The 52326-nt window shown below is 42.2% G+C and overlaps 2 protein-coding genes across 2 annotated transcripts; both read left to right on the top strand.

The window, feature by feature from the left end:
- Positions 1–3741: 3741 nt before the first annotated feature.
- Positions 3742–41778, top strand: LOC132325891 (protocadherin Fat 4-like). The gene is made up of 44 exons (XM_059843443.1): positions 3742–4512; positions 5973–6044; positions 8117–8277; positions 9371–9415; positions 9744–9842; positions 10169–10258; positions 10903–11013; positions 11664–11780; positions 12825–12912; positions 13467–13576; positions 13805–13978; positions 14432–14560; positions 14822–14977; positions 15770–15950; positions 16888–17021; positions 18049–18993; positions 19982–20107; positions 20243–20500; positions 20790–20888; positions 20990–21162; positions 22106–22254; positions 23169–23476; positions 24079–24348; positions 25517–25654; positions 26447–26663; positions 27290–27448; positions 27849–28000; positions 29125–29293; positions 30183–30391; positions 31756–31935; positions 32530–32749; positions 33092–33228; positions 33916–34059; positions 35164–35408; positions 35890–35999; positions 36700–36834; positions 36975–37111; positions 37286–37483; positions 37827–37921; positions 38871–39026; positions 39550–39747; positions 40327–40449; positions 40833–41043; positions 41511–41778. Exons 1-44 carry the CDS (start codon positions 4443–4445, stop codon positions 41691–41693), a joined length of 7581 nt encoding a protein of 2526 aa, XP_059699426.1. The 5' UTR covers positions 3742–4442; the 3' UTR covers positions 41694–41778.
- Positions 41779–42325: 547 nt separating this feature from the next.
- Positions 42326–51554, top strand: LOC132324427 (activator of 90 kDa heat shock protein ATPase homolog 2-like). The gene is made up of 9 exons (XM_059840512.1): positions 42326–42485; positions 42563–42753; positions 46264–46349; positions 46972–47086; positions 48264–48352; positions 48553–48675; positions 49356–49457; positions 50249–50300; positions 50493–51554. The coding sequence occupies exons 1-9, from the start codon at positions 42406–42408 to the stop codon at positions 50666–50668; spliced, it is 1014 nt and encodes a 337-aa protein (XP_059696495.1). The 5' UTR covers positions 42326–42405; the 3' UTR covers positions 50669–51554.
- The last annotated feature ends 772 nt before the right edge of the window (positions 51555–52326 follow it).

The following is a 52326-nucleotide window of genomic DNA, read 5'->3' as shown; positions in this document are numbered from 1 at the left end:
AGCAGGTAGGGACTAGACCTCCAAAGATGCTCTCAGTGCTGTGATGGTGCAGCATTGCATCTTGCATGTGAACCACTTGCTTTTCTTGTATATGAAATCTGTACCCATCCCCATTCCTGACCCCTCCTGCACAGGACAGTGCTTTGTTCCCTTCTAAAACCCAAACCTTGTGATGCAAAGCAGTTCTTTCTCTAACTGATGCTATGCCACTAAATTTCTGAGCAGATCTGTTATTAACTCTGCATCTTTCAACTCAGATGTATCATTACAAAGGCTTGTGCACATAGGTCTTTTGGGTCTAGTTACTCCCTGAAACCTGCCTGATTAGCACTGTTTAGAAGTCAGATGCACTTTCAAGTTCTGTATTTGGAGCAATAGAACACAAATCCAGGGCTACCAAAATGAAATAACTTGCCTAGAAAATATGTTGCATATTAGCAGAGAAAATGGCAATAATAATAATAATAATGATGATGATGATTGCTGAATTCAAGGAAACACGTTCTGACTTTTTGAAACAGGTAGAAAGAGAGCTCAGGGAAAGCTTATTCCAACTCCTGGCTGTACAATAAATTGTGAGTTTGGAATTAAGTCAGCAAGTTCCTGGGTTGGGAGGGTGGGGTGGGGTAAGGGGAGGGAGATTTGTTGAAATGCTCTTCTCTCCATTTGGGCTTTTTTTGTTTGTCTTGTTTCTTGATGATTTTCGGTAGGTGTTAGAAGACTAGGATAGCAATACTTGAAAATACTGCTGTCAAGGTGGAAGATTTTTATTGAAACAATTAAAAATCAGTGTTACTTGTGTGTTTTGTCCAATGCTGTAGCAAAATTGGAGCCCAGTGAAACCAACAAGCAAAATTTCATTTCAGTGGTTTTGATTTCGGGCAGGAGCTGTAACTTTGCAGGAGTGCTTTAATCTGTTATCAACTAAATAAGGTTTTGTGAATGCCTCAGGCCTGTTTGCAAGCTCTAATGCAGTTTGAAGCACTTGTAGTCAATGTTGGAAAACTGATTGTTGTTTGTTGAAAGTATTATAAAACCCATCAGGTATGAAAAATGCAGTAGGAGAAGTGTTTTGCTACAATTTTGTGACTTCTGATAGAGGGTTGTTCCAAATTCCCACGGTAAACCTGGGGTGAAAGTTGCAGGCTGCATGTGTGTGTGTTTAGTTTTCATAGAACTACTGACTTGAAGAGAAAGGAAAATTCTGCTGGTTTTGTTCTGTGAGAAGTGCCAGTTCTACATGCCAGTATTGTTTAACTCAAAAATATTTTTGAGCATATACAAATAATATACATGATGTGCAGTGTTATCTTTTTTTCCTCATGCCAACCACCTTGAATTTTTATCTTGTATTAATTTTGAAAATTTGTCTTAGTTTAATGGAAATAAACATTATTAATTTAAGAAGTGTGTGAGTTTTTTATGGATGCTTTTAAGAGCTAAGTATTTGCATAGATATTGTTTGATATCTCAATCATGCATGTGTATTTGTGATTAAATTGCAGCATCTCATACAGGCTTTATCATCTGTTAAGAACAGGATATCATTAAATGCAGAGCTACTCCAAATCTACAAGAACTTCAAAGAATTTTTATCTGCATCAAGTTTTGGAGCTGGATTAAAAATTCCTCAGTGAGCTGCACTACAACTGACCCAAGTATGCAAAATGTCAGGCTAAGCTGTGTTTAAAAAAAAAAAAATCTAACTTTGCTTTGCACTGCCACAGTGCAGATTGTTTAAAGGGTGCAATCTGTTAAATCTGTGAATACAATTAGTTTCCATGATTCTGTTTCTAGGAATTGCTGTATGGATGTCTTGGATGTCCTGTATTTGTGCAGTTGGGCTGTTGGGAAGGCTACAGTGTACATCCTGCTCTCCCACGTGGGTATAAATGAACTTACAGCACCCTGGAGCTGTGCCTGTCTCCTGGATGCCCAGAAATCTTGGAGAAAGGGACAGAATTTTAAATTCAGTCTTGGCTCCAAGGGAAAAAGATGTTGTGTTAGGAGAAGTGTGGGCATATGGTTGCCCCAGTCTGTGAATAGCACGGGCATGTTTGATGTGACTGAGTAACACCTTTCTCTTGGCCAGAAGGGAATCAGTGTTTTAAAAATCATTGTTTCCTGTTCTTGTGGAGTGCTCAGACATATGGGATCGTGTTGGGAAACTGCTTCTGTGCATCAGATGCTTGCTTGAGCCACTGTATGAAATTTCTGCTTCCCTTTAGGCACCTCCCTCTCTACTTCAGGCCAGTGTAAGACCTTAAATTATTGCTGATATCCAAGAGAGCAGCACACACAGACCCTGCAGACATTCCTCCTGCAGCTCAGTGAAAACTGACCTCCATGAACTGTACCACTGTGTTCTGAGCTTTTTCCTCTATTTCTTAATAATTAGGGAATCACAGAATCCTTTGGGTTGGAAAAGACCTCCACGATCAAGTCCCATTTTTGAGCAGGTAAAGAAGACTTGGCTCATGCTAAATTTATCTTCTCATGGGAATAGATTCACTGCTGAATCCCCTTCTGGCTGTATCTATAAATAAAAGCAGCCAAAGGCTTTTCCAGGCTTGAGGCCAAGTGACACACAGAATGGCTGTGCCCCTGATGTCAGGGGCTTGTCCTGCCTCTGAGCAGCACCACGGTGAGGCTGAAGGATCCATCAGCCTCTTGGAAGGCTGCAGCAACTGGGAAAGTCTAACAGGACTGTGAGCCCCTCCACTCTGGGAATCATAGGGGCATTGAATGCCAAGTTTTGGGAGGTTCTGCTGTTGTTTTAGAACAAGATCCTCACAGCAAAGCCACTGTTGCAGCTTCCAAAGAGAGAATTAACAGAGTTGTAGGATGAAAACTGCTGCTGAGATGCAGCACACCTGCCTGTAGGGGTTTGTGTACATTAGGGGCCTTCTTCCTTCAGCTTTTGGGCTGCTTCCCCATGGATAATGTGGAAGGTCTTGCTGAAGTTTGATCCTCTGAGGTCTAATGCCATGTCTCATGGCTGAGCTTCCAGCTCTCTGGGGCTGCCCCTTGCTGAGAGAGCTCCCAGAGAACACTGAGGCTGCATTGCCTTCCCTCTGCTTTGGGATATCCAAAAGTAGGTAGTTATTAGTGGATGTAAGGCATCCAGAGCATTAATATTTCCACTGGTCAAGAGGACTTGTTGCTAGAACTTTTTGGTACAAATATCAGATTATGGAGGCTCTGGCCTGGCTGTGATAGCCTGAAGGTGTTTGTGAATTAGGTGAGGGAACTTCTTTTCCCTTTTCTTCTTCACAAGAGGCATTTTGTGCACAGACCTGCCTTCCTCCTTTGCCATATAAACTTGCAAAGGCTTGGCCATTGTAGATGTGGGGCAACATCAGCCCAGGGAGGAAAATTACCTACCTGAGATTGGCACCAGCAATAAATAACACCACTGAAGGCATAATCACTGCTGCATGTGGCCTTTGTTCAAAAAACATGGTTCCCATGCTTGAACTTCTTTTAGTATTTCTTTAATTGCTTCTGCTCGAGTTGCTCCCACATTTCATTTATTCAAGGCTAGGACAGCATAATGGTAATTTTATTTTTAGTTGTTTTATGCAGTTCTATTGTATTTTGTGTTCTCATTCAGCCTACAGTAATTACTTTAGTGTCCACAATGACTGAACATGCTGGCACAGAAAGACCTTGGGCTGGCAGCAGTTTCCCTGCTATGTATTCAGTTGCTCCTTCTAATTTAAGGTATATTTACCTGCAAGTGATACTTTCAATCATGTAGTTTGTAGTCTTTGAAGTTCTCTACAAGCCTAAACTATTGGTGGTTTTGGTTGGGTTTTTTTAAGTAACTTCATTGAGGTAAAATATTTTAGCTGCCTGCTGAACTTATTTCCAGTGTGTAATATCTGTAAAATACTAGACATGCTTCAGAGGTGTCTGCTTTCATCACATCAAATAGTAACCAGTTTTCAAACAGGAGTTCTGGATTTATTCCTTGTGGAACAGAGTTATGTGAAGATACTCTGCCATCACTGTGATCAGAAGGAGCAGTGCTGGTCCCTTTGCCTCTTGACACACCCCATCAATTTCCTTTCCCAGGGAATATGTGCATTTCTCTCACAATGGCCAGGACACCTTGCTCATTTATTCTCAGTTGGAAAGTTACAATAAAAATGCCCTTGTCACATTTTGTGTCACAGCACAGATGTGGGTTTCCTTGTTGGTTTATTTTTTATTGCCCAGAAGGACTTTGATCTCACAATCTGAAGATGATAAGCACATTATATAATTTGTGAGGTGCTCTTAGAGCCTCATTCCATTCTTTTGCCCTGTTCTTGGTGAAGCATTTGTCAGGATAATAACTAACCTGTGATATGGCAAATGAAATGATTCTTTGCTAGCCTTCTATATGAGAAACAACCACCTGGTTTTGCCTTGAGTTGGATATTTCTGCTGCAGTGCCCATGGCTCTCTCCAGAGCTCTGGTTTTCGCCGTGGTTGGCTGGGTTGTGTTCCTCTGTCTCGATGCACAAAGTGAGTATTGTTATGTTTATACTGCTTTTATTGAAATGGAACAAAATTAAATTTGTTAAATTCATACGGGTCACAAACCTAGAAATGTCAAATGCTTTGATTTATTGATAAAATAATTTCTAAACAAGCAATCTTGGTGCCCTTGGAAGTGGTGTTTGGGCTTTCAGGGACTGAGTGACAGGTGAAGACCATGCTCTTGTATATACAAGGGTTTTTACAAGTTTTCTTTAACTTTGGGGGGTTTGTTTATTTTATATCTGCAGTAGTCTATAATTTAAATACCTAGGCTGAAGCTGAGTCTGAAGATGGAAAATTTTAAAGTTGGAATCTGTTGCATTCCTTGCTGCTGCTGCTCAGCTAAATTAGATTGAAGTAGTTAATATTGTTACTTCTGCTATTCACAGTGATAAGTACTTCACTAAAAGTTCTGTTTGATGTATTGAGGCTTCCTGAAAGTGAAAACTGCCAAATTTTTATCTTTTTCACTGCTCCAGAGCCTAGGCTTTAGCATACTCAGAGATGGAGGTGGTGAATTAAACCTAAAACCAGCAGCTGCTGACTAGAAGTAGTCATTAGGATTCTATTCAGTGACTTGTGTAGAAATCTGCTCACTTATAAATGAGATCATATAAAGTGATGCAGATATGAAGGCACCTACCCTAGCCAGGGGAAAGCAGCCCACTACTTGTTTATACCAAATGTCCCTTTGAGTATCCATTAGGATGGCAAGGATAAGGAGCAGGGACATTCTTAGCATTGGTGCAAACCCACATAAAGACCACAGGAGTTGCACAGGTATCTGTAGGAGCATGGATTGCCCTCTGGAAGCTTTGCTGCTGAAGTCTAGTCAGGGAAGAGGGGAAAGCTTTAGTAGATTTTTGGATTTTTGTGTGTATAGTGTGCAGATATTAATGATTAAAACAAAAAGTCTGTCACTTCTGTCACACAGAGAAAATGTAGAGAGGTGACTGAGGTACAAGAAGCCATTTAGGAAAGCCACTTCTCATGAACAAAAAATATACTCCCCAAGGGCTCCTTCTCTAAAAGTTTAAGGAGAGTAAATTTTAGGTCAAAAGCTCCTGGATTCTTGCTACCATTTCTGTGGGGAGTAGCTTTGTGTTTGTAGTTGTCTGGGGAGCAGAAAGCAATTCCAGGGCCAAGGTACAAGAGCAGTTTCGATTACGATTTCCACAAATGGTTCATCAGGACACTATTGAGCAGTGAGTCACTCCTGTCAGGCAGTAAAGTCCTAGACTGGCTCCAGGACACCAATGTTTGCCTACTCCCTGTCAGGTATTGCTGTAAACCCTTCAAGGTGCCACCATGATAAATGTCTGGGAGCTTAATTTGAACTCTTGTGTGCATCTGGGTTTACATAGCATCAGCTTATTTACCTTCTTCTATTTCTGGACACAGTCCCTCTGTGTTCTTTGTACATGAACATTTCTGTTTCTTTTTAGAAATCACAACTATCAACTGTGATGTACCACCAAATCCACTGGTGCTCTCAAGCTTTTTGGATGAATATACAGGTAAAATCAGGATTCTAACCTAGAGCTGTCTGATCTCCTCCCAAATGCACTTTATTGCCTCACATAGGCAGTGGATTTTATAGTGAGCCTGTATTATTAATTGATTTACAGCAGTGCCCATGGCAGCAGCTGCCTACATGAAATCCTGTGGAATAAATAAATACAGTGGAATAAATATAACCCCCCAAATTCCCTGATCCAAGGATTTCATTGTCCGAATAGACACATCAGTGGGAAAGAAAACGAGTGCAGAAAATGTTCTCAGTTCACCTTGTCAGCCAGTATTGGATGTCCTTAATGGATATCCAGCAGTTTTACAAGGCAAAGCATTAAGTTATGGCCAAAGCCTTCCCTTTGGGATATGTCATAACCCTTAGAGTCTCGTGCTGACTGTCCACAGGCAAACTTCACTGCTCTGACTTTCAACAATATACAGAAAACAAATGTGATCCAGAACAGTGATTTTTTTTACAATCACTATTGAAACATTTCTTTTTGAGTTGTGGAAACTTAGCTGCTGTGTCTAACTCCTGCATGGAGTTGGAAAGGAAGATAACTACATTTCACTCTGATTCCATTTGATTTTTAATCAGCCAGCAAGAACTCTGGCCTTCTGTGTGCATTGTATGTGTGAATGAATCTGCTGGCATATCTGATGAATAAGCAAGAGGGCTAATCAGCTTTAATTTTTCCCCATTACTTCTTTTTTTGGCTTTCTCCTCTGGAGGGAATGCTGTTTCCTAGGCAGCTGCTTGATACTTCTTGGCTGGATGTATCCATCTCTGCATGAAGGACTGGACAGCCTATGGCAGCAGGCAAAGCTGGATTTTGTTTTCCTGGAGGGTTTTCAGCACAGCACCCAGCAGGGTGGCACCACACAAAGCTGTGCCCCTGAGACCCAGCCCTGCTTGCTGTCAGCTCACTGCACTTTGTCCTCACACACAAATAAAATCCAGTGTCTCTGGGCTGCTGGCTGACAGCATTCCAGACACTCCCTGCTGCTGGAAGAAGATGAGGTTGTATTCCTGAAACACCTGGAGACCAAGAGCACAGGGCTGTGCATGGAGATTAGAGATGGGACTGTTGCAGAAAGCATTTACTAACCTAAACTAGTAGTGATGGGGTACAAAACTACTGGATAAGGAAGAAACACAGCTTGGAAGTTTCCTGAAGGTCATGGAAAATATTTGGGCTGTTCAGGGAAGACTTTGGAAAGGAGAAGGGATTATGGGTTTGCAATCCAGATAATGTGTTCCATGAGAAGATAAGTAGGATTACATAAACACAAATGTCTTGATGATGTGAGTGAGGGAACTTTCTTTAATAAAATTGCTAGTAACACCATGCTGGGTGGTGTAAAGGATACCTTTCTAAAGCAATTTCAAACAGATTTGGTATTTAACCAAGCAAGTAGTGCACAGTCAGTCTAACAGGAATCCTGATCACTACACATAACAAGTCCTCCTATTTTCAGGAGGATAGCTCCTAAGTGCATGATTGTAGAAAATCTCATAAGAATTGATTTGAAGGTTGCAGCCTTTTCTGTTTGTGTCCTGTAAAAACAGGAAAACATTAAGGGAAAGGCCACCCACTTTCCACCTGAATCCAGATTCACACTGGATTCTAGTGCCTGATAGATGCAGCTAAAATATATCAAAGTCCCTTGTGTTTGGAAAATACTGAAACTGACCCCATGCAGCCTCTCAATGACTTTGGCTGACTTTGATTACATTTTCACAGTAAACGTGGGGAAAAAAAAAGTTTTGCAGCATAAAGCTATTTTCAAAAAAATGATAGAAATTTAGGTGTAAATTATGCCAAGGTTTTTAATTATGGATATAATGTGTGTACATATTGGAAAAAATGGTTTGTGTGGTTTTAAAAACACATCAATATACTTGTGCAGGGTACTTAAGGGGACTTTAACAGATCTTACAGTTTAACTAAAAGTGCCAAAATCATATAAAATGCAACCAAAATTCACCAGAAATCAAGTTATCAATACATATGACATGAACCCATGGATTTCATTTCCATAAAGCCATCTAATTTTGTTCCATTTTCTCTTACAGGTGTTATAGAATGGATTACAGATATCCCACCCAATGTGAATCTGAAATTACAAGAATTTGTATTCCCTGAACACTTGGATTATGTAGAGCTGATAACTGATTCTCAATCTAGCAATGCAACTGTGAGAACCAGAAAGGCACTGGATGTTGAGGCTATTGAGGTATTATTTTTACTGCATATAAAGCCTAGAGAGAAAAGTTTTCTTGACAAGTGAAAAAGAAATAGCATTCAGATAATGCACTTTAATTGTTCATTCTCTCAAAATACAGGTTGGTATTTCAAAAAAGTGATTTGTCTGAATAGAATTCAGTATCTACCACTCACTAACATCTGATAAATGTCTTCAGTTTCCTATAAGTAAACTTTCCTGTCATCTGACAGCCAGACAGACTCTTCCCTAGTTGTGTATTGTACTGAGAGCTGTAAACATGCACTGTGAGGGGTGCCACTGCCTTACAACTCCCCTCTCAGGAGCATGAGTCATTTCACCAAAGTGAGATTGAGCAGATGTAACTTGGTAGAAGGTAATCCTGAATCACAAGCACTTCACTCCCTAATGGATTTATGGATTTTTGATGCACATAGGGATGGATCCTTCTTCCTGGGCAGTTCTTGCTCTGGAGGATTACCAGGAATTTAGAAAGCAATATCAGTGTTTTGCCTGGCTGAAGTTGCCTCTGAATATGAAAATGGTGTAGTCCTGCAGAGTAAATAGAGAGTTATTATACAAGTTATTATAAAGTGCTGTTTCAGAGTAGCACTAGATTTGTGTTTTGGACACTCAGAGAAGCACTGTACCTGACAGACCTGGACCAGGCATATTGCAAAAAACACTGTTACAATCAGTGTTTGTAATGCATGAAAATATACCTTGTATTTATTTATTTTTTTTTACATTTGCATTTCTCATTTGAATATTTCCCAAATGGATTAAAACACTTTTTATGCCTCTTGCACATGTTCTCCTGTATTCTCTGTCAACTGCTTTTTGGGGGAGAGCAGTCAGATACAGAGGGATGGAGGGGTCTGGCTAGGTGGGTATCAGTAGTAGAGGAATGGCAGTCCAGTAAACCTTATAATACAGAACAAAGTAATTACAAAGTGTTAATTTTAAGCAGAGTGTTTTGGTACAGCACACCTGAGGATTCAAGTACTAGAAGTAATTTTGTATAATTTTGGCAAAAATGATCTTTGCTAATCATATTATTAGTTCATCAATTATATTATTTATTGGCTTGTTTGTTCAATTTCAGGGTGATATGATCTGGTATTCTATTGTTTGCCAAAGGATTGGAACAGTGAGTACAAACCATGCTTTACCAACTGTATTTATTGTCTAATTTAATGCAAATGATTATTTTCTGCAATACTATTTAATTGAAAGCTATGATGCAGGGAATTCAGAGTCCCTGGTAGAAGATAACCTGTTGAAGTCTGCTGATTGAAAGGAGTGTTTTTGTTCACAGAAAACTGAGGTAAACTTTAAAAAGTTAATTTTAGGAATGGTAGTCTAATTCTAAATGGTAGTTTAATGAAAGGGGGTCTCTTTGAGGATCTCATTCTAGATGAAATTAAATGTTAGCAGAATGCTGCCACCTCACTGTTGTCATTTCTTCCACTGCCAAGACTGATGAGATAGAGAACGGACGGAATGTAAAATTGATAGATGTAAACGACAATGCTCCCAAATTCCAACGAGCTAATTACAGTGCTTCAGTGTCAGAGGTGGGTTCTGGCAAATGCTGATACTTTTTTCCTGGGATATTTTTAAATTACTTTTTGGGGAGCTTCTAATGTGAGCACACTGAGATCAGTTCCTCACGTGCGCCCTTGTGGGACTTATCCGCCACATCCCGTGGGTGTGATAAGGAAAGGCTGGGCTGCACATACAGCTGGGGGAGTGGGGTGATGGAGAAACCTTCCCAGCCAAAAATGGCAACAGCAGGTGATTTGCTAAGCAGGTGGCACAACTTTCCTGCCCCAAGTTGGGAAGGGTGTGGATGGGGGCTTGTGACTGAGTTCCTGATTTGATGACCTTTATTTCCTCTTAGGTAGCTGGAATTAATTCCACGGTTGTAAAAGTGGAAGCTGAGGATAAGGACATTTCACCAGAATTCAGCATCCTTACTTACAGCCTTTGGGTGAGTGCCCTTTGTTAGTTTGGAACTGTGAACACCAGTTTGAATTTCACAGATCCATAGCCTGGGGCATGATCCCAGCGTGCTCCCTTGCACTGTGAAGATTAAAAATCTGCAAAACATCCAAGAGACCTTTCAAATTATACCACAGGATCAGCCTGGCAGGCAGTGAGGCCTGAATCTTGTTTCTTAACATTTGTGGAATGATTTATGGCACTCTTCAGCTACAGCTAAGGAGCTCAGTGGCTCTCTGCAGTAGCAGGAGGGAGAGCTGTTTCCCCTCTTTTTAAAGTTTATGTCTGATTTGCTGTCAGTCTCCAGTCCTCAAGCCAACTGAAGTAAGATCAGCTCAACTAAATGTAGATATCTGCTGTGGAAATCTTCACATCTGAGCTTGTCTCTGCTCCTTTTATAGCTGGTGAAGGGAAGCTGATGCCATTCCCCTGTGTGCCATAGGATAAGATAAATCAGATAGAAATTCTGTTGGCACTGACATGTGTGGAGGAGGATCAGCCTTTTTCTTTCCATTGGTGGTGGTTGAGACATTCCTTTATGAAAATAGTCCAATGGGAAAGGTGAAAAAAAAGGGAAAATAAAATGTATTTCATCATTAATAATATAAAATATTTGATTTATTCATTTAATAGGGCCCAAACTCTGATTACTTTTCTATAAGGGAAGGAGATGGAAACGTCATGGTGAGAAAACCACTGGATTACAACGAGGTCAACTTTTTCAATTTAACAGTCCAAGCAAAGGTATGATGCAAATTAAAAGAAGAATGAGACCCACAATAGTTCTACAATGATAGTTCCTTTCTTTCACATCATCCCAGTTTATATAAATTTACAGCTTTGGGAGTTCCCAACCTAAAAGTTGTGTCTGCAACTTGGTTTATACTGGAGACAAAGTACACATTGTTAATATTTTAGCCATCAAATACCAGCCCAAGTTTCTTTCTGTATTTTTCTAAGTATAAATACTGTACATATTCATTCTCCACTACTGTAACACATATTCACCTACTCATTCTGGCAGATCTCTCAAATTTTTGTTGCATCTTACCAGGTTTTTTGTTTGGTTTTTTTTGAGATTTGAGTATGTATTTGCCTTCATTTCCTTTTAGAACTAAAAATAAATAGTTCTGCTAGGATTATTGTGGTACCTAGCAAATAGTACAGCTGTAGCAAATGTTTTATTCTACATTCTACGTGCCTGATAGAAAATGAGAAACTAAAGGAAGATTACCTGTGGATAGTTTTGTTCTTAGAACTGGATTAATCTGACAGACTGAGTGTTCTCAGGTTAAAAATACTGCAATATATATAATAATATTCTGCTATATTTTCCACTGAGATTTTTTTTCCAACGCTATTGTTTTTATTTTCTTCTTTCCCTTGGGATGCAGGAAAAATTTGGAACCCAGAGTGCCACTGCACCATTAATAATTAATGTGGAAGATTATGATACATTGAACCCCTATTTCAGTCAATCCACATATAGTGGGACTATCACTGAAAACCAGGTAAAAGCTCTTCTCTGAATGCTGCTGTTATCCTTATCCAGAGGGCTTTTCTTCCAAGGATTCTTCCTCCCTGAGCAGCTTCAGATGGATGGAGCTGCTTTCCTCTGTGCTGACCAGTGAAAAAGATATCAGCTGTAGATCTCCAACTACCAGATAAACAGGCTGTGTATTATATGAAGCACAGAATTTTCTGTGATAGAAACACAGCATTTTGTATTTTGGGGGGAAAAATTAAAAAAAAATATTCCTGATTTAAGAGAGCTTTTAATGTAAAATTCAAAGGGCAACTGGCTGTCCATCAGTCCTGAAATTAGTTTTAATTAGTGTAATTCCTTCATACAGCATTGCAATCAGGTAAGCAAAAATAAGGATCTGAATGGCAATCCATGGTCTATATTACTTTTGCAACTTTTTTTTTCTATACAGAATAGAGATTTCTTGGTGAAATGTATTTGTTTGACTCAGGTTTCTGTATGTATTCTGAAAAAAAATAACAGTATAGTTTTATCAGTGTAACCCACTAAAATTAAAAAGGTTCATTATTATCCCTATTTCTATGGCATTATCTTCCTGTTAAAGTATTTCAAATCACACAGACTTTTAGTGTTAGACCTCCAGTGTTCCTTTTGTTAGCAGTTCATCTCTAATTCTCTGAAAGGAATAATTTTAGCCCTTCTAAAATGTTTTTATCTTTTAAATTACTGTTTTTCTATGGGCTGCAGTATAGACTTGTGTGTTGTTTTCCAGGAGAGGAGTGGAACTGAAATAATCAATGTTCTTAACATAAATTCCATCTGTGACTGCAGCTTCATAATCTGGTGTTTCTTAAACACAATGTATCCATTGAGTATCTTGGTTATCATTCTCCTCTGAAAAATGAGGAGAAATGAAGGAATGGCAAAGAAATAATTTTTTTTCTGCATCACATTGATTAAATACATGTTTCTTGTTTCTTTAATCAAAACTGTGACTTACCTAAGGAAAGATTTCAAGTTAATGTGTGGGTTTTTTTCCAAGATATTCAGGTTAATGTATGTTTTCTAGGTGGGTCCTCTGGCTGTTCTCCCAGAGGTCTTGGCTCAAGATGGAGACAAAGGTATTAATGAAAAAATAATTTACAGCATCAAGCTGGGTAAGAGCCTTTATTTTCTTCTAGACATTGACACAGCAATTCAGGATGATTCATTTATCTGTTACTGGAGGGAATGATAAGGAAGAGCAGGGTCCATTCAGATGTCTTGAAATGCCCACAGCTTCACTGCAGAGCTGCTCCTTCAGCTAAATCAGCCTGATCTCAGTCATTATTGTGGGGTCCAGCTACTTCTAAATGTTTGATTGTTCTTACCCTCCTGCCAAGGAGCAAAAATCAATTCCTGATTTCAAGTGTAAGCCACTCTAGAGGCTTCAGTTTGATCAAAGAATTTCCATTCAGGACTATCTAGAGAGAGAATTCCATCAGGAGCTGTTCCTCCTCCTGAAGAAATTGCCAGAAGTTTATGAAATGCTTAATTTGAGACCCTTGAAGTGTGAGTGTATTTTCCAGGACTTGTTTTGAGGACAGAGTGTTGGAAAAACAGCCTTTCATGTTCCTTTTTCCTGTGGCTGAGAAGTTAACACTTATACAAAGGACCAGACTTCCAGTTCTGGTTCATTCTCATTAACCCTTCCCAATTTGTTGCTTTTCAGTGAACCCCCCAGCCTATAACAACAGCTTTTCAATCAATGATGCTGGAGTGTTGGAAGTCAAGACCTCATTTGACAGAGAAATATGTCCAAACCTCGTGGTGGGCATTCAGGTAGAGATTGTTTTGGTATTTTAGTCTCAATTTCAGAAAATAATCTGTAAATCCAAGTTGCTGCTAACAGCGTTTCTCATAGTCATTGATCTCAAGGCTCCATCCTGCCATTCAAAAATCAAAATAAAGGAAAAAGTAATTAATGATAAATATGCAGTTGGCATGTCCTTGTGTTTAGCTTGTTGTTATCAGGGCATGGAATTTACAGCTGTAAACTCTGTTTTCTAGGCAGCTCAGCAAGACAAGATTTTCAAAACAGCTGATGCAGTAGTTCTGGTTACTATTGGAGATGAAAATGACAATGCTCCAGTACTGTCACAAGCAAGTTATGATGTCTCACTCCCAGAAAATTTCCCAAATGGGATGGAAGTTCTTCAAATAACAGCTACTGACACAGATGAGGTAAAAAGATGATGGTTTTATGGCTGCTACGAGTGCTGCACTTCTGAAATAAAATATAAAGTGCATTTGTGTTATACAGCTATTGTGAATAGAATGTTTCCTTCTGACTGCCTAAATATGCTTAAACAAAGCAAACTTAGTTTCACTTCTTTAAGGGGTAGAGCACTGCAGACAAAGAATAAATGTTGTCTCTCTTTGGAACTCCTCTGGTTTGCATAAGGTCCCAAATCTGGAAGTGTGCAAGTGCAAAATGAGCGCAAAGCTGCGAGTCATTCTCAGCCTCTTATTTCTTCCATGTTGTTTGCTTCTTTTTTAATTTTGGATTTTTTTTGGAACTGTAATCTCAATTAAACTGGAGATTTCATCTTCTCCATGTGGAAAAGAAGAAGGAAGCATCCTAAGGGAGCAGCTCAGTGGTTGTCCTGTTTAATGACAAATGTTTCCTGTTTGCAGGGAGGCTTCCAGGGAACGCTCAGCCTCACTCCAGGTGACAGTCCCTTCCAGCTGAGTCCAGCTGGGATCCTCACTGTGAGCAACTCCACGCTGCTGGACAGGGAGAGAGTGCCCTCTATTCACCTACAGGTATTAACAACAAGCCTGCTCCTGTCCAAGGTAACCTGAGGCCAGCAGGTGAGACCTGATCTGTCCTGGCAGGAGGCTGAACCTTGAGTAGGGATCAGCAGCTTAATAGAAGAAACAAATCCAGACTTTGGCAGCAATGCTATCTGGAGGGAAATACCACTGCTGAGACAGCTTCCTCAGCTTGTAGTTCTCATTCATCCTTTTTACTGCTTCCACAACACTCCTTTGGACACCAGTCTTCTCACTGCATTGTTTTTGCAGGTCAGTGCTAGAGATCATTTGCCACCTCACCAAAATGTGAGCTCTCCTATCAACATAGTGCTGCTGGATGAGAATGACAACAGCCCAACCTTTACAGACACACCATACAGGCGAGACATTTTCCTCAACATGACTGCAGGAATGGCTCTTCTTCAGGTACTACAAATACTGAGCAAAAATGGCATTTTTGGGTGGAATGCATGCATGAGTCCTTGCTTAAACCTGTGAAGCAGTTCTGTTGAGTAGGGAATCTTTTTGGAACAGCTCTCAGTTCAGAAACAGTGTCCTGGATATTTTAATCACATCCCAGATGGGGGAATAAATTATAAAGGATTTTTATTCCAGTACTGTGCACCAGCTTTAACTCCACAAATATATGACAGGAAATAAGATTCTTGAATTTAGTTGTAAAGTGTTTAATAAAAACTGAATGCTGTTAGAGTCCAGGAACTCCAGTAAGGGCTCAACATTTTTGAAGGGCTGCTGAAGGCTGGAGCATTAGGGATAATTTATAGATCCAATAAACTTTTTCCAACATAGTAAACCAGTTAACCAAATAAAACAGGAAATAGGAGTTAAGAGCTGTAGAGAGTCACTATCAATGCTCATACAGATGTTCAGATTTCAAGGCTCCTGATGAAATCTCTTGAACAATCTGCCTCCAGTGCCTTTGGAATTGTTATGAAACCAATTCTCTGAGATACAAACCTGGTGTAATTCACGAGTTCCACAGGAGCAGGATATTGCTTGTGCTGCTGGAATGATATCATGTGTGTGCATCCAAGAGCAAACTTTTGTTCCTGAGGTTTAACCCAGGAATTACATAGGAAGTGGACAGTCAGCAATTAACTGCAGCAATATTTACCTGATTTTCCTGTACATCTAAAATGGGAGAAAATTTGATGAAAGCACAGAACTTAGAGTAAAATAAATAATTTTTTTCTCCAGGTTACTGCTACTGATCCAGATGATGGCATAAATGGAGAGATAAGCTTCATCTTAGCTGGTGGCAATGAAGATGGACACTTTGAATTGGATACAGCCACAGGACAAATCAGTTTAAAAACAGTAATCCCATTAAAAATCGACCAGCATAAGAAGTTTGTCTTGTGGATAACAGCTACTGATGGTAAGAGAAGATTTTAGTACTGGTCAACACAGCTATTCCTGGTGATGAGTTTTGGTTTTGTTTGATTTTGTACTTGAAGGAATGCTGTCAAATAGGTTCACAGGCTTTGTTTGAATAATACCATGTATTTTATCAGCTCTTGTTTGTTGAAGGTAAGAAACTGTCTTATTTATCCAAAGTAATTTCTGCATCTCTGGTAAAACTGTTCCTGCTGATGGCATTATAGCAAATCTGGGTTTTTTTATGGCTGTGGGAAGAACAGGTGAAATAACATATATGTCTTATATATATATATATATATATATAATCCTATCTTCCTTTAACTTACTGACTGGTGTTGCATAGCACAGGAAGCAGAAATTCAGGCAGAAGTCAGACATATAAAACTCTCTCATCAGTCAATAAGGAGTAAAAGGAAAGTAAAATGTGCTGAGTAATTTGGTCATTATTTGCACATCCTTGTGGGTAAAATGGAAATGCAAAGTCCATTTTTAGGATGAACAGCATTTCATTAGCCACAGTTATTGGGGGTTTCTTTGTTTTAAAAGAATAACAGAGAACTCAGTGAACATTCATGACCTGAATAAGGGCAGAAATAAATGTAAGCTGGGAATGGCATCCCACTCCTGGTATAAAGAGAATACAAAGTGGTTTTCAGCCTTGTGATTTTTCCATTATTTGGTCAATATGAGCTCTTTGTCTTCAAATTTAGGGTCACATGGATAAAATAGGTCTTGTGGGGAATATGGATACAAAAGGGATTGCTCAGTCCATCCTTTGTCTGTGGTCTTGGTGAGGACCTCTGAGGCACTACCATAACAGCAGCACCAAGGATTAAATATTAAAAAAAAAGCAGTACCCATAGAAAAGTGTATTTTGGGGGGGGTCAGTAGGTATTTTGTGCATCTGCTGAGAAATTGTTTCCTTTTCCTTGCAGGTGGGATCACTCCAAGAAGTTCATCAGTGTCAGTAGAAATCAATGCATTTGGAGATTCCAGACCACAGTTTACTCAGAAAACATACAATGTGTCTGTGGAAGAAGAGCTGGTTCCTCCTGTTGAAGTAGCACAGGTAAGAAGAACTCTGTTCTATCTCTGTATAGGACAGGGCAGCTCTAAGAAAATCCCAATTTTGTAATGGATGTGCTCTGAATATCCAAATCTCCCTGAGTTATGGAGAACTAGATACTGTGTGTTCTACATAACAAGCTTCGCACGCAGTACATCCCTCAGATGAAGCTTATCACCCACAAAGGTGGGTTTGCTTCCAGTTAAACCTCTGCAAATATTTAAACATCATCTGCTACCATTTAGCATTAAAAAAAAACAAACCCCAAAGCAGCTCTCCAAATCAAATAAAATGAACCCCTGAATTGCTTGAGAAAGTAAACTTTTGTGCATAGCCCTCTGTTGACTAAACCTTCAAAGGGCTTAGTGGCTCAAAGCCTGGGATAGGCAATATTCCCTTGGTGATAAGCCTAAAACCCTGTGACATGATATGAGAATTCCCACCAGAGGAATGCCATAAAGGCATTTTCAAAGAAGGCTCTGGAACTTGCTCTTCATTTTGATCAAAAACAAAAAAAGCTCAGACAAGCAGAGCACCAGAATGCACCATGATAATTCCTTCCTGGATGAAGGTCTGAACACACATGGGAGGCTTCATATCAAAGCAGTCAGAAGGTTTAGTGTTTTGATTTATAGACATCTTGAGTTAATTCCCCCTTTTTTCCTGTAAAGAAAAGCAGAACCAAAGGTTAAAGTGCAGTCTGTTATTTTTATTCTGTGTTATACATATTCACAGTAAAAAATGCAGTCCTCTCTGCATTTTTATGTATATTGAGGCTTGATCTTTACTTCTTTTAAACAATCTGGGAAGTTAAGAAGTATCTGAATGAAAATTCATTAAAAGAGTAAAAAGAGGATACAGTAAAAAGAGGATACAGTAAAAAGAGGATACAGTATCAACCATAAGTTGATATTGATCCACAATATCAACCATAAAATGAGTCTGGACATAGTTAAAACAGCTATTCTTTTTCAGACAGTGGTTTGTGTGTTTTAATTCATTTATTGACGATGTGCTGTATCTTACACAGGTCCAGTATGATGTTTTAAATCCCGACAAAGCAGAGTTTCGGGTGCTGACAGAATCTACTTCATTTGCCATCGATGAGAAAGGAGTCATCTCAACCAAAACCAAACTGGACTACGAATCCCAGAAAAGTCACACTCTCAATATTTCCCTGTCAGATGGAAGCGCTGCTGACTATGCCACAGTGTTTATCAGAGTTACAGATGTCAATGATAACAGCCCTGTGTTTGGTACACCCAACACCACCACCGTTGCCATCGTGGAGAACACGCCAGCAGGGACCAACGTCACCGGCGTGTCGGCCACGGACGTGGATGAGGGCTTCAACGGATTAGTGGTTTACACCCTGAAGGGTGGAGAAGGAAAGATGGATATTGACAGTTCAGGATTCATTTTCCTGCAAAAGGTGCTGGACAGAGAAGAAGAAGGCTTCTATAACTTAACTGTGATTGCCAGTGACCAAGGCCAACCCGCGCGATCTACAGCGCTCAACCTGACCCTCGTCATCGATGACGAGAACGACAACGCCCCGCTCTTCTCATCAAGCAGGTATGAACTGAAGGTCCCTGAAGACCAGGAGCTGGGAAGTGTCCTGCTGACACTGTCTGCTACAGACAGGGATGCTGGGGCCAACGCCCTTGTGACGTACCGAATCATTGAGCAGCGACCTCAAACCTCCTCCCCGGTGTTCCTTGTCAACCCAAGCACCGGCCAGCTCAGCCTGAGCCAGCAGCTGGACTATGAAACTGTAAAGGAATTTGAAGTGAAAGTGCAAGCATCAGATGGAGGTCAGCCAGCTCTGAGCACTGAAACACTTGTTGTTGTTCATGTAGAAGATGTCAATGATAACCCACCAGAATTCAGTCAGGCAGCTTATGATGTATCTGTGTTTGAGAACCATCTGAAGGGGAGTCCTGTCTACACCTTCAGTGTTGCTGACAAGGACGAGGTTGGTACCACATGAATCTCATCCTGATAAATCAAAATGACATGTTTTTCTCTATTAACCTGCAAAAAAGCATAGCAATAGGTGGGCAAAATGAGATTTCTTAAATGGTTGGCACTAAGTATGTTTTGGTTCATGAAAACTTTGTCTTGCTTTCTCTGGAGCCTACAGTAAACCTTCCCAACCCAAGAAAGTTAAGACCTTGTACAAAATAGTTTTGTGGCTGTATCAGAGAAGATGGGGAGAGCTTCTCTCCCACTGCATACGTGACCCAGGACAGGGAGTGGTGTTTGCTTCTGTTAATGTGCATATGAGAGGCATGCATCACAGCAGAGAATAGATTATCTATTATTATACCAGACAGAGAATTGATTATATATTATTACACCAATAATAGCTTCTGATTGAATGTTGTTTGATAAATTAACTTGATAAACTTACCTTTAGTCTCAGCTTAGTCAGAGCAAGAGGCAATTTGTAACCCTGATAGAGTTGTTTCTTATATAATAGGAAATTACAAAATTTCCCCCTGCTTTATAACAAGTGGTTTCTTTCTCCCCTTGTTTTATATATTTTGCATATATCTGTGGCACTGGGAAGATGCTTTGGTGGAAGAGATTTCTGATTTGCAATATTATTCTTGCTCATGTCAGTTTTAGAGCAGCATAAATGCTTGGTTCATACTTCACTGAACTGTTTTGCTGCCCTTTCCATCACAGGGATGTGTCTTGGAGAGCTTTAGGGAAAGAGAATGTGTAGGACCCATACAGGGAAGCCCATAAGTGCTTTCACATAGCCCAGTTCCTGTTTGCCAAAGAAGTCTATTCCAATAGTTCAGGGTGCAGGATTTCATTTATTAAACCTGGAAAATCACTTGTGCTTATGTAATGAGAAGTCCTATTAAAAGGTCAGGTATTGGTATGAATAAGATTATTTGTTGACCTTAAATCTTAATAATTTTAAACTTACATGAACAATGTTTTCTTTTTAGGCTGGCTTTTCTCAGGGATACTTTATTCTCAGCAGCACTTCATTTACTGTGGATTTCCCTGGAACACTCTCATTAAGGAATGACACAGAACTGGACAGGGAGACTACATCTGCATTCACTTTACAAGTAAATTTGGGGAGAGACTCTGCAGCTTTGGCTCATCTCTACTTCATTCCCTTGAGTGCCTTTTTATATCTTTATAAGAGGTTAAAAATGATAACACAGTCAACTAAAATGACTTTTTTTTTCTTACTTTGTCAGGTATGGGCAGTTGATAATATAATAAATGGGCTTAATTCAAGTGCCTTGTTCCACATCACTGTTCTGGATGTCAATGATAACAACCCTGAGTTTCAGAATCAGCCATACAGTTTTGAGGCTCTGGAAGGGGAATACACGTTGAATAATGCCACTAGAATTGGACACGTGACTGCTACTGATTTGGATGAGGGAGAGAATGCACGAATTACTTATTACTTGTCAGCTGAGGATGGGGATAATCCATACAGCATCCAGCAGGTAAGGCTTTGGGTATGCTGAAAACAAGATTTACATCTTTCTGTTCATGAAGTGACTTGGCATAGGTAAGATATACATCAGGTAAAAAAGAGTAGGCAGTACCATTCTAGAGCACATCACAACCAGCCCGTGACCTGTAGGTTGGAAATCTACATTGATATTCAAAAAAAACAAGACATTCCTTGGAATGTGAACTAGCCCAAAGGAGAACAGATTATTTCAATCCCTCATCCCTTCTGAGACTTCAGTGTACAAGATGAACTGTGTATTGAACCACTGCCTTCTCTAGGACGGAACCATTTTGGTTACTGGCTCTGTCGACCGAGAAAGTAAAGACAAGTATGAGCTGCTCCTGCTGGCATCTGATAACGGAGTGCCTCTGAGGCAGGTAAGGAGTAGCAGGTTATGCTTTACCATTGCTGCCTTTTATTTGTACACCTAAGTGCCTGTGCACTCTCTGAATCTCGGTTGTCTCCTGCCCCACCCCAGAACTTCACACACGTCAGCATTCGGGTGTTGGATGTGAACGACAACCCCCCTCAGTTCACAAGGGCACAGTACTCAGCCAGCGTCCCTGTGGCAGCAGCCAAGGAGGGACAGGCTGTCCTGGCAGTGTCTGCCACCGACCCTGACCTTGGGAACAACGCTGTCATTTCATACAGGTACGTTTCTGACAGGTTAATAAGTACCTGTTGTGACAGACACAGAAAGGTACTTTCATTGGTCTTGAGAAGGATAAGATCTCTTCATAAATATTTCACAAGTGCTATAATCAGTTATGGTTCCTATACTTAGGAAGAAGGACAGTCATTATTGGGTGTTTCAGAGCTTATCAAATCATGATTATGTCATAAGAGGGAACAAACAAATGGTAAACTGGCAACGAAAACCCACAGCCAAGATTTGGTTCAGTTTCTGAAATTCTGAATAACACATTGGAGTGTCTGGGTAGGAAGTAAATGAATCTCTGAATCTTTTTACATATCTTCTGCTTGCTCGGAGGAGAAGATGAGAAAATAACTTCCTTAATGCACTATGCATAGAAAAAAAATCAGTGGAGAAAGATATTTCTGTGAGCCCTAAATCATGGAAAATACCAGGATACCTTGACATGAAAAATATAGATTGAGAAGGACAAATGAACGAGCAGTAAACTTGTGGAGGTTTAGAACTACTGCCTTGGAAGAGGTTATTTTTAACTATGAGATAGCATTCTACCTAAACCACATCACTTGGGAGCAATCCAATTATCTGGGAGGGGTCATAGAAGGCCAGGAATTAGCAGGTCTTCAGATGAATGTCACTTGGGCTTCTTCCACTGCTGAAGATGCAGCTGAGTGTGCAGGATCTGCCTTCTCCTGGTGGAAGCATCAAAGCCCTGGGTTGTAATGGGAACTGAAGGCATGAATGCTGCACCTTTTCATGAGGGAAGACTTACTTGGAAAGAAAAGGCCAATATATTTTAGGCTAAAGACAGCAATTAAAAGCTGCTCTTTATCAATAGGCAAATATTGTCTGTTGAGTGCTCCTTGCAGAGGTAGCAGTAAGTAGATGGCACTTCCAAGGTCATTAATATGAATGCTCTCCTGATTGCTCCTTACTCAGCCTCATGAACCATTCTGATGATTTCCATATAAATAATGGCACTGGAGAAATCTCTCTCAGCAATAACCTGGAGCACATCACAGCTGACACAGTTGTTACACTGACAGTTGTTGCCACTGATCATGGAGTTCCTCAGCTTACCTCAAGTGGTATACCATCTTTTTTACCCTTTTGTCTTTTCCCACATAAACATAAGCCTTGCAAACATTTAAATTTGAAATTAATCCCATTGCTGTCAATCAAACTGAATCTAGCAAAAAATAAAGTGACATATGAACAATGATGAATATTTGCTTTTTACTTTCTGATCTCCTCCATGCTGATCATATTAACAGAAAACTTGGGTTTAGTAACCCTGGTTAGAAATAATTCTTTAAAATTCATCTACTGCAGTTGTCCTTATGGTACAAAACCCAAGACTCCACAGCTGTAGTCACTCTAAAAAGAAGTATTCAAATAATATTGTTGACGTGTTTCTTTTTCTGTTTTCCTTTATCTTCCTAAAATTAGAAACATTTAAACAATCAGAAGCTGGCAAATCACCCTCAACTGAGTTTCTGTTCCTCAAAAAATATTTAATCATGTAGTAATTTTTGTAAGTTTTTCATGTGTTTTTTGGAGGTTAACTTTATTTATCATGAACGGGAGAAAACGACTGATTTCCTTAAAACAGGACAAGTGGTCACAACAGAAATCACACTCGTGGGTTTATGTACATCCCTCCTCTCTTGTTACAAAGCAATCAAGGGGCAGGTTTTTAAGCAGTGTGAAACACCTGCACATCCCATTAGCTCCAGACTGGTGATCCTTGCTCTCCTGTCAGGCTGAAGCAACACTTCTGTAATCAGGGAAACTTGGAAAATCAACTAGGTGTAAAAGCATCACGTTTAGTGCTGCATATTAATCCTTATTACTATTGGTTTCTTTTTTCTTATCATTTCCCTTTCCTGTGTGATAATTTCTATCAGTTTGTACTGGTTCCTCAAGAGCTTAAGGAACCAGAGCACAGATCATGATGATTTGAGCAGTGACTTCTCTATTTTCATTTGCTTTCTCTCCTCAGCCTCTGTTACTCTCTACTTGCTGGTAGATGACACCAGCTTTGGGCTGACTTTTGAGAGCTCCAGCTACAAGTTCAGCATTGAGGAAGACAAAGCCCCAGGGACTGCAGTGGGCTCTGTGAAGGCTCTGACTGGCAGCATAGCTGTGCAGGTTGGGTACTCCCTGAAATCCCACTGGGACAAGTTCTCCATCGGGGACCAAGGCGACATCGTGGCCCTGGTGCTGCTGGACAGGGAGGAGGGAGACCTGTACAGCATCCTTGTGCAAGCTGTGGATTCCCTGGTGCCACCCAACACAGCTGTTGCTTTGGTATGGAATATGCATTTCAAAATATTTTTTATCAAGGAATATGAAATATCTTTTAAAAATATTAACAATCAAGCAAAATCCAGATAAGTGTCTTCTGTCATGCAAATGTGAAGCTTTGAGAGCCTTCTATTTAATTTCCCTTTTTTTTATATCCTGAGGAGATATTACCATCTGGAGATATTGTCAGCTTCACAGATTGTGTCACTCCCTGAGAGCTCCTTATGAACAACTCATAACCAGAGAAACTGATTAACACCAAAACTGGTTCTGTGCATGGTTCTGTCACATGCATGAGGCAGATGAGCCAAAGAGCCCCAGGTTATTAGTTCTGTGCATCTCTTCCAGTTAGAGAGTGTTATCTTACATATATGTTATCTTGCAGCTGAGAATTTTAAAAGATTAAAAATTCAGAGGTTGTGAAAATGCTCAAATGCTGAGAAATACTGAAGTTGTTTTCTGTTCCCTTTGGGTTTTGTTCCTTGGTTGTTTTCTTTTCCTATAGGCTTCCATGGACTAAAATAAATCAAAATTCTCCTTTGGATACAGCTTCTACAGCTCAAATTTGTGTCTTTTTCTCCTTTTGTTTCTTTTTTTCAATATAGGTAACTGTGAGAGTTGAAGACATCAATGACAACCCTCCAGTCTTCTCAGCATGGATCCAAACTCAGTTATCAGCTCCTGAGAATGCAGCTGGTCTAGACTTGGGCACATTTTCTGCTACTGATCTGGATGTAGGAGACAATGCACTTATCAGCTACTCTCTGCAAGATGATTTTGCTGGAACATTCCATATTAACAGTTCTACTGGCAAGCTGATGACAAAAAGACCCTTAGACAGAGAAGTGATGGACAGTTATGAATTGAAAATAATTGTAAGTTGAAAAATTTGATGCAAATTCACACAATTCTCAGCATCAATAAAGAGGAAATACTGAACCATCACAAGAAAACCACTGAATGTTACAGAATTCCATTTGAATTCATGCATGAGTTTTGACTGTTCCTTATGTTTTGTATGCAGAGCTCTGTTTTCTGCTCTGTAAGTTGGTATTAGTGAATAAATGACTTGTGAGCCCTAAATTTTAAAGGTCACAGTCACACAACAGCTGACTGTGACGTCTGCAAAGCATTCCTGGGTCCATTGTTGACCATACAGCTGCCTTGCAATCCATGTTATTTGTCCCTTTCCCTTTTTTTTTTTTTTCATCTTCCAAAATATATGTCCTTAGATCTTTTAAACAAATACCTGAAATCAGATTTTTCAAGTTAAAAAGAAAAAGCATAAACTTTCACTCAACCTCCATGAGGTCATCTATTTATTCTAGCTGATTTCATGGATTTTTACTGCTACTAATCAGATCAATTACTGTGCATACAAAGAAGTGTTCCAGGCCTGACAAATATATTTGTTTGTTCCATCAAGTACAAATATATTTGAAGGACATTTTTACAGGCCAGAGAGCTTGTGGAAGATATAGAGGAGACATATTAAAAATGGAGCAGTGTCTTCAGAAAAAATTCAAGTTAATAAAAGTGGACACTTTATAAGACTAATTGAAAGCTGTGCATATGTACCTACAGATGAGAATTTTCTATGGCAGGTGTTGGAGCAGTGTAAAACTGAGTGTGAATTTGCCACATACTGGATGCTTTTCCCAACTTGCTATTTTGGCACTTTAAACCCTCAAAATGCAAGGGATTTCCTCATTCTTTCAGCTACCACAGCCCAGCTATCTGTACATCACAGTCTTGTGTTGATTTGTGCCACATCTGATCACATGACCTGCTTGATCTGCATCCAGGCTTGAGCTTTTGATTAATTGTTAATGAGAGGCAGAGCATGTGATGGGGTGAGGATCCAGCTGCAGGAAGATGTGGCAACTAACCAAGCACAGGGTAGAGAGGTGTCACTGAGGGATAACTGGTCCAGCAGAAAGACTTCAGAGGCAAAAACTCTCAATTTTTGGAGGAAAATTGAAGTGGCAGAGTAAATTTGTATCAAAGTAATGCTGTTTTTAATGACAAGTTGTTCCTTCACAGGCCACTGACTCTGGCAAGCCAGCACAATCTGCAAGCTTAGTTCTGAGCCTCACTGTGGAAGATGTGAATGACAACCCACCAGTGCTCCCCCAAAAATCCTACTCCGTGTCTGTGAGGGAGAATGAGCCTCCACATGTGGTGAGATGCACTGAGAATAAACAGCCTCTTCTGCACTTGTTTTCTCTCTGGGCACCTGGAAGGGACAGTAACCTCTCCTGGCTGTGCATTGGTGAACATCATTTTTTAGTTGGTGGGGCCTGTGGAATCACACAGCGTGTTTGGTTTGTATGACAGAGAGTACCTGTCCCACTGATTCCTCCTAAAACTCCCACAGAGAGTGAGAGCTGCTCCCCCTTTCCCTCTTGTCCTCAGCAGTGATTCCACACTGCACAGACTGAGCTTTCACTGGATCTGTGGGCAACATGTTTTAAAGATGGTTTGTGCTGTAGGTGCTGTGCATTAGTCCAGCATCCCTCTGTTCTTAAGTTTCCTGTCTTAGAATCATGGAATGGTTTGGATTGGAAGGGCCATTAAAGATCATCTTGTTCCAAGCCCTCAGCCATGGGCAGGGACACCTTTCTCTAAGAGCAGGCTGCTCAGAGCTCCATCCAGCCTGGCCTTGAACACTTCCAGGGATGGGGCATCCCAACTTCCCTGGGCAGCTCCCAGTGCATCTACTTCTGGCTCCATATCTGCCTTGCAATGTGCCCTAGAGGTTTGCAGGAGTCAAGGGGAGAGGTGGCACCTGACAGTCTGTGGCTGCTCTGCCACCAGCTGGGCCACAATTCCAGCAGTGCAACTAATCAAGGAATGAGTAATTCAGTCAGCAAACACTCTGTGGGTCAATGCCAGTCTTGTGGGCATGTTTTGCCACTCTCTTTGTCCTGCTCTAAACCTTTTGTTGCTGACTTTTTTTCCCTTTTATTTTAGATTTTGAGTGCAGAAGCCACAGATGCAGACATAGGGTACAATGCCATCATTCATTACACCATAACTGGAGAGACAACTTCATTTCATGTTGGAGAACTTTCTGGAGATATTGCAACCCTTCAACCTCTGGACTACGAAAGTCAATCCCAGTACATGTTTATTCTGAAAGCTTTCAATCCTGGAGAGCCACATCTCCAGGACACAGCAAACATTACAGGTAGCTCTACTTTACCACAGAAAATGAACTTTCATTAACAACCCCAGGGAATATTTCAGCATGTGTAATTCTGAGGCATAAACCAATACTAATGCATCTGCTAGAGGAAATTATCAAAAATGATAGTGTGATCTTTTCACTGTAGCCAAATGAAATTTTTCTTAAAAAAGCTTGCCATGTCAAAAATGAGGATTTTTCACACAAACTGACATTACTTCCTTCAATATAGTCACAATTTTTTTTTCTGTTTTCTAAAAACCTAGTGATATTTCAATTGAAAAAGTTTCCAAAAACATAACTCAGGGTTTTTTTCTGCTTGTAAACAGAAGGGCAGTTTCTAGGGTGATAAACAGTATTGACAGTAATTTTTAGTCTTGTTAAAATAACAATGCTTGATTGCTGGCTTTTTTTCCTTAAAAAAAATTACATAAATTGGTTCTGTTGGAGGAAAAAAGACATAAAGATTTCTGTGAAGTTGGTATCCTAGCTTTTGGCCAGCCCTGCTTTTGATCAGTATGACTGGATATAGTCTCATTCAGAGGAGCTGTGTTGGTTTTTATCAGCTGAAAAAAACCAACTTGTAACCATTGGGGTAAAACTCACCAAATGTGATGGTTCTTTCTCAGTTACTGTGGAAGATGTCAATGAAGAAGGACCCGTGTTTGACCAGTCCTCATACTACAAGATCCTCCTAGACAATTCTACAGCTGGCACACTGGTAGTAGACATCAATGCAAGAGATGAAGGCAAGGGTTATGATGAAGGCATTTTCTACACTATTTCAGGTATGTTAGGAAAGAATCTTAGGGCTGTTTCTCACTGGGATACCTGACACTGCTAAAGCCAGCTGCATGACACCAGAATGAGAGAGAAAGGTCATAAACTGAACTGGTGGGCTCTGACTGGATAGAAGGGGTAAAAAATCCTCTGTGAAGATCAGTAATTAATGGAAGAGGTTGCCCAGAGAGGCTGATCTTGGAGATTCTCACCTGATGGATCAAAGCTTTGAAGAGCCCGTGCTGAATTCACTCCTGGCCATGTTTTGAGCCAAGAGTTTGGACTAGAGGGGGTGTCTTGCTCCAAGTCTAGGATTCCAACCTGTGTCTCCTCACTCCCGGGCACACACTTCAGTCACTTGTCTCTGCTGCTTCCAGGGAACATCTCCAACACTTCTTCTGTTTTCAGGTGGAAACTCAGAAGGCCTCTTTAGTCTGTCCAGTAGCACAGGAGAGCTCAGGTTAACAAGAGATTTATCCACACAAACTGTTCCCCTGTACTACTCCTTGAACGTCACCGCCACAGATTCGGGTCTGCCGCCTCTTTCAGCCTCTGTAAAGGTACCAACATTTCTGCCTGGCCCTCTCTTTACTGCACAGCTAATTCCCCAGATTGCTTTATTCTAAACTGAGCATAGCCACACCAGGAGAGGGGGATTAGTCAGGCAAAACTATGCAAACCAGGAATCAGAATGGCAGAGATTTATTTCTGACGTGAATGACATAAATGTCTGATTTATTTGTGTTTCAGGCTACAAGATAACAGTTACCAAGTTATGCTGCCCTAGCAATTGCTGGCACACCACCCAAAATGGTTGTGATCATTCCACTTCAGAAAAGACAGACAGAAGCTCCAGGCTGTGAGGGAGGAGGGTTAGAGCAGTAGAGATTTCTGTGCAAGGTCAGAGAGTGGGACAGCCAGAAAGAATGTAATGGAAATATGTGATAAATAAGCAGGAGATGGCAAATTAAGTGTTCCTGTTTATTTGCCCATCATGTAAGAAAAAAATTATTTCTAGATTGAAGAGTGAGAAATTTAAATGTGATTTAAAAATTATTTTTACACAGTGCTTATAACTTGCTGGTGATCTTTTGCTACTAAATATCACAGCAGAATTTAAAAAAGAACTAGAAATCTATATGGAGAAAGATGTAGAAAATTACCTTCAACAACCTTAAAATGTAGACTTACAAGCCATCATTCTTCAGAGGATTGGACAGCAGCTGGCTGGCAACAGAAATAAACTATTTTTGTGAAGCAGTAGGCATTTTTTATTTACCACCTATCACCTTTTGTTCTTAATCAATAAATCAGTCACAATAGTTTTAAAATACTCTGTGTGCAAACTCCTGCTCTGGTTACACCCTCTCCAGTGGAAGGCTGGAGATGAGTGCATCTCTCTGAGAGCTCCTTGGTTAGACAAGTCCTTTGAAATGTGCTGTATGTGAGGAACTGGAGCTCTGCATTTAGCAAAGCACCCAGTGAACCTAAACTGATGAGGTTTTTGGTGTTTCCCACCAGTATTTGCTGCCTTCAGGGCAGTGTCAAACACAGCAGGCAGCAATCCCAGGCTGCTTTCTCCTCACTGGCCAAGGCCTGGACTTGTGCTGTCCCACACCTCAGAAGGAAAGTTTTTGCTAAAGCTGCAAACATCACCCCCATGGCCACGTCCTTTTCTCTGCAGGTGTCAGTCATGGTTGCTCCCATGGATGTGTCCTTCCCAGTGTTCCTGGAAGAAGCCTATCACCCTGCCCCTCTGTCAGAGCAGAGCCCCACAGACACGTTTGTTGTGGAGGTCAGAGCCTTGTACAAGCTCCCTGTGAACTACAGCATCACCTCTGGAGATGAGAAGGGTGAGCCCTGGATGTGGGATCACAGGAAGAGCACTGAGTGTTGGGATGGTTTCTTCTCTCCTGCTGTCTGCTCTCACCTCAGTTCCACAGCCATTAACCCTGGCTGGGAGTGAAACCAGGACGCCAGTTTGAGGTGGATCAGGTGTGGCATGGGATTGAATTTCTGTCAGAGCAGCACAAGGCACGTGGTGCAGGGCTGGCTTCCCCAGCTGTGTGCTGTGTCTGCTGCAGGAAGGTCAGGCTGGACCTGGTCAGGCATAAAGTTACTCTGGCTGGACAAAAAATAACTAATAGCACAAAATCTTCTAGGAGAAAAACTAACTCAGCAAAGTTTTCCTAACACACGAGTGCCTAGAGTGAGTTTGCATGTGGGCAAGTGCATCAGTGCTTTGCCACACGTGGTTTTTTTGCTAAATATAGAGCTGATTTTAACCTATCAGCAAACAGCCAATTTGTACTTCAGTTTTGTAAAGTGTTTTGTATGAAGTCATGATCTTGAAGGTAGTTGCAAAATTCCTCATCTTCATTATGAACAGGACTTACAGGAAATATAAAAGGTTTCTGACTGAAAGAAGGACAAATAAGCCCTGACTGTTTCAGAGGAATGTGAATACCTGGCTGCAGAGTGCTGGATTGAATTTTCTTCCTTTTGGTTCCCATCTGACCTTCTGAATTGTTTCTTTTTGTTAATTACAGCCCTGGATATATCTGACATTCTTTTCAACCTTGTAAAAACATTGAATTTCATTTTTTCTTTGAAGAATACTGTAGCATACAATATTCATATAAATAATGTGTAATTTTCACTGGAGGATTCATATCTTCAGTTTCAACTAATGAAATCATAACCAGAATAATTTCTGGTTGATTGTATTTTTCTTTTGAACAGGATATTTCATTATCCATCCATCCAATGGTATTGTAAGAACAAGTAAGAATCTAAAACTGGAAGATTTTCCAGTAAATTTCAAGGTACGAGCAACAGACTCATCTAATGCTGCCATATTTAATGAAGTGGAAGTGAAGGTGGAAGTCATTGATGAAAACAATTTCCCCCCCGTTTTCCCATCTTCTCTACTAGAAGAGAGATTGCCAGAGGTAAGAAACTGTCATCCAAACTGAATCACAAAAATAAGTCTTCAAAATAACAATAATAAAAAGAATCTTTTGTTGAGTATTCAAGTAAACCTTCTGGAGCTGGGCAGACTTGCTGTTCTGTCCTACCACGTGTGAGGTTTATTTCAATCCCAATGCACACCAAGAATGATCTGGAAGTGTGGGCTCATTGAAAGAGAGTGAATTTTTTCTAATAGGGGGCTCCATGAAGGAAGAACTACCACTCCATTTAGAATATTTTACACAGAGAATATTCAGGTGCATTTAAAATCCACTGGATGTGCTGGGCACCCCATAGGCCCTCACTCAGCCTTTTGTGAGGGAGCTGCATCCAGGGAAGTACCAGGGCACAGTCTCTAATTTAACAATATTTCTGCTCTTGCTCACATACAATCTGTTGTGATTTTGCTGGCACAAGGGATCAGCAGCAGATGATCAGTCAGGTTTTCAGACATTGTGGTTCTCTACAGAAGAAGCCACAGCACTTAAATATGTAAAAGCATCTTGCTCAACATTCCACTCTTCAATTTTTAAGCAACACTTTTCACTCTTTAATCTGCTGGTTGCTTTTTTTCTTTTTAAAAGAAGCACACTGATCATGTTAATATTTTATGGAGCACATACCTTGCCTTGGAGATCCCTGGCTGATGCACACATATTGTCTTTAGCAGCCACAACTGATTTAAAGGCTACTCCATTTCTACCACTGAATTAAATTGAGGTTCAACTTATTACACATAATTTTAATGTTCCCAGTGAGTTTAATGGAGAAGAACTAGAATAACACTTCCCAACCTTAAAAAATTGATTTCCATATGAAATATTTACACAGTGGGAATTGCTGAATGCCCTGTTGGATCAAATAACTTCAGGTCTCAAATGGGCCTGCAAGTGAAACACTGATACCTTCTGTCAATCTTGGTGCAAAGAATGTTGTTAAAAAGGAAAAAGTAGATTGTTTATTTTTATAATTATTAGCCAAATAGTGTTCAGAGAGAAACGTGGTTTTGGAGTTGTGAACACCCATTGCCATTGAGTTTCATAGGAGAAGAGGCTGTTACACAGAAATAACACAAAGTCAGCTGCTTGAGGTTAACATTTGGGCTGCTTGAAATAATATTTCTTCCTGAAAATTGCAGCTATAGGTAGAGACATGGGGGAGGAAAACAGTGATTTTCTCTAAATTAGAGAAAGCAAGAGACTCTCTTGCAGTGCTGAACAAGTTGTATAATTTTGATTTTAAAATGTCTATACTACTGTAAGTGGATGCAGTACCTGTTACTTTCACATAATTCAAGCAATTGCAGCAAAGCAATCTCTGAGAGCCTCAATCCCTCTTCCTCCAGCATTCCCCTGCTACTCAGATTGTGCAGCTGAAAGCTCAGGACAATGACACAGGCAGAAATGGTTTCCTGACATATGGCATTCTCAATGCACAAGGACTGAAATTCAGGATAAATGAAACCACTGGAATCCTTTATTCCACTGCCCCCTTTGATTATGAAGAGGAGCCCACAGAGTATCAGGTTTGCTTGAGATTTTTTAAATCTTTATTCAGAACTCTTTACTTTTCTCTTGGAAAACAGGTGGCACTTGTGCTTTTGTTTAGTTTGATAATGCTTGAACATTTTCTGCACTGGTTTAGAACAGGAGCATCTCAAGGTATGAGGCATTATTAAAACAAGCCACTGCCTTTTGACTGGAATGAAATTCAAGCACAGCTCATTGTTCACCTGCCCTGAAAACACTTCAGCACATGAATAACTAATTTCACAATGACAGCTCATGTACTCAGCACTGTCTGTTGCCTGAACCTGTGCTGAGATCTTGCAGACATGATTCTCAGTTCATCTCCTTTTCGTTCTTGCCTCTACTGGATATTTTTATGGTCTTATTTTGCTTCAAGCAAAAATTTTGGTGAATTTGTTGTTTTTTTACAGAAAGACTTTTTTATTCACCCAAAATACTCCTTAAGTTTTCAATAATCATTTTGAGGTGAATTCAGAAGGGGAATTTACATAAGAATATTTCAAAGTTTAAAATTCACCAAGGTTTTTTTAATCCTTATGCAAGAACCTCTTTGTATGACTCCTCACTACCCATAACTGTGCAACTTACAGGTTGTGGTGTATGCTGAAGATGATGGGATCCCTGAGAGGAAGAGGGGTTACTGCACAGTTGTGATAAAGATCACTGACATTAATGACTGGCCACCTGTGTTTGACCCAGTGCCTGACTTCAGTGTCCAGGAAAACGTGCCTGTGGGATTCATAGTTGGAAAAATCACAGCATCAGACAGAGACACAGGAGACAATGCCTTTATTCTGTATAACCTCACAGGTAATTCTGCCACTGCACTGGCAATTTGTTGTCCATACAATTATGAGCATAATTAGTATTATACCCATGTTATTTCCCAACCTCTTTCCTCCAAAGCCAAGAATGTTCACTTTCTCCTGGTTTGGAATGTTACTAATTCATGCTCATACAATTTTCAAACCTTGGCTCATGTTTCAAATGCCCATCCATTCAAAATATTTCTGCTCTTCTTCTACATTATCCATACTCAAAAAAATTGTTTTGATGAGTTCAGGGTACAAGTAAACATATAATTTAAGAGTGTAGTTAATTATGTGCTGCTAAGACATATTAATTAATGATGCTTGTTTAAATCTGTCTCAGGTGAGGGAGAAGATATATTTGAAATAGATGCAATACAGGGCATCATTAAGATAAGGAACTCTCCAGATTATGAAACCATGAATAAATACAACCTCACAGTGACTGCAGTCAACAATAAATCTGCTCCTTTCTATCAGGTAAGAGATCATTACTGAAATGAACAGCAACACTTCAGAGTGGATTTTGATCTGCTGGGAGGGAGGTCTATCCCAGCCATTTATTGTGTGGAATAAATGAGTCACCTCATCATGTTTAGAGTCAGACTTCTACGGCCTTTAACCACACTGAGTAGTAGTATACTTTACTTATGTGGAATACTTCAAAAATATGCATGGTAGGCTTTGACCCTGAATTGTTTGGTGACTGACCTGTGCTGGGGAACTGGAGTTGGTCTCCTGCTGTTAGAACTGTAAGTGATATGATAATTTTTCGTGGGAGAAGAAGTATTTTCAGCAGATTGTTCTAGTGCTGCTGTGTTTCTTTTATTTGAAAAGTTATTAGACACTTCTTTAACAGAATCAGAAGGTGTGTGGTTTCCTTAACTGCAAGGAGGACATGTTGGTCTCCTAAACATGTCCTGTTCTTACTCATTCAGACACCTTTCAAGGAAAATCCTACTGCAACACTGAACTCCTGCCTCTCCTGTCAAACTCCTGTAGTGATCTCTGATGCTGAGTTCACACAATAAAACCCAGACAACATTTTACTGCAGCCTTTTCAAAGCCTGATTTATCATTTCTGTTGCATGCGCACGTAAAGAAAAAACAATTCTAAAGGAGAGTTTCTAAATACTCTGAGATGCATGGCACCATTTTGTTTTCCAGGCAGCCAGCCATGTCAGAGTGGCAGTGCTGGATGTGAATGACAATGCCCCAGTGTTTGCCCAGAGCTCCTACTCTGCTGCCATGAACATGGTGAATCCCGTGGGCGCTCCTGTCCTCACCGTCAGCGCCACCGACCGCGACCAGGTGAGTGATTCCTCTGTCACCCTGAGCTGCTCTGGGCTGCAGCACAGCCACATCCTGCTCCTTCTCCTGGCATGCAGCACCAAACCTAGCAGAAGTGAATCCTGCTTACCTGCCAGCTCTGAGAATTGGAACTTAGGAGTTTTGCTGGCTCTGCTTTGACACTGACTCCCTGGCTCTGGGCATGCTTCCTCAGCTGTATTTCCTTTAATTTTACCCTTTCCTACACAGAGCTGCTTGCACCAGTGCTTGGTATACAAGTATACAAGGACTGAAGCAAATTAGTGTCTCTGAAGTTATGTGAACTTTTGAGGTAGAAGAATCTGTAAAAACTAAACATCATATAGCTGCTTTGAGCAAGGGAATGTCTGCTCGCCAAACTCCTCTGAAGCGTGGCACCCCAGCTGATTCTCTCTGTCCCCATTTTTAAATGTAATGTTGTTTGATATATCTGTACTACACCCATCAAATAGGATCCAGGCACTGGCAGGGATATCCAGTAGTCAACCACGTCACCATGACAACATCACTAGTAATTATATCATTTACAAGATGAAACATCTCCAAGTGACAACAAAATAGGTGTAGCAGGTGCCTTCCTATTTCTTCATGCATAATTTTGGTTGGAATAGCTGCAGCTGTGGTACATTGCTGCAAATCATCTAACAGCCCTTTTTTAATCAGCCTTTTCAATGATTCTGTATAAAAAGTGCAATTGTCTTTGAAAATTGCTGAATGGTGGGAGATCTGCATTGAGACCCCAGTGAAACTCCTCCTTCAGCTGTGCAGAGTGGCACTTGTCCTCCCTGTGCCACCCTCCCTACTCTGACTGTCCCCCTCTACACATCTAACTTATTTTCATAAGAGACTTTTTTCCATGTTTTTACTGTGTAAATTACCAATGTATTGTGTATTTTCTTCTGCTTTGTGGTTTTTTTTTTATTTGTACACGTCCTGCCATAGCTTTCAATCTTAAAAAAACCCCACTGTTTTCAAAATAATCTCACTAGAGACATTTAGATGGTTTTTGGATCTCTTGTTTCAGTGTTTATCCCACCCTTCCAAACACACTCCCAGTTCCATGAAATTGTGTTCCTTTCCTGGCAGGGGCAGAACGGCCTCATTGAGTATTACATCCTCCCGGATGCCACCGTGAGCCCCTTCTTCCTGATAGAGGATTTGAGTGAGGGGAAGATAATTACAACTGGAAACCTGTCTAGATCTGGAGAGATGCATTTAACAGTGATGGCAAAGGACAAAGGCTCTCCTCCTTTAAATGGCACTGCTGTGGTTACTCTGAGTGTGTTTGACAACCGCCCATTCGTGCCTCGCTTCAACAGAAGTGAGATCAGGTGAGGCTTTCACATCCACTTAAATAACTGGGATGTCTTCACCAGCTGGTGCAAAACAGAGCAAAGTTGAAGGTCACTTTCATATTTTTCCATGCAGAAGAAAGGACATCAGTTTTGGGGGTTTTTTTAAAGGAAAACAGGGAATTCTGCTACGCTGGGGGTTCTGTGAATGTGAGCTGAGGCATTGCCTTTTATTTCTCTACTTTGCAGCTTTTATAAGCCAGGCTCTTTGTCCCTTTTCTCTTGAACACTATAAAACATTTTTCCTTAGGTTTTACTCAAGGATGATCCAAAATCTGGCTGGAAAACCAGAGGTTTGCACTGCATTCTGAAAGTTGGGCAGAACTGGCAAACAACTGGGGGGGGGGAGTGAGATATTCCACAGAGAACTCTCTTCTCAAAAGTTAAATTTCAAAGTCTGCCTGGGCAACCACTGTTGGCAAATTTAACATTATGGTTCATCATTTATTTCCTGCATCAGCGTTTCTGTTTTGGAAAACACTGGAGTGGATTATTTAATTTATGATTTTGCTGTGGTTGAAACTTCAGGAAAACCAATTGATTACACCATTGTATCTGGCAATGAAAGAGGTGAGTGCCAGCCCCCTTATGAGTCAAAATAGCCAGGAGAACATCATAACCTGTCTTTTGCATGGCAGGTGCTGCTGTGCATAAATGAGGAGATGGAGAGCATGGATAAAACTTTTTTTAAAAACAGGAGTACACAGAGAATTTTTTCAGGGCTTTTCAGCATTGACTTTGCTGATCTTTGGCTTTAGGAAGGGTGGTAACTTGCTAAGAAATGGCTTCTTTTCATCTTAAATTATAAGATAAGGGTGATTTAGAGACTGGGGGAGCCAAAATAGAAAGTGTTGTTAACAAGCAGCTTCCTCCCTGCCAATCACTTTTAGTCCATCATTTCCTTGCATTTATATTAAGGCATCTGCCCTCTTGCAGCTGTGCCCAGGTTCCATTTGGCCCACAACAAAGGAAGACCATAGAAGCTGAGAGAAAATTTGGAAATGCATTAAAAATGGAGCTGTGCAAGAAGGAGCTGCAATTCTCCTTAGTTGTGAAATAAATAATGTGAAATCCTTTTTCACATGTACTGCTCCTTTGCACCTTTAAGAGCTGTTGGGTGTGGGGTGGGAGCCCAGCTGTGGTGCTGCCTTTGCTGCCTGGCCAGTGGAAGTGCTGAATTTCACATGGTTCAGAGCAGAGCAGCCATGGAAACATCCCAAGGGCAGCTAATGGCAGCTGTCACAGCAGGAGTGTGTGTTTGTCCTTTCAGGTCACTTCAGACTGGATCCTGAAAGCGGTGAGCTGAGAACAGCAGTGAATTTGGACTATGAGGAAGTTTCTCAGTATGTGATTTTAATTCAAGCAAACACAAGAGTCTCCTCTGCTGCAGAAGTCCAGCGTTCAGGTAACTCCTCGCTTTGAACGACATCCCAGGGGAGCAGTGGACACATGTTTTGTGTCTGCAGTCCATAGAGGAGCTGTGATTCTCTTCAAGCTGCAAAGTTTGATGTGCCAGGTGCAGGTTGTTCCCTGGTGTTTCCCCAGGCCTGTTTGCTGAGAATGCAGCCATGCTGACCATCTCCGTGCAGGACGTGAACGAGCAGCCCGTGTTCTCCAGCCCCTCCTACTCTGCCCGCATTCCCAGCTCTGTGCCCTACAAATACCCTGTCACCACAGTCCAGGTAGAGTGTTCCTGTGCTCCCCACAAAGGCAAATCCTGGCATAGAGCTGGGTTTCTCCCACTGCATTAGAGGAGCCTTCAATCTGCTCCTGAGAGCTGAGTTTGCTGCTTGAAGAACAAGGTGCAGCCCAAAGGCCACGGGCTGAGTGTCACAAATCCCCTTTTTTAAACCCAGGCCACAGATCCAGACTCAGGAGACAATGGATATCTGCAGTACAGCTTAGTGGGAGGTCAAACCAACGAATTTGACATCAATGAAAAAACAGGGCAGATTTTTACAGTTTCTGTAGCAGGAAAAGCTGGAACGTTTTATCTGGAAGTCCAAGCTGCAGACCAAGGCACAAGAAGACTCACAGCCCAGACAACAGTCAATGTAAGGAAGATTTTTGTCTATCATCCTGATTTACTTCCATGTCAAAATTGTAAACAAGAAGGGCTAACTGACATTACCATTTTGTAGTTTTGGTAATGGCAAAGCTACAAAATTACTTAACTCTGTCAATAGGGCTGTCAGATACATTAATATTTACATACTAGAATTAAGAGGTTGCCATTTTCATTGACATATTAAAATATGTTGGCACAAAAACTGATTTTTGGAGGACAATTATTTTGTATCAGAGGGTTTTTGTTATTGTTGTTAGTTTGAGGTTTTTTTGATCAATCTACAAGAGGTACAAATGCTTTAGAAAATCTTATCTGTGATTCTTTATCAGGTAACTGTTGATTCCAGCTCCAGTAGCAACATTGTGATGCTGGTGCTAAATCAGAAGATCAGTGCTGTGGAAAGAAAGCGTGTTGAAGTACAAAGGTATTTTTGAAACTGTGAAACTTATTCTGGTATAATATCTAATGATAAATTCAGAGTCCCTTTGGGGTCTGACAGCCTACAGCCAGTGCTCAGGAAAAGCCAGGCCGTCAATCTGACAGAGCTCAGAATAAGTTGTGCAAATTCACAGGAATCCACCAATTTTTGCCCTGTAAGTTTTTACCCAGAAGCTGACACATCTCAGAGAGGTCACTGGACTAGACAATTTCATGTGGTCTCTTCCCACCTCGATGTTTGTGTCATTTTTAACAGCCTAGGATAAAAGTTTTCATGGATAGCAGGATAAAAACGTGGAGACATAGGGCAGACACCACAAACTGAACCCACCATTAAATTAAAACCACAATTGGCCTTTTGGGCATGTTATCAGAGATGGAAGATCTTTTGTTTGGCTACACATAAACATGTATTTACATTGGAAAGATTGAGCCCTGTGCTTATGAGGGAAATCACTCTGAAGGTGGGAGAAATGAGTTTGTGATGTTGGTGCTATTTTGGACCATGGTAAAAATGAAATGGAAAACTTTCTTGGAAGCAGCTGGTGCTGACTGCTACCAGAATGATGAATTAACTGGGCCACTGGTCCCATTCAGCACAAAATCTCTGGAAGAAGAGGAGAAAACAATGAGGTTTAAGAGTCTAAATTTTCCTCCTCTCCACCTTTACTGTTTATAGTACTTTATAGCTATTGTTTTCCTCTTCTACCCAATCACTCAACAATTTTGGACAAATATCTTAATTCCTTGGCTGATGATGATCCTGATAATCCTGCATTTTTACATGCTTCAATCAAAATACCTGCCAAGGTACTTTTATTAGTATCAATTAATATCTGCCAAGTGTTGTATTAAATACTACTTCATTTAATTTCCAGAGTAGAGAATACGTCATTGCCCAGTTAATTAAGAATGTTTTCTTCATATGATGCCAGGGTCCTGGAAGAGAAACTGGAATGGAATGTGTATGTGCTTAATATCTATTCCAAGGAGTCTGACAGAAATTCAAGGAGCAGCACTGATGAAACCCAAGTAGACATCATTGCTTTTGATGAGGCCCACCAGGAAGTACCTGCAGAAGATGTGAAAAGGTCTGGATGGCACAGCCTGACTTCTGGGGCTCAGAATTCATAAAGCTGAGTCACTATTTACCGAAAGCTAATTTCAGAGTTTGCCAAAAAAAAAAAAAGAGGCTGTTTCGTTGTGCAAATTAGATTTAAAAGTCAGTTAAAAAAAAAAGAATATAATTAAAATATATATTGACCTGAAATATATATATATAGATATAGAGAGAGATATATATATACCCACATGAGATATATATCAGAGTGGCAGAATGTTGATTAAAACCCCACACTTCAGGTGTATTTTCCATTTCTTTGGTAATCTGTCAGTGATGTGGATCGAGTTCAAGTGTCCAAGCTCTGCAGCATTTTAGGTCCCAAGCCCCAGGGCTGCTGGCTGGAAAACAGAGCTTTTCCTGAAGGGAAGACACGCCAAGCCCGAATCCTCGAACAAGCTCTTGGCAGACCAGGGAGGGATATTCTGTATTTCCTTCACTCCTCCTGCAGCCAGAAGGCAGGTGAGGTGCCCATGTTCCCCTTGTGTCCCCAGGAAGCTGAGGGAGCAGAGGGGTGCCATCGAGCTGGGGCTGCAGGAGGTGTTCTCAGCATCCGTCAGCGCTGCCGTGGCCGAGGCTCCGGCGGCCCCGGCGGCCCCGGAGCGCACGGCTGCCATCGTGCTCGGGGTGCTGCTGGCCTGCACCTTCATCGCCTTCCTGGCCTATGTCCTGCTGGACCTGACAAGGAAAAGGTACCCAGGGTTTGCCTTCACAATGTCATTCACCTCCACAGCTGCTGGGTTTAATGAAAGGGCTTTGTCTGATAAATTACCGGCTTGTGCGGGGAGCACTGCCCGAGATTTGTTATGTTGGATGCACCACACACAACTGGAAGTTGTTTCTTCTTGTGTTTGTCACACAGCAAAAGCAGAAACAATTCCTTCTGAGCCAGAGAGATGTGGGCAGCAGAAACTTTCACTGTGAAGGGGGGCACAGGGGTCTTTTCCAACCCCATAAATGACAAAATCAAGGGAGGTTTTGCTGCTTAACTTCAGTGGCAGCATGGCCACATGGCAGAGGAAAACAATTTCCAGAAGGGAAGCAAACGTTTGGAGTATTAGTATTAGTTTGGAGTATTTCCTATTTTTCCATAATGCTACCATTATGGAAAAATAGGAAATACTCCAAACTAATCCCCAGAACAACACGGAAAATAAATGTTGTGTATTAAAACTTACAACACAAATAATTCATCCTCTGTTTCTAAAACAACTGTAAAGCCAATCTTCAAAAAGTTTTTTATTATTATTATTTTAATGTGTTGTTTTCAGAAAGTATGGGAAACAAGATTTGGTTAAGAAAGTTGATATTATGGAGGGCATTGATAACCCGTGGGCAGATGACAAAAATGGAAGTCTGAAAAGCTTAGAGAAACCAGAGCACATGAATAATGGGTAAGTAGACTGCTGCAATCACAAATTTATAAAAAACTGAACATAAAATCCGTGGTTCTAGTTTATTTTGGTACCATAGGATTTTCCTTGGATCTCCCACTAGGCTGTAGGTCCATTTTTAAGGACCCTTAAAATGACAAATTAAAAATCTCTACACTTGAAGGAAGTTAATACCTTTTAATCTTGTATCAAAGGCAAATTCCTACTTACTCTTTAGCAAATTGTTAATCCTAATGCAGAAAAGACCCTTCAGGATACAAGAAGCTACTTAATTCTCCTGGGTACAATCCCACTAATTTTGAGATCAGTGTACATGGTGCTCTTGGTTGTAGAGAGGCTGAGATTTTTGTCTGTGCTGCTGTGAATTCTCTGATCTCTCTTAGGAGAATTGAGGTGATGTCATTTGACAACCTGGAAGGCACCAGAGGAGATGATGCTGAAAAAGATGAAATTCAGGCCCCTGAAAAAGACAATTACCTGGAAACAGTGCTGCTGTATTACAAGGGTGAAAGTGAGGAAAATGGAGCCCCTGAAAAAGCTGCTGAAAGTAGAAATGTGGAGGTCCAGCCCACAGCGAGATTCACAACAGAACAGGTAAGGAGATTTTTGACTGCAAAGCATGGAGTGAAAGGTGTTTTATTGTTATTCACCAAGTAACTGAAGGAATTATCAAAAAAGCTAATCTGATGGAACTAAAACAAAAAAAGTCTTGTGAAGTAATCCCTGGGAGTGTCCAAAGCCAGGCTGGACAGGGCTTGGAGCAACCTGGTCTAGTGCAAGGTGTCCCTGCCCATGGCAGGGGGTTGGAGCTGGACAACCTCTAAAGGTCCCTTCCACCCCAAACCAATCTGTGATTCCATAAAAAAATCTCAGGAGGAGGGGCTGTTTGTCCATGCTTAGAGGAAGGAGCAGGACTTTGATCCAGAAGTGATGACTCTCTTCTGTCTTTATGGGATGTGAACCATAAGGGGCTCACAATTTTATGATTTCCACAGTTTTTAATTTCTCCACACTCAACCATTTGTAGCTTTCTGCCTCACCTGTGCTACGCTTTTTTGCAGGACTCCTTTCCAACAGACACAAACCAGGAGCCAGCTCTCCCCTCAACACCTCAGCCCACACTGCCTGCCCCTGAGAAAGAGCTGAAAGGAGTGAAATTTTCAGAGGTGGCAGTGATTTTGGACCATGAGCCTGGAGATTATGAGTCTGAAAACGATGAGTTTGGTGATGATGTATCCCTCTGATAAGGACACGCGATGAAGAACATTTTTAGAAAAACCACAATGAGACTCATTGGAACAGCTCAGAATTAAATGAGTTATAAGAATATGGGAATGTTATCCAGATTTTAATTTCGTTGCTGTTTTAAGGATGGATAAGAAAGACAACAAGCAATATGCGGGAAGGGCTGCAGTGCTGTGCTGCAGGGTTGCTTTCCCAGCAGCAGCGCTCTCACTGTGTATTTAATTTCTTCTGGCACGTGTCAAATGGGCAAGACAATAAACCCGATTCCAGCGGCGCTGCCTTGTCATTGCTTCAGATCGAGTCATGCTGGGACATCAATTCTGTTCTTTTGCGCAGAAGCGTCCGCCGCAGCGTCTGAAAACGAGAGTCGGTTTTCTAATTTTCCTGTTTTCCTCCATTTATTTTTCCCCCTCTCTCCTCCTTTCCAGCGAGGCAGTGCCTTCCCCCGGAGCCGGGAGCAGCCCCGAAGGAGCGGCTTTTCCCGGACCCAGGAGCGCCCGCCGAGCCCCAGCGCAGCGCGGAGGCTCCGGGCGCCGCCGTCCCCGCTCCCTCCGCCCCCCGCGCCGGGAGGAAGGGCAGGGCAGGGCCTCGCCTTCCTCCTCCTCCTCCTCCTCCTCCTCCGGCGGGGCGGGGAAGTTTCTGGCACCTTCTGGCGGTGGCGGCGGAAGCGGCCGGCGGGCGGAGCGGCGGAGGCGGCGCCGCGGCAGCGCCATGGCCAAGTGGGGCCAGGGGGACCCGCGCTGGATCGTGGAGGAGCGGGCGGACGCCACCAACGTGAACAACTGGCACTGGTGAGCGCCGGGACGGGCCGGGATGCGGGAAGGGCGGGGGGAACGGGCCGGCGCTGACCCCGCCGCTCCCGGGGCAGGACGGAGCGGGACGCGACCAGCTGGTCCAAGAGGAAGCTGAAGGAGGTGCTGGAGGGGCTGGTGGTGGAGGGCGAGGCCGGGCGCTGCGAGATCGGCGACCTCAAACACGTGGAGGGCGAAGCGTCCTGCAACAGCCGCAAAGGGAAACTCATCTTCTTCTACGAGTGGAACCTGCGCCTCAGCTGGAAAGGTACGGGGGTAAGGGGGACGCGGGGGCTCCGCAGGGATCGCCGGGCCCTGGCAGCGTGGCCCGGCCCGGCCCGGGGCCCCGCGCTGCTGCCGGCTCCCTGCGGAGGAGCCCCCGGCGGAGCGCGGTGTCTCGGTGCGCTGCCGTGACTCCGCGCCGGGGCTGGAGGCGATTGCGGGAGCCACGTGGGCCCGGACGGGGTCGGTGCGTGTTCGTAAATAACCTTGAAACCCGAGCTTGGCTTTCCCCTCCAGCCAGGCTTTCCCCAGCGCATATTCCTCAGCGCTGCGTCCCCGGTCTGTCGGCGCGGGTTACTCGCGTTGCTTTGCAAGAAGCGAGTGCCTGCATTGTGCTGGCATTGACAGCAGAGTGCCGGGGCTGGTTGAGCTCCGCTCTGCCCGAATTACAGCTCCTAATTACAGCTGTGTGCTCCTCCGTGCCTCTGGGCAGCAGGAAAACCTAGGAGACGTCACACTACAGCTGTCTCCAAAAACCAGCTGTAGTTTACGTTGAGGATTACGAATTACAGGAGGATAAAACTCTTTAGTGGGAAAGAGAAATAATTTTTGATTATATGGGCTGCTGGGGGCCGTGCTCGTGCGTTTTTTTGGTGTGCCATATCCATTTGCAATCCCAGCTCTTGGAGTTGCCCTCTGCTGTGCTTGTCCCATGACGAGTTCTTTGTTTGCAGTTTGGCTTTAGGTGATGCCAAGGAATTCTTCCCGTTTATTAAATGCCTAAAACTTGAGAGCACATTGTGGCCCGTGTCTTGCACTGGAGCAAGAAGCAGGAGCAGCTGATGGAATGAGCCTGCACAGGAAATTGTCCCTGGATATTGCAGTGCCAAGTGACAGGCTGTGCTTCCCCAAATGCTGTCCTTATTCCTCAGCCCTGGGGTGTGGAGGCTGGCCTGACTGGAATATGGCTGAGACCAGAACAGATCTGGAATTGAAGTCTGCACCCACAATAACAGGGGACTTTAAACTGAGTACTGTTGTTTGTTTTAGGTAGTGTTATCTGTGCCAAGTGTTACAAACTGAGACCACACTTAGAGTTGTGGTGTAAATGTGAACAGAGAGCAAGGCAAACATTAGACTCTCGTGCAGTTTAAATCACTGTAGATAAAATAATTGTAATCAGTTTTTTGGCTTTTTTAAGTTCAGCTAAGATCACTTGAAGCTTTAAACAGAGGTTAGCTCAGCTCTGTGTGGTTTATTTCAGAGTGTAAAGTTAGAAGCAGGCAGGCAGTATTTTGTTTGTGTTTCTATGTAAGTTCTCTCTGTTTCTCTGCAAGGTGTTTGTGCTGGTCAGTGTTGTAGAGACAGCTCTGACTTGTGCTGGCTGCTTTGCTGGGTGAATCATGGCTTTGAGAGCTTCATTTTAAATGAGCTGGCTACTACACAGGAAATTCTAAAAAAACCCCAGAGGCTGATGATTTTTTTTTTTTTGTGGTAGCCATCATGTTGTGTGTTTTGAGGGCTCTAAATTAGAAGTGAGAGTTCAGATTGAACTAAAAAACTGTAATTAGTTCTACAAGTCTGCAAGGATAACTAGGACTGCAAGCTTTGATTAAAAGGTGGATATGTAAGGACAAATGATAAAAACCCTGAGGTTTGCAGCTGGTTTGGAAAGTCCAGTGTAGGAAAAACATTGTGTTTAGCAGTTTAGGTAAGAAAGAAACAAGAAAGTGAGGAACTGAGTGTATTTAATGGCACTGAAATTGAGAAAAATGGATGTTCTGTCATTTTTTAGAGGATGTAATGAGGATTTTAATGGATCATTCCACATTGTGGTGCAAGCTTTGTGAAAACATGTTTGTCCTTTTAAAGCAGGTATTTCAGCAGTGTGTTATAGCTGGCTCTTTCTGAGATCTGTGCCTCACACTGGACTGACAGGAGACCAGAACATAATTTATTCTCAGGTCTGTTACTGAATTCCAGTGAAATTCCACCACATAATTTGATTGGTTGATAAAAAGGTAGTAAAGCTTTGTTCACATTACAGTGGTAGTGAAAGTGCAGAGCTGCACCAACCTTCTGCCTGTGTCATGTGGAGCCACCAGCTCTGTTTGTTCACTGCTTGGACTTTGCTGCCCAGCACAGACACTGCCACTGTGAAACTTTAGGAGTTGTGAAAATTGCTGGCAGGATTAGCTGACTGAAGTCAGGTTTGTGTTTAGCTCCCCAAAACTCCTTCCTGCACGCCTGCACTTCCTTTCTGGGGAGCAGCCAGAAATAAGCTGGGCTTTATTGTCAGCAGAGAGCACGTTGTGTGGTTTTCCTGTGCTGGAAGAGGGCAGGGAGGAGCACCCTGAGGTGGCTCTGTGGGCCCAGGGATGGCATTAACCAGTTCCCAGGGCTTTACTGAGTGACAGGTTCTCCTGGGAGACTCCGAGCTCTGGTTCTGCTGTCCCTGTGTGGATTAACAGCTCTGTGTGTTGAGCAATCCCTCATGGCCTCAGTGGGGAGGGATCTCTGCACTTTGGCACCGCAGCTCTGCACTCCTCTCCATGCCAGGAGGCACCTGGGCTTTTGTTGGGATCTCAGCCAGCTGGGTTCTGTCAGGGGGGCTCAGGGAAGTCATGAAAATAATGAGAGTGATGGTCAGGAGCAGGGGAACCCAGGTGGCTCCTGTGAGAGGGATTTCCCCAGAAATCCTGCATCTGCCTTCCTGCTGATTGCCCTTGTGCAGTCCTGCTCAGCCCTGGGCTGTTGGAATTGGAGTTTTGCTGATGAAGCACCTTGTTGGATTTTTAATGTTCTGGCACTGAGCTGACAGACCTGCCTGTTTCTCTTGTTGCTTTTACCAATTAGTGAGTTAATTTAAATAATGAAGCCCTTTTGCAAGGCCAGGGGGAAGTCCTCAGTGTAATAAGAAAAGCCTCAGCCCTTCACTTCAATGTTCCAGTGTAATCTGAGGCAGAGCAGCTCAGTGGGGTGGGCCTTGGCCCCGAAGGATCAGAAGTGGAGCAGAATTCCTGTCCTGGCTGACTCTTTCTGCAGTGTGCAGTCACTGTAAAGTGGTTAAAAGTTATACCAAGTGCTCTGAATGTGCACCTGAAGTTCCTTTTTTAAGATGTCAGTTGTATCCTGTCCATTATACACGGGTGTTTTTCCTGGTAACTGCCTGCATGCTGGGAGCTTTCACACAACTAAAGAGGGCAAGGTCAGCATTCCAGGGAGCTTCTGAGCCAGGGCAGACACATTCAGGGGAGAAGATTTTCCTCTTCCCTCCCTCAGAGGCACAGGCAGGGCTGGGGACAGGCTGTGAAGGCTGTCAGGCAGGTGACAGCAGTGCAGGGAGCAGCTGAGTCCCTGTCCTTCCCTCGGTGCACCTGGATGGGGAACACAGCTCCCAGGAGAGGCTCAGGTTGCTGTTCAGTTCCTCTAACTCAGCCTTGAGGCACCTCCCTTCAGGTAACACCTTTGTACAAATGAGTTCCAAGTGTCAAACTCTTGCTGTGGGGGAAATAGTTTTTAATGATGCATTTAAGAATTCGTTATGTTGATACAGGTACAGTGAAAGAGTCTGGTGAGAAACATAAGGGATCTCTTGAAATTCCTAACCTGTCAGAAGAAAATGAGGTAGATGATACAGAGGTAGGTGTGCAACACTGGTATGGCTGTATAGGTCCACAGTTCTTAAATAAAGTTAATCAACATCTAGGCATCATGTTTTGATTTGTCCTGTTGTTAAGTGGGGTAATTACTATGTGGATAGTTTATTTCATGCTTTTGTTTATTATACTTGGAATTATGCCTCATTCTGTCCCCAAATTAACCAATGAGGAATGTGCAGTTTGCTTTGCTAATTATTGGTTGTGATAATATTTTAACGACAAATTTGGGAAGAACTCTGCTTGTAGTCTTAAAAAAAACCCCAAACCAACACAGCAGACCACTGCCAGCCCTAAGACCTGAGGGAATCTCTGTGTTGGCTGGATAATGATGGACACTGGGCTCCCACAGATCCTTCAGCCTCTGCTGAGAAGCAGCTCTTGGCTGTGCTTGATGAACTAGACTGAGTAGAGCTTCTACATTTATTGATGTCTTAAGAGGACTTACTTACTTTTAGCAAAGGTTGGCTCCTCCAAGACCATGAATTGGGAATTGCAGCTGTCCTCTGAGCATAGTAAACAAAGCCCAAACACTTCCCTTTGTTGCCAGATCCCAGAGGCTCATGGCTGGGGTCTCTTCAGTGCTGTCATCTTTCTGTTTCTAGATAAATGTTAGCAAGAAGAAAGGGGAAGGTGATGTTCTGAAGGAGCTGATGAGAACTGAAGGAACCACCAAAGTCAGAGAGGCCCTGAGGGACTACCTGAAAGCACTTAAAACAGGTAAATTGAACCAGGTGCATGAATCAGCACCTGGGGAGTGCTCCTGTGCAGGGGCCTCTCCTGAACAGCCTGCTCAGATAGTGACAAACCCCTGGGTTTGTACTGGTGTGATCTTGAATTGTCACCAGCTGAGCTGAGCTGAGCTAGTCCTGACACTCAGCATCTGCTTTGCTCTAAAGGTGGCTGTGTCCAGAAGGTTCTGCAGGGGCTGAACTGAGGCTGTGCTGGGTCACAGGCCCTGCCAGGGCTCAGCTTGGCCCTACTTGGACTGGCCAATATTAGGAATTTTTTGTTGTTGTTGCCTGATTTTAAAGAACTGCTTTCCTTGCCTGAACTGCTGCCTTATTTTTGTGTCCCTTTGTTTTATATAGAATTTATAATGCTGTCTTTATTTCTGTTCTTTACAGTTTCATTCTCTGCTCATCTTTAAGCTTGCCATTATAATTTGAGATTCTAAGGTTTTATTATCCTAAACTTACTAAATTTATGAATTTTCACTTGTTCTTCTAAACCAAAGCTGAACCAAATTTAAGTTTTCCTTTCTATTTTTTGAACTCTGGTATTTTTGTGAATTACAGCTGTTTCCAAGAACCAGGAAAGTATGCTCAAAAAACTGATGCATTTACAGCTTGTAGTCAAATTGTTATCAATCTCTGATTGTGAAATTCTTCATTAAATTATTACTTTCTCCTTTTTTTCTCCCTTTTTTATTTTGCTAAATGCTGTGTAATTTTCCCAAGTTGGATCCACCAGCTTCTGGCTTGAGAAGCTACTGTGTATGATTTTTAGGGTATCCAAAGATTCTTTAACTCTGGAAACTCCAAGGGCAGCAGCCTCTGACAGGGATTGCTCCCACGCTGTACTGAGTTTCACTCCAGCCTTCTGCCAGACTTAGAAGAATTTCTTTGGGTGTTTTTCCTCTTTGATCTGAACATCTGTCTGTGCAGATGTTTCTGAGTTGGGGTCAGGTAGCTTGGAAAAGCCTTTTGAAGGGAAATTGCTGTTAGGTCTGTTCCTGATGGAAGCCTAAGAGTAAACAGGGAAAACTGGATTGAGTTTTATGTCCTGCCCAGTTTTACCCATTCTCCAGGGTTTTGGTGATCTTCACTGAGTATCTGAGTGTCAGGGGGGTTGAAGAGCTCAATTTCACACTGAAAAGTGCTTTTCTCCATTACAGAGTTCACCTTGGGAATGATTCTGCCAACAAAAGCTCCTGTAGGTCAGGAACTGGCCACGGAGCGAAAAGCAAGTGGGAGCCCTGTGCAGGTGTGTTGGCTTCAGGTTTTCCCTCTGAACTGACTCCTGAGTAATAAAACTGCTGAGGAAGTGCAGAAACACAGGCTGCAATTGCCATGTGTTCACAGCCTGTGTTTGAGAAGGTGCAGGTGACAACCCCCTTGCCCTGCCTGCACTTCTGAGGGGCAAGATCTCACACGAATTCCTCTGAATGTTTTTTTGCTTTGCAGGATTCTGTTACACCACAGGCTCTGGATATGGTTGGAGTAAAAATTCCAACAGTGAGGATACATATGAGGGAAGTCTTCAACTCTCCAGCTGATGAACTTTACAGCATCTTCACAAAGAAGGAAGTAAGTGATACTCTCAGGAGGCATTTTAACTGAGTGTGGCTGTTGTGTAGATAATAAACACATCACAGTGTTAAGTACAAATTCCATTTGATGAGAGTTTATTAGGCTGCCTTAGAACTTCTTTTGCCAGTTGTTCCCTTAACAAAGGGAGGCTGCATTGTTGTGGTGTTTGGGTGCAGCTCCCTTGTGCTGTCCTTAACAAAAGCTTTGCTCTTTGATGTTGGTGTTGCTGAGGAGCCTGAAGGGCTCAGTAGTGGCCCTGCTGCTGCCCACAGCTTCATTAGATTAATTACTGGAGGTGATGATACTGTTACTTAAAGGGTATGAAACACACACTCACTAATTTTGGGTTTGTGTCCTTCAGACAAGGCTGGGCTGGTATTGGAGAACTTTAAATTACCACCCCAGGGCCCCCTCTGGGAACAGCAAAGGCTCTTAGCAGCTCTTCTGCACCTTCCTAAAGCTGCTGCTCCATTTCCCTCATTTCCCAGACTGGGAACAGCCAGTTGTGGGGATGTGCTGGGGCAGAGCCTGTGCTGGTCTCTATTTACCAGTGCAACTTTCTCAGCATTAACATTCTCACTGTGGCACCTCACTGGTGCCACCTCATTTAATTCCTGCAGCTCCCCTCCCTTTTCTCCCAGCCTGGTGCATTATGTGTTTTTTTTTTTTTTTTTTAGTTGGTACAGAAGTTCTCCAAGTGCCCAGCTGTGATTGAAGCAGAGAAAGGAGGCAAGCTCCAGATGTTTGAGGGCTGTGTCAGTGGTGAATACACAGAACTGGTAAAAAGCTCCTGCTCTGCTTTAAAAAGGGGGGGACGGGGGGAGGGTGCCTCCTTCTCTGAGCTAAAAAGCAACATAAATGTGTGAATTTCAGCTTCTCCAGTGAGTATTTCAGTTCTTCTATTTCAAAGCCAAACAGTTGGTGTTTTTTTGTGTGCTCCAAAGAGCAGGGAGTGACCACACCTAAGGACCTGCAGGGGGAGCAGAAAACCCAGCACCATCCTTTGCACCTGAGAGGAGGGAGAAAGGTTTAGGGTTTATCAACCAAATCCCTCTTTTTAACTGGGGAAATGATCTCTGTTCTATTCAGGGCAAGTGTTACCCTGTCCCAACTGAATGCTGGTGCACATAGAAGGGAAAAACCTGGGAATTAGAGCTCAGCTGCATTTTTGAAATGTCCTAAAAACCATTTTCATCTGCAGGAGTGCCCGACTTGTGTTTTGGGCCAGGCTGGGTTGTGTAACACACTCACTCAGTCACACTTTAAAATTTCAGGGGGGAAAACTGGGCTTGTCCTTGTTTCTAAGTCTGCAAGAAAAATCAGTGTTTTTTGTGCAGTAACCAGTGAGTCCTGGTCTTTTCCCACAGCAGAAACAGAACAGTGGAATGCAGCACGCTGAGAGCTCCGTGAAAACATTTTTTATTTCCAAAACCAGATTCCAGTCTTACTCTTGTTTACATGCATGTGTCCAGTATGGCAGAAGATGCTGCTCCTCTCCCTGTGTTGCAGGGAGAACTGGAATGGGAATTCTCCCAGGTGCTAACGAGGAGAACCTTCTTATCTTCCCCAGGTGCCCAGCCAAAGACTCGTCCTGAAGTGGCGGTGTAGGAGCTGGCCTGAGGGTGAGTGTTCAGGAGCTCTGCTAGGGCAGGGCTGCTCTGCAGGGCAAGAACCAGTCCTGGCAGGGAGCAGCCTGGGCTGGACATCCCTCAGTCCCTGTCCTTGTGAAAAAGGCAGAGCAGAGAGGGAATCAGCAGCAACAAATGGCATCCTTTAAAAGCTCCTCACTGAAGGGTCCTGTTCTCTTCCCTCAGAACATTATGCAACCGTGGCCTTGACCTTCCAGGACCTGGCGGCTCAGTCGGAACTGGAGCTGGAGTGCAAAGGGGTTCCTGTCTCCCATGAAGAGAGTACAAGACAATGCTGGAAGAAGCAATATTTTGAAGAAATCCATATTTTACTGCAGCAATCAAAAGACAACATGGAATGATAACAGCACTGTAGTTTTGTTAGGGCATTACTTTTTATACTTTGTTAACATTTGGTTTTCTAAAAAAAGAAAAAATATAATTTATTTGTGGGAAGAATAAAGACCCACTTCTATGAGACTGTACATAGTTTAAGCACTATTTATGGGTTTTTAGGGAATAAGAGGCAAGTCAGACTCTGTATATCAACAGCTTCACTTGGGGACAGTGATCTCTGTTCTGCTTGCCTGGAACTTGACAGTGATAATGATTCAGTTGCAGTGAGCCCTGCCTCAGAGGTAGGTGAGCTGCACCATCAATAGAAGCATTTCCAGTTCCTTAATACTCAGTGTATCAAGTGGCAAAATTAAATCCCTGTAGGAGATGGAGTTCCCAGCAGAGGTGAGCTGCAAGGGATTACAAAACTGCTGATCCATTTCAGTAGATGGGGGGAATCATTTCCAGCCTCTGTGGAATCCTTGCTAGATGCTTTTAACTGCAGACTCTTTGCAGCTGCAGTGTTAGGAAAGACAATTAACAATGTCATGTAATTATTAGGTCTGCATGCACTGTACTCCCTTCCTTGACCTCGGTGTGACTTTTATTTAGGAAGAAACAAACAGTAGTAGTGCTTTCTTTCTGCAGTTCTGTAAAACCTTCCACTGCAATGATTGACAGCCCTCTGCAATGCTGTACCTCAGAGAGAACAACTGTAAAGAGAATTTTGGCAGGAACAAATTGTAATTCCTAATACAACCATCTCGAGGTGAGCAAGGATGACTTAGGTCTCAGATGCTTTATAAATAAAGTGTACAAATGAAACATGCAATCTGAAACAATCTGACCACAATAGGGCAGGCTGCTTTTGGAAAACATGCTTGGCTCAATAAAAATATGACTTTACATCAAGCTGATTTTCTCCATAAACTGATACTGCCACACTAAATAAGTTTCTTAGAAGTTAAGTCCTGCATATTTTATTTTTACAGAATGCCAACACATGGCAACCTTACCACCCCAAAAGCTTCCATCATCCTGAGGAGACAGAGGTGCTGCTCCCTGCTAGAGGCCAGGCTCTCCTGAAACGTTTGCAGTCAGTTCTTAACCCCTCTGAACTGAGGTGAGCTCTGTGGTGGTGAAAAGAACAAAGTCCCCACAGGGACAGGAGAGGCACAGAGCACTCCTGGGTGCTCTGCTTCAAGTGTCCAGGTGCTGGGTGGGGAGCAACCTCTTGAGAAAGGTTCTGTTTTAGCATCTGAATGCTCAACATTTAGTTACCTTTTCCCCCCTCAATATTCAAGGAAGAAAAGCCAGATGTCTTGAGTACAAAAATGGTTCAGGGTAGGGATTGACAAAGGGAAATGAAGGTCTAAGACAGTTCAGGCTTCAGCAGGTTTATGGGTAGGTGGTTGAAGAAATACTGCAATGATTTAATGCTTGAGAGCAGGAGCTGCTGTGCAGTTCCAAGTTTCTTCAGTGAGACTGCAGCCCCAGTACTCTCTGGGAATTGTGCTTCCCTCATGACTGAAATCCCCTGGTTGTCCTGTCTCCCTGCCCTCACTGGTGTTAAAGAAGACAGGACTTACTTGTGCTTCCAGTGTTGCAGTCCCTGCTCCAGCTGTGAGGCTGCCAAACCCCCTGGAAAATGAGGAGGAGCTGCTCCATATCCCTCTAAAACTGG

This window comes from Haemorhous mexicanus, chromosome 3, assembly GCF_027477595.1.
Source record: "Haemorhous mexicanus isolate bHaeMex1 chromosome 3, bHaeMex1.pri, whole genome shotgun sequence".
NCBI classification, from domain to species: Eukaryota; Metazoa; Chordata; class Aves; order Passeriformes; family Fringillidae; genus Haemorhous; species Haemorhous mexicanus.
Note: the sequence above shows the minus strand (reverse complement) of the source record. Positions and strands in the feature narration are given on the sequence as shown.

Excerpts from the sequence above, each read along its gene's own strand:
- LOC132325891 (XM_059843443.1), top strand. The coding sequence starts at position 4,443 with ATGGCTCTCTCCAGAGCTCTGGTTTTCGCCGTGGTTGGCTGGGTTGTG. Across the intron at positions 14,978-15,769 it reads CAGGAATGGCTCTTCTTCAG|GTTACTGCTACTGATCCAGA; the intron begins GTACTACAAATA and ends TTTTTTCTCCAG. Across the intron at positions 33,229-33,915 it reads AATCTGCTCCTTTCTATCAG|GCAGCCAGCCATGTCAGAGT; the intron begins GTAAGAGATCAT and ends TTTGTTTTCCAG.
- LOC132324427 (XM_059840512.1), top strand. The coding sequence starts at position 42,406 with ATGGCCAAGTGGGGCCAGGGGGACCCGCGCTGGATCGTGGAGGAGCGG. Across the intron at positions 47,087-48,263 it reads CCTGAAAGCACTTAAAACAG|AGTTCACCTTGGGAATGATT; the intron begins GTAAATTGAACC and ends TCTCCATTACAG. Across the intron at positions 48,676-49,355 it reads GCATCTTCACAAAGAAGGAA|TTGGTACAGAAGTTCTCCAA; the intron begins GTAAGTGATACT and ends TTTTTTTTTTAG.